The sequence below is a fragment of the Cucurbita pepo genome, chromosome LG01 (genome assembly GCF_002806865.2).
Source record: "Cucurbita pepo subsp. pepo cultivar mu-cu-16 chromosome LG01, ASM280686v2, whole genome shotgun sequence".
Classification (NCBI taxonomy): domain Eukaryota; kingdom Viridiplantae; phylum Streptophyta; class Magnoliopsida; order Cucurbitales; family Cucurbitaceae; genus Cucurbita; species Cucurbita pepo.
Window position 1 is genome coordinate 17,628,650 of NC_036638.1, and position 69,806 is coordinate 17,698,455.

Consider the following 69,806-nt stretch of genomic DNA (forward strand, 5'->3'; position numbering starts at 1 on the left):
ATAAACCTAAATTAAAAAATTCAAGGAGTTTTAGAATATTTTAAATATTTTAAAAATAAAATATTAATAATTTTAGTTATTTACAAAAATATTTTTGAAATAAGGTTGGAAGTTAGAAATATTTTTATTAATTTACCGGAGGTAAAAATAAAAAATGAAAAAACGGTAAAAAGAATATTCCGGCATCTACAAAGGATTTCGCTTTTAACTTTATATATTTTTATTTTTTAAATAGAAAAAAAAGGTACTGTCAGTTTCAACTTTTATCGAATAATTTATTTTTTCCTTTTTAACTTTTTATCACTGAAAAATGAAAATATTACTAAAATAAATATATTTAAAAAAAAACACAAATTATTTATTAATTATTTTGACGTTGCCAGCGAGGATCCAAGCCGGGGACCCATTAAACAACTGACCGATTGACAACCGAAAAGTAGCGTAGCGTCCGCTCACCGCGACCGGAGCAGAATTTCCAGATCCACAAAGCCTTACCATCTGTTCTGTTTCTTTTCTATTTATGTAATTCGCTACCATATCTCTTCAATTCTCTCCTCATTCTGCTTGATTCAAATCGCTTCAATCTCAATTCTCACCCTCCAATCTCTGTTCATCGGGGTGTACCGATGGCATCCTCTGTCGATTCCACTGCTCTGAAGCTTTCTCAGCTTGGTATCAATGCCGATTTCGCTTCCTCTGTTCCGAATCTGAAGAAGAATCTTCACCTTCTGTCGGCTGAACAGGTATAATATGACGTTTTTTTTTTTTTTTGTGTTGATGTTGGATTTTGTTATTGTAATGAGTGGTTTGGATTTTGGTGTAATTTTGTTTGGTGGTGATGGAATATAGGTTGATTTGGTGAAGATATTGTTGGAAATGGGACAGACTCATCTTTTTGAGCACTGGCCCGAGCCTGGCGTTGATGATAACGAAAAGAAGGCTTTCTTCGACCAGGTCTTTTTTTTTTTTTTTTACTTTTGATTTTCTTCTTCTTTATAACTTGTCGTGTTTTGGGGGCAATTGGTTCTTTCTTTCTCTCTGATTAATTGCTTTATTTATGAAAACCTGATGTATGGTTGTGGAATTTTATTTGGATTGATGGACAATGCTTCTTAATCTGAGTGAACTGTTTATTAAGATCTGAAAAGCTTGTTTCTAGTTGGGTTTGGATAAAATGTTATATTGATCCAGCCGTGAATTCTTCAGAAAAAGGAAAACGAGAAACAGTGAATATGAACAGAAATTTCTCGTTGCTTTTGGGTGAAGGAAACAAATCATTGTTGATTTGCTAAAGGAAGTAATTGAAGTGTAAATAATGAGATTCTCGAGCTTTTTAACCTGAAAGATGTATTCAATTTCTTTGAAATTTACTTTTTGCAAATTACGTCTGTGTTTCAAAATTTGCTTTTATTTTCTCATCTTTGTGCTACTGCTTCTTCGGTGGTATGATAAAAGACAGCCCAGTATGCCATTTAATTGGAAATTCCATTGCAGGTTGCTCGGCTTAATTCTAGCTATCCTGGGGGTTTGGCCTCCTATATCCAGACTGCCAGAGGACTCTTAGCGGACTCTAAAGCAGGAAAGAACCCATTTGATGGCTTCATTCCCTCCGTAAGTAAAAAACTCTAGCTCGTACCGATGTTGAAAAATGGTCTCTCCATACTGCTGCAATTTGGTAATGGATGTTATGTAATTAGCACATTGTGGTAGTTGTTGGTTTAGCCGGAAAATTTTCTTATTTTTATTAGGAGGTGATGGGAGATGGATATTAAGATTTAAATTGTACTGCAACAATAGAATCTCTATCTATTGTACGCTTTTTCTGGGTTGAGAAACTAATTTCACTGAAAAAATGAAATGAACAAGACCAGAGCCCACAAAAGTCAGAGAACTATAAAAAAATTCCCCCATGATACTTGCTAGCATTCGAACAGTATCATAAAGAATATAGATCACTTTGAGGTGTGCATTTAAATGATTTATTGAACACTAGGAAACACTTTATATATAATGTTCTTCATCGTGAAGTTAGTTTACGTATAAAAAGATCAATTACTTAATAGTAACTGAAGTGCAGAATCTTAAGTTACTGTATAGTAATTTTTTCTTTCTTATGGCAAGATATCCTCAACTTTCATCATCCTTCAAGTGATGTGTTTCGTATTGTACTGTAGTCGATGAAATTTAATTTTGGTTGATCCCTGGGTGACGGCTCTGTAGGTTCCTACTGGTGAAGTTTTGACTTTCGGTGATGATAGCTTTATCAGCTTTGAGGAAAGAGGTGTAAAGGAAGTCCGGAAGGCTGCATTCGTTCTTGTTGCTGGTGGGCTTGGGGAGCGGCTAGGATATAATGGAATTAAGGTGATTCATCTAACCGCACTTGGAAGTGTTACAGCTAACAATTTGTAACATATATTTTTTCATATTTCCATTGTTATAATATTTTTAACAATTACACTCATCTTTCAGGTGGCTCTTCCAGCAGAAACTACTACAGGAACATGTTTCTTACAGAGTTACATTGAATACGTTTTGGCTCTTCAAGAAGCTAGCAATAAACTTGCAGGTTTGTCCTTAGTAATATATGGGCCATATCGATATTGGTAAAGTTTTATCTTGAAATTTTTTTGTTTATGAACAGATTCTTAAGTCTTCAGTCCCCGGGGAACTTATCACATGCAACGTGTTAACATATTTGAAAGGCATTATGAATAGGATGATAACGTTATCGAGTCCTGTTCTCAGATCCCAACCTCATTTCTGAACAGCGGCCATCCATATTGAGCTTGATGCTGTGGCTCAAGCATAACTGGAAAGTGGCCCCTAAAATAGAGCAATTATATTAATTAATGGAAAAACAAGACACTCTGGATCTTAAGCACAAATCAATATATTTTTTAGGACTGTATTGTCATTTTGACTTGGATGGTGGTTCTTGCTACTTGGAACTGAACGTTTAGAAAGCTTGGGTATGTTTTCTGTTTGAACCCTGGACTAGGGATATTCATATGCCTTGTCAATTTTAGTCTCTTTAGTTAATTGGGTTTAGGAAGCTTGTCAGAATTCAGAATATTGCAGCTTTGATAGATTTACCATAAATTTGTTGTCTCACTGAAGCAGCCAGTTGGCATTTTTTTCGTGCATGGGAAGTGACTTTTTTCTTTTTAACTTTGTAGGTGGAAGTCAAGCAGAGATTCCTTTTGTTATAATGACATCAGATGATACTCATACACGTACATTAGAGCTGTTGGAATCAAATTCTTATTTTGGAATGAAACCCACACAAGTTAAACTTTTAAAACAGGTAAGATTTTGTATGGTTCATTAGAGTAGTTTATTTCAGTTCTAAAATAACAGTTCTAAAACTCTGAACTATTTTTTTTATCTTAGGAAAAAGTTGCCTGTTTGGATGATAATGATGCCAGGCTTGCCGTTGATCCACATAACAAGTATAGGATTCAGGTATGCGTGCTCTTTCTCTTCCTTGCCTCTCTTTTCCGTCTAGGGGGCTTATGCTAAATATATCATTTCATCCTTGAAGTATATACTGTTTTTCCAATTTTATCCCCAATGTTTTAAAATTCTCAACCAACTCCCTTCGCAATATTGTTGTTGAAATTGAAGAATGAAATGGTGACATGATATCTAAACTTTAAAGTATCTTATAATAATACTTTGTCAAGTGAGTTTTTTTCTCTCTCTCTTTCTTTTTTATTAGGGGTGAGATAAGATGTGAGGTGCCTTATGATAATATTTGATGACTTTTTAATTTGGGTCGGAACATTTAGGTTTTAATTATATCGTGGGGTAAATACTCAACATAGAAAAGCTACACTCATACGGACAATGTTTTATTGCCATTTTACTTACGCATCGAGCCTTTTTATTATGAATAATATAATATATGTTCACTCTTAAACCTTTCTCATTTCATAGACCAAGCCTCATGGCCATGGGGATGTTCATGCACTTCTCTACTCTAGTGGCCTTCTCAAAAATTGGTAAGTCACATGGTCTTAACTTATACTTCTCATGACCTTGCACTCAACTGTACTTTGGACCTTTGTTCTTAGTATTATTAATGGTCATTTCATGTGTCATTAAGCTAGAATCATTTAGGCTGATGGGTTCCAATTAAAAAGAAAAACTTTGGACTGATTGGTATGCTTTATATTGTGAAGAATTTTGTTTTTGAATTTGAGCCTATTAGGGCATCAAGTTCTGTAACACGAATTATGTTATGTTTCTTACGTTAACAGTTGATGAAGTATTTTCTTTTAGGATTGATTCATGTTGGATGACATTTTCTTTTATTAACCCTTCTTGTACATTGCATTGTTTTATTGCTGGATTGATTTCCTTAGGCTCGATGCTGGTTTAAGATGGGTTCTCTTTTTCCAAGATACAAATGGGCTTCTATTCAAGGTTTTTCCTTGACCATCCAAGTCTTTTGGATATCTTTCAACTTGTACCTATTATAATTCATTCCCTTTTACTTGCATCATGCAGGCAATTCCAGCTTCTTTGGGTGTTAGTGCTACAAGAGATTACCATGTTAATTCTCTTGCTGTTCCACGCAAAGCAAAAGAAGCCATTGGTGGAATTACTCGTCTTACTCATGCTGATGGTACTACCAACAAGCCTAATTAATTTCAATTCCTCATGCTTAGAAATAGGAAACTACTATTCCTCTGCATATTTTAAAATATTTATTGTTTAATGTCAGGCTACATGTAAAAATAGGAATCCATGCCGATATTTTTCTCTTACTTACTGGTGGACCTTAAATCTGTAAATTTTTGTCTAATGTGGATAATCACAGTTTTAAGCTGCTGTTAGTGTAACTATGAGATAGCGAGGAATCTCAACTTTTACGGCCTTGACTTCAAAAAAATCCTATATGAAGCTGTATTTTTGTTCTTTATCAGGGAGGTCTATGGTAATCAATGTGGAATATAATCAGCTTGACCCACTGCTTAGAGCAACTGGATTTCCTGATGGCGATGTCAACAATGAGACTGGCTTCTCTCCTTTTCCAGGAAATATAAACCAAGTAATTTTCTCTCAAATACCCAGCATTTCTTCTTCCCTTAACATGTAAGTAGTGAGGTGTAAATATGAACAGTTATTGTAAATAACTTAGTTGGTGGGAATCTAGAAAGTACATGGGTAAATGTAAGGGGCGAAGTAGTCATTGGGTGGTGGGCTGGGAGTTGGGAGAGACAGGTAACTTGTTGACTTTTCCTGGATTTGTACTTCTCTCTCAACTGCTTTGACTCTTAGTACTATCAAAAATGCTTTCAACATGTCTGTCACATGATTAGAAATGCGAGGAGATCGTTGTTCTGTGGATTTTATGTTCTTTTGTTATATGGTGGATTGGTTTATTCTCTGGTCTTATGCGTGATTTGCACTTCAAAATATTTTTTGCAGCTAATTTTAGAACTTGGGCCCTATATTGACGAGCTGAGCAAAACAGGAGGTGCTATAAAGGAGTTTGTCAATCCCAAGTATTTTTCTTGCCCTTATTTTTAGGAGTTCTGATATAGTTTGTATTTCTTTTGGTGTGAAACTGAAAACTGAACACCATGGTAGCTTCTAAGAAATTCCTTATCTTCAACAATTTTGCAGATATAAAGATGCTAGCAAGACTTCTTTCAAGTCTTCAACCCGATTGGAATGTATGATGCAAGATTATCCGAAAACATTACCTCCCTCAGCTAGGGTTGGATTTACGGTAACTTTTCTTCTCCTAGGCTGGGAAGTTATGCCGATTTTCGAAAAAGCTAAAAAGCAACTATCTGATTCTTTTATTTTTATTTTTTTGAGTCTGGTAGAACTGTCTTATAATTCTCATTAAATTCTTATTTTTGTATCTAAACTTTCTATGTTACTCTTTTTCAGGTGATGGATACCTGGCTTGCTTATGCACCGGTGAAGAATAACCCCGAAGATGCTGCTAAGGTAAAATTGAAACTCATAGTCTAATTTACATCAAACAAATTGTTCTAAAATTTTAGATATCGTTAAAACATTTATAACAGCTCTAGATGTGTTTCCCCCTCTCATTTTTCTTCTTGATTTTGCAATCTCAAGATATTCTACCCCGAATTTGTGTCATTATTATCTATATCTTCTCTTCAAGTCCAGATTATTTCCCCCCTATGATTTTGAACTTTGAATATCTTGATATATTTTTCGTGTTTGGTTTTCTTACCACTCAGAATTATGGACTTTATTTTGTTTAGGTACCGAAGGGAAACCCATATCACAGTGCCACTTCGGGCGAGATGGCCATATATCGTGCAAATTCTCTTGTTCTCAGAAAGGTATCATACGATAACTCTCTCTATCCAAAATGAGGAACTCTGAAGAGTAGGAATCTTTTTTTTTTTTTTTCAAAAGTAATAAGCTTTTGAGTCCTAATAAAAACGAAGTCCATTTGTCTGCTGTGTTTTACATATCTCTTCTCACTCTCTAATAAAAACTCACATTCGTGCATGAAAATGTTTCAACTGATGTCACATAAGCAATTAGTTATCGTTGGTAGCTATAAAGAAAGATAATGCATGTAACTTGCTCCTTGGTAGATTTTAAGCTTTCTATTCCATCTTACCAGGCCGGAGTTCAAGTAGCCGATCCAGTCAAACAGGCGTTCAATGCACAAGAGGTTGAAGTCTGGCCTCGCATCACATGGAAACCGAAATGGGCATTGACCTTTTCAGATATAAAAAGCAAAGTTAGTGGAAAATGCTCCATTTCTCAGCGTTCCACTATGGTCATCAAGGGGCGTAATGTTTATCTTCAAGACCTCTCCTTGGATGGAACTCTTATTGTGAATGCAGTTGAAGATGCTGAGGTATGCCGACTTCAATCGTTATTAAATTCGACGTTTTAAGTCATCACGAATTCATCCTAAGTATAGAATTTTTCTCTGGCGCCTACAATCTTAAAACATGAGCCATTGGGTACTCGTTTTGGCAGGTAAAAGTGAGTGGTTCAGTGCAAAACAAGGGTTGGGCTCTTGAACCCGTGGATTATAAAGACACTTCAGTGCCAGAGGAAATAAGAATAAGAGGGTTCAGAATCAACAAAATCGAGCAGGAAGAAAGAAATTAGCCCTCAACTTCAGCTGGAAATGCTTTGAAGGTGAAGTTGATGAATTCATGCGGTTTGTTGAACCATTTTTCTCTGCAAAATAAGTTTTTTCCTTCCCCTAGGAAAATAAAATTTGTAACATTTTTGTTCTATAATAAATATGTATTCCAAGTTCACCTTGAATGATTTTGTTGTGCAATAATATTTTGAGATGGAGAATGAAATTCCTATGATGCTTCTCCTTGCCTTAGACCTTTCATTTCTAGAAAGTGGTGCGTCTCCTCAAAAAAACAGGTCCATTTTTTCCAATTTGACCTGCACTCATTCTCCTAGCCACCCTGAGAATTTCCACCATATTATGCGTGAGATCCCACATCGGTTGGAGAGGTAAACAAAACATTTTTTATAAGGGTGTGGAAACCTCTCTCTAAAGATCACGTTCCTCATTACGAGCTTGTACACATGCTTCTAGAGCTATTAGGTTAGCTACGGCACCTGGTGCATTACCACAAGGGTGCTCCAAAGTTCCTCTGCCGAATTGTAGTATAGAATCATTTCCAAAAATCTCGGTTAGAGCAGGTATATGCCAAACGTGAATACCATCGGAAGCCACTGACAGAACACCTCGAGGGGAAATTTGAAAGGAAAAGCTCAAAGAGGACAATATCTACTAGCGATAGGCTTAGACTGTTACAAATGGTATCAGAGCTAGACATCGAGTGGTGTGCTAGCGAAAATATTGAGCCTTGAAGAGGGTGGATGGTGGATTGTGAGATCCCACATTGATTGGAGAGGAGAGGAGAGGAACAAGTACCAGTGAGGATGTTGGGCCCTGAAGGAGGTGCTAGCGAAAATATTGAGCCTTGAAGAGGGTGGATTGTGAGATCCCACATTGATTGGAGAGGAACAAGTACCAGTGAGGATGCTGGGCCCTGAAGGAGGGTGGATTGTGAGATCTCACATCGGTTGGAGAGGGGAACGAGTCCTCCTGAAGGAGGGTGGATTGTGAGATCTCACATCGGTTGGAGAGGGGAACGAGTGCCAGTGAGAACGATGAGCTTCGGGGGGTGGATTATGAGATCACACATCGATTGGAGAGGAGAACGAAACATTTTTTATAAGAATGTGGAAACTCCTCTATAACGGACAAATATACTCCATTGACTTTAGGAAACTTCTGGGAAGACGTTGGTTTCAGAAGTGCTCATGGAGATAAAAAAGCTTTGATAGGGTGAAAAGTAGTTCAATTGTGAGAATGAAAATGGCAACTTCTTGGTAGGCACCAAATGCAGGTTGTTCAAGGCCATAACCAAAATTTCCAATATTCTGTCCATTCACTCCCAATAGAGTTAAGAATTTCCTGGCGCCAACGCCCTTCCATTTCCTCCCTTGGTTTTATTTCAAACTTCTCTATAAAATCTGCTGTTCTAACCCAAACAACCATAAAACATGTCTCCTATTATTACCATTAACGACTTGCTCCGCATCTTCAACAAGCTCGACATGAACCGCGATGGCCTCATTTGTCTACACGACCTCAACTGGCTCCTCGACAAGATCGGCGTCGAGCTAACCATGGAGGACTTGCACTCATTTCTAGAGAAACCAAGCCTCGACTTCAACGAGTTCTTGTTCTTTTATGAATCGATATCGAAGCAAAACAAAGGCGAGTGCAAGGGAGGTGTGAGCCATGTCAACGCAAGAGAGGAAGATATCGACATTGTATATATGGCGTTTAAAGTGTTCGATATGAATGATGATGGGTTCATTTCTTGTGAGGAGCTCCAACTTGTGTTGTCAAGACTAGAGCTTTGGGATGTAAACATTGATTGTAAAAGTATGATCCGAGCTTATGATACCAATTTGGATGGGATGCTCGATTTCGAGGAGTTTAAGAACATGATGTCGTTGACAAGTTCTTGATTCACTTTGAAATTTTTAGTGCAACTTCCACCTACTTGATTCACTCAGCATTTCTCCTCAATGATAACGTCCCGCAGTTATAAGTAATGACTAACGTATTCAATTTCAAAGTATAATTCGATCTGAAATTGCTAATTATTTGATTATGGAATTAATTTAACTTAATCAAACTCAAATTAGAGTTTAATTTGAGAGAAATTTGAGTTTGAATTTGGAGTTGAGAGTTTGGAAATGGTGTTGTTGGGATAAAATGAGGATAAGAAAACCGTAAGCTCCACGCTCGCGCCACACGATTCTTCTTCTTCTTCTTCGGTCAATGCCCAGTCGTCGCCGTCTCCCTTCTCCCTCGTTGTCAGTTTGTGCGCCGTCGCTCCCAGCCGCCCTTCGAGCAACAACTATCGCGTCATCCACCTCGTTTGCTGCCTTCCAGATCTGACCAATCCGCTTCTCTTTTGCATTTCCGGCGAGGTATTGTTCCGACAAAACAATATCCACGACGTTTGGACCTTTGATCTACGGATTGGAGCCTATTCGAGGTCGAACAACACTATTTCGCGAGGATTTCTTGGGTAAAGTTACTCTAAATCCAATCGAACCCTAATCTAATTCGTAGATTTTCTGTTTTTTGCATTTGAAACTGTTTTGTGCTTAGTCTTGAACGGATTCGTTTAGTCCTTCAAGTTGCTATTAATCTTTTGGATGTTAATATCTTGTTTAGGGTTTAAGATCAAGACAAAAACCCACCGAAGTTGAAAAACATTCAAAATGCATCTAAGATGTAGCCGCAACTATGCCTAATCGGTAGAATATGCTGCGGCTACCGCTCTCATTTTCAACTATCAGTAGTCGAGAGCCATTTTCAACACTAAGTCTATTTAAACTGATGCCCCAAAATTTCTAATTCCTTTCGGTCCTTAAGAATTAATCTTCCAGGTTCTAAATTTCTTGATTGTTTGATTTTTAGTCTTAAGCTTGAATGTCTAGACCTGCCTAGAGTAGTAATCAATTAAAGAACGAAAGTAACTTGAACCTCTCCATGAAGGTACCTTTGCTGGACACAAATTTGAGAATTTGAGCCTTTAGACTGTCCAAAGACACAATGTTCACAGAAATTAAGGCTCCTAGAGCCTTAAGACTTAACCAACCCCTGTTTCTCAAGTTCTTGTAGACCTTTTTCACTGATGTGAGAGTCTTCTATGCCAAAAATCTATTTCATTAACTTCATTCTTTTGTGCAACACAATAGTGTGCTGGAAAAGAAATGTTCTTAATGATGGTACACCCATTCTTATTTTTTCCATTGAACGGAGTCCTCCCTCCCTTATCTAGTTTGAAACTTCCTTTACTGCCAGAGAAGGAACAACCTTGACCATCAAGCATTCCCATTAAAATCTAATTTCTTCTTAACCTTGGAACATGTCTAACATCTACATTGGTTGGAGAGAGGACGAAGCATTCATCGCCAGAATTTGGAAACCTCTCCCTAGTAGACACGTTTTAAAATCATGAGACTGACGGCGATACGTAATGAGCCAAAACGGACAATATTTGCTAGCGGTGGGTTTGGGCTGTTACGTAGTATGTCTCTATTGTCTTGGAGTTCTAAATACCACTGAGTCTGTTCCAATCACTTTACACTCATGATTGTCTCCCACGAACACTTATCCACCATCCCATGAAATGTCTTTAGAGGATGTCATATGAAAGGGTACACCGAGTCCAAGACCGAAGTCTTCCCTCTTTCCAGTATCCTGCTCAGTAGCTTTCTCCCCATATGAAAGGTAACTCGATTCCATCCTCCCTAATAGAGACATCTCCTTTCCCATGTTCCTTTGTTGTTCTTAATTCTCTTTTGTAGGGAATTTTTGTTCTCTATGGGCAGTTTCTCTTGAAGTGCCCTTCATTTTGGCAAATGAAGCACCTTACAACATTTGTTTCCTTCTGAAAACATTGCCCCTTTACGAACTTCCCTTTTCTTGGATTATACCCTTTCCTTCTGTAAACGAGGATTCAGCATCTCCATTTCCCTTTTCTTGGATTATACCCTTTTCTTTTGTAAACGAGGATTCAGCATCTCCATTTCCCTTTGTTTCAGATTTCAACTCTTAACTGCTTGCATCTCAAAGCTGTAATAACAGTGTCGTTGTTGAGTGCATCGCTTCCATATTTGAAGACCGATTTCACATTGCTAGAACTATCAGGCAATGATTTGAGAATTGCTGCTTCACTTTCCTCTCCTAGTTACTCCCCACTCAGAACTTTGGATTTAGTTTGGTTCGTAGTTTGTATGAAAGCATGATATAAGCATGTAATAGAAATTTGAGCCTAAACTAAGTTGATCTGATCCATGAAAAAGCATGTCGAAGTTATATGATGCATGTTTTCCGAGAAATAAATTGTTAGAGCGTTGATATATGTTGAACATTATTTAGTATGATAATGTTATAAGAAACTTATTATCACGATTTGGGCATGGGATGAGCTAAGACGATATATGTTGAACATTATTATGTATGTTTTCTAAGAAAAGTATGAACTAAACTATGACCGGTATGAATATGAAATTATGACTAGGTATCCATGTTTAGGTCGCCTATGTATGTTTCTATTGTATATGTATGTGATTGTAGCGGTTATATGGGGATGATTAGAGATTCGCCAACTAATCTTAATCGTAAACCTGACTCGATTGTCAGGGGTCTGAATAAATATAGAACAGACTTATGATATATGATTGTATAATGTGGGGCTATTTATGAAGTTTGCAAGTTAGCTTTTCTTTAGTGAACTTGTCACGAGGCGACAGAGATCCACAGTTGTACCTTAGAGTTGGTCGATAGGATCAAGAATCAAGAATTTGAACTAGTTTTTGTTGGATGAAAGTGTCCCACATCGGTTAATTTAGGGAATGGTCATGAGTTTATAAACAAAGAATACTCTTTCCATTAGGTTGAGGCCTTCTGGGGAAGTCCAACCATGAGAGCTTGTACTCAAAGTGGACAAATATCATACAATTGTGGAGAGTCGTGTTCGTCTACTAAAAGACCCTAAACTATTTAGAAAAAAAAAGAATGGAACCTTCCAATCCAAAACCGACCAGCAGGCCACTTACTTTTCAACTTGCAAAAGGGTATTAAAATCCTTGAGACAAATGCAGATGATGTCATTTTCCATTTTATGTTTTTTTTTTTTTTTTTTTTTTTTTTTTTTTTTTTTTTTTTTTTTTTTTTTTTTTTTTTTTTTTTTTNTTCCTAAATAGCTTGATGAGAATAATATTCAATAACAATAACAATAATAATATTAATTAATATTAATAGTGGCTGAAGATTTTTGTTTCTATTTTTTAAAATTCAATAATTTAATATTGTTTAATCATTGCCCTCCAAACTTGCTTCATTTATTAATTAATCATAATCATAATTTTTTCACTTCCAACCATAAAAATAAAATAATAAAATTACCACGACCATTAAAAACAAAAAAAAAAAGTATTATAATTTAATAAAAGGTTGGGTTTTATTCATACAATTTAATAAAATTTCTAATATAGTTTGTGGTAAAAATTATTGTGGGTTATTAAGTAATTTATCTATGTCTTCATTTTTTTATGGTCATGTATGAAAAATAAAAATATCGTTTCTCTTTCAACTTCTCGTAAATTATCAAAGTTTTATCTTTGTTGGATGAAAGTTTCACATCGGCTAATTTAGTGAATGATGATTATAGGTTTATAATCAAGTAATACGTGTGCTCTATGTCAATGCATTGCAATCCTATTATCATTCACATTTAATGATGTAATTATTAAATTATTAAAAAGGAGAAGAAAAAAATCCAAATAGAATATTAAGATTTAAGTAGAAATGTAATTATACCATAAAATATGAGGAGATTCAAAATTACTTAGAAGCTTCGAGGAAGCCACCAACAATATTTTCCACCGCAAAAGGATTTTGGGTATGTTAGAAATAGAAATGCAATTCAAATTTATGCAAAATGTGCATTACATTTCCATTATTTCTACTTATTATTTGTTTTCTATTCAGAAAAAAAAAAAAATTAAGAGTCTGAAAAACAGTGGAAAGCTGCTGGAAGCTTCGTAGATAGATTTTGTTCGGTCTTTTATGTGTTTTAATTAAAATTCTTAAATGAAAGATTTAGAGTATGGATTCGATATCTAATGGTCCAGTATTCTTAATCGTTATATACACAATATCATTTTCATACTTTATTTCTTATTATATCATATATAGGCCTTTTGTTAGGCGTTCGTCCTTTCACCTCCGTTCTGACTTTTCAAAGAGGCCCTTCACGACTATAAAGAAGAGGGGTTGTTCCCTTTTATCAATTTAGCTATTTAATACTCAATATTAATGAAAGTAATATTCTCAACTTAGCTAATTAAGAAAAATAATTATGAGTTTATAAGTAAATATCAAGTTTTTTTTTTTTTTTTTTTTTTTTTAATGTATTTTTTTATTGGGACAAAAACCCATAATTGAGTGAAAAGAAAATAAAAAAATAAATATGGCGGTGTGAAAACGTATGATGAACAGCGACGAAAAACGCATTATAAAAAGGGAGTGTTTATTTGAATTAAACTCAGCTACAACAACAGTCCCAAAATACCCTCAAGCTATGCGATTCAGAGTCTCGCCGGACGACAATCGGGTGCTACCCGAGCAAAACCCGACCGCCCACTACCTGCCCTCCGTCAATGCCAACCACCTTGCTCCAATCGATCCGGCGAAATCAGAAATTTCAACGTTGACCAAGCCTGCAATCCCGTATCAGGTCGGCGACAGAAAAGCGCAATCTGTGCTTCCGTTCATTCCGGCGAACCCAGAGACGGCGGTGGTGTCGACCAGGCCTGCAATCCCATATCAGGTCGCCGACGGGAAAGCGCAATCTGTGCTTCCGTTCATTCCGGTGAACCCAGAGACGGCGGTGGTGTCGACCAGGCCTGCAATCCCATATCAGGTCGCCGACGGGAAAGCGCAATCTGTGCTTCCGTTCATTCCGGTGAACCCAGAGACGGCGGTGGTGTCGACCAGGCCTGCAATCCCATATCAGGTCGCCGACGGGAAAGCGCAATCTGTGCTTCCGTTCATTCCGGTGAACCCAGAGACGGCGGTGGTGTCGACCAGGCCTGCAATCCCATATCAGGTCGCCGACGGAAAGGCGCAATCTGTGCTTCCGTTGATCCCGGCGACCCCAGAGACGGCGGTGACGTCGACCAATTCTCTCGGGTACAGAGCCGGCGTCGGAAAAGGGAAATCTGTAATTCCGAAGAAGAGGAAGTTAGTGAAGACGATGATGTACCACTGCATTAAGGACTTCCTCAAAACGCTCTTCCGCCGCTCGCCGAAAACCCACCGCCGCCGCCCCAAACCCATTATCCATGACTAGTAAAAATGTCGGATTTTTATCATAATCTTCTTATTGTTCATGTTTTNCCTCTGCTTTCTCTATCATAAAACAGAGGATTTTATAATCTTGGCTTGTTGTTCAAATATTACGAACATATAGTGTAATCCACTCTTGTTTTGTTCTTATTTCTATGTCGTTTCGAAATTCTCTTGGTCGTGTTTTTCAATAAAAGAACTCCCTGATTCCGGTTGGTATTGGCCGTTGTTCAATTGAATCGAAAACAGAGACTCCGCCGATCCGCCGGAGAAGAACCTTCTCGCCGGCGCCTGACACCCCTACTCCTTCTGAATTAAAATTATGTTATTACTATAATTATTGTGAAAATAGATATATGGATTTGTCATTAAATTAAAAGATTCCATTAAATATAATAATGATTAGAAATTTAATTTAACAATCCGCTGTCACGCACCCCTCTTTTTCCATTATTTCATTAATTCACCTCTCAAAATTTTTAAATCTAATTAATCTAATTTTAAATTTTATAAAGTTTGAAGTTCCTTAATTTTGATTTGCTCTCGTTCCTATAATAAATTTAGTACCTCAAATTAATCAGTGAAGACTAGAGATTTTCACTTTATCTGTGGGTCCCAACTCGAACCAGAGGGAGTGGGAAACATTTTTTTCCTAAATAAATGGAACTAGAGACAAGATTATATTCTCCATCTTCATCCCCGCCCCACTTAATATAAATACTATACATAAATGACGTTAATGCTCTCGTTCATCTATAAAATAAAGTTAGTAGCTCAAATTAATTAGTGATAATTAAAGATGTCTATTTTACCCGCGAGGACTCACCCCGAACGAGAAGGAGAGTAGGGAACATTTTTTTCCCGTTAAACACTACATTACAATATTAAAATTTAAATTTTTAAAAACGGATAGTACATGAAATATATTAATTTATTACGATTTTTTTCTAATTTTTAAATAAAGATTATATTAAATAATGTAATCTTCTTTACTATCTCCACAAAGATGAATAGAAAACTTTGCAGAGGCCTTCTTCGTCGTCGCTCGTGCACATCTCTAATAAAATAAACCTGAATACACGTCAGAAAGGAAATAACACAAGGGAAATATAAAGAAAAAAAATGAAATTGTGCATTTTTTTTTTTTTTAATCTTAACGAACAAGACATGACTCGAGATAAAAGATGTATGTAATAGCTTATCCCACCAACTCTATTTTTTTGACCTCAAATAATATACGCCTTTTCATTTACGTGATATACTTTCTAAATATTAATATTTTTTTTATAACCAAAATCCTCGAATTTTACCTATTTTTACTATTCCGATAGCTACACGATCGCTCTATTTATCTTATATATATAAAAAAAATTACATAATAGGTGGTTCATTATTATATAATAATGGTGAAATAAACGAACTAAATTTTTTTTATTATTCAATATGAAACATAAAAAAAAAATGGTGCAAAAGAAGATAGACACAAAAGCTTTTTTTTTTTGTAGGATTAGAAGGTAGTACGACAAACGTTCATATTACACACTTCTAACGAGACCAATGCCCGACAAACATCACAAAACAACACAATAATTACGAAATTCTACTATGTTTTTTTTTTTTTCTATTGTATTCAAATGGCTGATTTATGAAACCTGTTCGTTTCTTTTCAAATTGAAATACGACGTGGGATAGTTGTTACAAATCCTCTGGTTATGATTGATCTGTCCATCGAGTCAATAGGAATGACTTTTAAATTTGTTAGCAATATGTCTAGGCTAGTTCAAATGCAGCTCGATTCAGCAGATCCACCATCAAATGATACGACCCATTTATCTTTTATTTGACTCGATACATAAAAGAATAAGAAAAAGCAACGACAAAGTTGTTTTGGTCGGTTGTGTTCTTTCCATACCATTCTTGTGTGGGCCCCGCTACCCGACCCAACTTCCTCTTATCCATTTTATTAATGTTATTATTAATTATAACTTATGCTCAATTAATTAAGTATTTTTAGTCTTGTAAAAATTATTATTAATTATTATATCAATTAAATTCATTTCTGATTTAAGAAATGCATGTTTTTATTTTATATATTTTTTAAAAATTAAAAAAAAAAAAAAAAAAAAAAAACCCAAAAAGAAAAAAGAAATGAATAAATAAATAAGGTTGGGGAATATCGCCGTAGTCCTGAAGCTGCTCAAATTTTTAATTATTCCGAATGTTGAGGGTGACGTCAGACTACATGACGTCAACAAGCGGCTGGGTTATTTTAATTTTCTATTAAATAAATAAATAGCTTCGGATAATCTCAAATAGATTTAACGGATAAACTGTTATATTTTTATTTTGAAGTTAATTTTGAACTCGAAAAGAGAAAAGTACATTAAATATTATGATTATTATTATTAAAAAAATATATAATTAATTAAACAGGTAACGGTTCGGTTCGGTTCGGTTCTTGATGGCTTATTGGGCTTGGATAACGTCCGGCACTGTTGCTTCCTGAAGCTCATATAGAAGATGGGCCTGGGCCCAAGTTAGAGGGTCCATTGGACCCTCGGCTTATTTTGGGTTGGGCCGAATGGTGATATTTTTAACTGAATTTTAAAATTAAACCAGACTAAATAAATAAAAATTTAATATTTGCAATTAAAATAAATAAATAAATAAAGTGTTCAACCGTCAAAGAATCGTTCATTATGGGGATGGGCGTCCGGGGTGTCTGGGCGTCTGGATAACTATAGAATTGACGTATAATGTTTTGTTTGTATGATTGTACTCTGTGAGGATTATTAGGAAGTTTGTCGGGTAGTTTCCTTTTAATAAAACTGTCATAAGTTGCAAAGGTCCACAACAGTACTCTTGAGAGTTAGTCAAATCTTAGAATGCATGAATCTTACGAGATTGGTATTAGGGTCGTGCCTTGAGTGACTACGATTTAGGTCGAGAACTAGCAACAACGACTAACTAGGAGACTAAAAAAACTCAAAACAAATTTCGAGGGCTAGAAGTTTAGATAGGGACCAAGAACCAAGAACTTGAACTAGCTTCCACTGAAATACCCTAAGTGGAGCTTAGGTAGTATGAGTAAACCTAGAATGTAACCTAGAAAGAGCCTCTAGAACGAATTCCCAAAATAAAATACCAAAACTTAGTAACAAACTATGAACTACCAGCAAGTTGCTTTCTTAGTATATACGTGGTCAGTGGAGCCTGATGTAGTGGTCGAGGCGGAGATATACGTGGGTTTTTTAAATTATTCATTTTGTGTATTTCAAATAGTCTAAATTTTTAATACTGGATTTCGGTAGCCTCGGTTAGGCTTTTCTAAAATTAAACAGGAATGGTAGGACCTTCCATCCTCCAAGCAAAACCGAGCAGCAGGGCCACTTCCCGTTCAACTTGAAAAAGGGTATAAAATCCTCAGAAAGGGACCGACGCCGTCCCTCTTCGAATCATTTTTCTTTCTTTTTCTTTTAATTCTTTAAGTTTTTAGTTTACATGAAGCATAATTTTTTTTATAATTCAACAAATTAATATTTCCTAAATTAATAAAATAAAAAACACTTTTCCACATCAGAAAAGTATGTTGCAGTTGATGTGACTGAAGATTTTTGTTTCCATTTTTAAGATTCAATAATTTAATATTGTTTTAATCATTCCCCTCCAAACTTCCTTTCTTTAGTAATTAATCATAATTATATATATATATTTTAAACTTCAATAGTACAATTAAAATAATAAAATTACCACGGTCATTAAAAAACAAAAAAAATTATAATTTTATAAAATGGGGTAAATGTAAAAATTATTTCGTGGGTTATTAAATAATAAATTAATATTAGATATAGTAATAAATCAATATATGTTAACAGTGAGCTCAGATGGTTATAAAAAATATTATTTTTTTTCTCTACTTTTAAGTATAGTAAAATATCGAGGTGTTATCTTAATTAATGATCAATAAGCATTTAGTCATTAGAGTTGGTCCGGGTTTATTAGGTACCTCATTTTCATTCATGTTCCTTTTGGTGGTACACTCTTATGCACACGATGAAATCCCATTGTCATTCAAATCATCTGGGGTGGGGACGGTCCACGTAATCATTAAATTATTAAAAAGAAATTTAAAAAAAAAAAAAAAAACCCTCAAAATATGAGGAGATTGAGAGAAGGTTCGAGGAAGGCAGCAACAGTATTTTCCACATCAAATTTACCCGAAAATGGGTTTTAAAATGTTTAGAAATAAATTATGCAAAATATGCAATTACAAACGACACTCCCAAAATACCCACAAGCTATGCGATTCAGAGTCTCGCCGGACCACAATCGGGTCATACCCGACCCACATCCGACCCCCCACCACCCGCCCTCCCTCAATGCCCACCACCTTGCTCCAATCGATCCCCCGAAATCGGTGCTTCCGTTGATTCCGTCGAACCCAGAGACGGCGGTGATGTCGACCAGGCCTGTAATCGGAAACAAAGCCGGCGACGGAAAAGCGAAATCTGTGCTTCCGTTCATCCCAGAGACGGCGGTGACGTCGACGGGGACGTTGACCAATTCTCACGGGTACAGAGTCGGCGTCGGAAAAGGGAAATCTGTAATTCCGAAGAAGAGGAAGTTAGTGAAGACGATGATGTACCACTGCATTAAGAACTTCCTCATATCGCTGTTCCGTCGCCCGCCGGAAACCCACAACCGCCCCAAACCCATTACCGACGACCAGTAAAAATCTTGACACTTACACGTTTGTATTCGGATTTTTATCATAATCTTCTTATTGTTCATGCTTTTCTTTTTTTCTGAGTGAGCCTCTGTGTCCTCCTCTGTTTTTCTCTATCATAAAACAGAGGAGTTTGTAATCCACTTGTGTTTTGTGTTTTGTTCTTATTTCTATGTGGTTCCGAAATTCTCTTGGTCGTGTTTTTTTAATAAAAGAACCGTCTGATTCCGGTTGGTATTAGCCGTTGTTCAAATGAATCGAAAACAGAGACTCCGTAGATCCGCCGGAGAAGAAGGTCCTCGCCGGCGTCTGACACCCATTTTTGTTGTGAATTAAAATTATATTATTACCATTATTATTGTGAATCTAATTTGGAAAAATAGAAAAATAGATATACGGATTTAGCGTAAAAGATTCTGTAATATTGAATACGAATTCTGCAATCCGTTCACATTTAGATGGAAATAAGATATCTTTGCATAAATTTAATTGAACAACTGTCACGCAACATTCTCTTTCTCCTCTTGGATTAATCCATTTAATAGCTTAAATTAATCGGTAAAGATCAGAGATAATCATTTTATTCGTGGGACCCACCTCAAACCAGAAGGGGTGGAAAACATTTGTTTCTCGTTAGATAAACAGAGTCGGAGATTATATTATATTCCCAATTCTAAAGAACAAGTCATGACTCTGAGATAAGAGTATGTGATAGATTGTCCCACCCACTCTTACTTTTTCATACGTAACATTTTTTTGACCTCAATTATTATACTTATGTTCTCGTATACTTTCTAAATATTAATATTATTTTATAATCAAAATCCTCGAGTTTGATCTATTTTTATTATTCTGATAGCTACACGATTGTTCTATTTATCTTATATATATAAAAAAAAATTACATAATATATATCGTTCATTATTATATAAAAATAGTGAATTAAGGAGCTAAATTTTTTATTATTCATCAGGAACCATAAAAAATGGTGACAAAACAAATACCCTACAAACATCACAAAACAACACAATAATCATTAAATTCCACTCTTTGTTTTTTTATTTTTATTTTTATTTATGAAACCTATTCGTACCATGTGTGATTGTTGTTACAAATCCTTTAATTATGATTGATCTGTCTATCGAGTTAATAGGGACGACTTGTAAATTTATTGACAATATGTCTAAACTAGTTCAAATGAAGCTCGATTCAATAATTCGTAAATCCACCATCTAATGGTACGTCCCATTTGTACTTTATTTGCAAAATTGGAGAATAATTAAATTAAATGGAGAGAGTGGAAAAGTGGAAAAGAATAAGAAAAAGGCAAACGACAACGTTGTTTTGGTCGGTTGTGTTCTTTCCATTCCATTATTGTGTGGGCCCCGCTACCCAACTAACTTCCTCTTATCCATTTTATTAATGCTTTAGTTATTATTAAATTAAGTATTTTTAGTCTTGTAATCTAAGATTAAATTTAAGTTACCTTTTTAACAAAATCTGATAAATTAAAAAATTCATAAGAGTTACCTTTTTTTTTTTAATTAAATTTATCATTTATAACCTATTATTATATCAATTAAATTCATCTCTGATTTAAGAAATATATGGTTTTATTTTATATATTTTTTAAAAAATAAAAAAAGGGTTTTGAATAAATAAAGAAAAACAAAAAGAATGAATAAATGGACAAGGTGGTGGTGACGTCCTATTAATGACGTCAACAAGCGGCTGCCTTTTTATTTTTTTATTTTCTATTAAAATATTAAATTGCTTCATGCAATCTCAACTAGATTAACTGTAACGGTTGGATTTAATGGAAATTTATTAATTAATCCCTCATTTAATTATTTATGATTTTTGAAGTTAGGGACGATATTAATGTATAGTTATAAAAATATATATAATTAATTAAACAGGCAACGGTTCGGTTCGGTTCTTGATGGCTTATTGGGCTTGGATAACGCCAGGCACTTTTGGGTCCTAGAAAATGGGCCTGGGCCCAAGTTAGAGGTTCCATTGGACCCTTGGCTTATTTTGGGTTGGGCCGAATGGTGATATTTTTAACTTGAATTTTAAAATTCAACCAGACTAAATAAATAAAAATTTAATATTTGCAATTAAAAGAAATAAATAAATAAAGTGTTCAACCGTCAAACAATCGTTGATTATGGGGCTAGCTTGTTTCTTTTTTGAATTCAGGTCAAATTTATTTATTTATTTATAAAAATAAAAACCAAGAAAATTTGGGTTTGGGTTGAATACGGACAATCCCACGTGACGGCTGCCGTTCTGACGAAAGTGATTGGTTAAATCATTTTCGAATGATTTGTGTTTATTTTATTTTCCAATAAAGATATTGTCCGTACAGAATATTCCCATCCCATGAATGGCGGGAATTTTTTCACTGTCGGTAGTCCACTTATGACATTTACTTTTATTTTTCTATTCCATTTCGACTATTTTTTTTTTTATAATATTAATTCCTTATTATTATTATTATTCAAATAACAACTTTTTATGTGTGAAATTGATAGCTCTACTAATCTTACATGGGTAAGTACTAAAATGAGCTATTTCTTTTTGTGATCAATTATGACGGCTCCTGAATAAAAATATTATAAGTATGAACTCAGATACGATAATTGTATATTATCCATTAGAAACGATAAATGTGTGAAAACGGGAGATTGAGAAAAAAAAATAGATGGAGAGAAAGGGAGATTGAGAAATCAACCCATTATTCAATATACTGATTGGCTTTTAAGACTTGCGGCATGGTGATAGTCAAAGCCACTTGGCATTTCTCTCTGTTCGACCGCCTACTTGGCAACGACGAAGGAGGTCTTCCTCCTTCCTCAAGCTCTTTTGCCGAACCGGCGACGGTGGCGAAGGTCGGGCTCTCTTTAGGGTTGTTGATCTCGACACCCTTTGGGGAGACAGTTGCTGTGGAAAATGGCGGATCACCGGGGAAACAGGGTTCATGGGCGACGAAAAGGGGTTAGGTTTAAGGGAATTGACGCGAAGGAGGGGAGAGTTATGCTTATAAGACGACCCCAAGTAGTCATCGGAGAAAATTAGGGAACGTGAAGGTGAAGGTGAGAAAGAGGGGATTGTTGTAGTTGAAGAAGAGATGGAAGAAGGGGAAGGAGGATAAGGAGAGATTTTGTTATTAAGAGAGAGAGGAGGAGGTGCTGCTGATGTTAATGGAGGCGGTTGAGGAATGACAGCGAGCTTGTGTCGGACAAGGTTGTTGAGATCAAAACGAGGTTGTCGTTTGATGGTCTTGGGTTTGCATTTGCTAATGCAACATCCCATTTTGATTTGTGGGTTGTCTTCAAATTGCACAAAAATGGGAAGGATGAATGTTTGAACATATAAAGGGAAAGTTGTTGGAGAAGTGGAAGCTTTATTTTCTTTAATGTTCTTTCTTCTTTCTTCTCTTTTTTCTTTTACTTGTCGGCAAGTGTTTTGAATTTGGTTCCCTCTCAANAGAAATGTTGTCCGTTTTGTTGTTTGCTTCACTGGTAGTAAGTTCACCGTTAATAGATGTTGTCCGTTTTTGTCCATTACGTATCGTTTTCAGCCTCACGATTTTAAAACGCGTCTATTATGAAAAAAGTCTAGCCTTATTCTGACTAGTGTTTGCACTGTGTGATGACTAGCTCTGCTGGTAGATATTGTATGCTTTGACTCGTTACATATTGTTGTTAGCCTTAAGTTTTAAAATGTGTCTACTAGCAAGAGGTTTTTACACTTTTTAAGCAACGTTTCATTCCCTTTTCCAACTCATGTGGGATCTCACAATCCAGCTCCATTGGGGCTCAACATCTTTGTTGGCACACTGCTTGGTCTCTTGTTCTAATACCATTTGTAATAATCCAAACTTACTGCTAACAAATATTGTTCGCTTTAGCCTACTACATATTGCTGTTAGCTTCACAATTTTAAAACGCGTCTACTATAGAAATGATCGAAGACTTAACCAGCCTTAAGACTATAGAAATGATTCTAGAGCCTTAAGACTTAACCAACCGTGTTTCTCAAGTTCTTGTAAAACCTTTTTCCTGATGTGAGAGTCTTCTATGCCATAAACCTATTTCATTAACTTCATCCTTTTGTGCTGCACGCTATTGTGCAGGAGAAAGAAACGTTCTTAATCATGGTACACCGAGTCCAAGACTCAGCCTTCAGTCTTTCCAATTTCCTGTTTTGTGGCGGCGTGCTAACGAGAACGTTGGACCTCCCTAAACCTCTCCATAGAAGACACATTTTAAAAACTATGAGGCTGATGGCGAGACGTAACATACCAAAGTGGACATTATCTACTAGCAGTGGATTTGGGTTGTGTACAAATGGTATTAGAGCCGGACACCAAACGGTGTGCCAACGTGGACATTGGGCCCCCAAAAGGGGTGGATTGTGAAATCTCACATCGGTTAGAGAGGAGAACGAAACATTCCTTATAAAGGTGTAGAAACCTTTCTCTAGTAGACGCATTTTAAAACTGTGAGACTGACTGCGATACGTAACGGGCCGAAGAGGACAAAATCTGCTAGCGGTGGACTTGAGCTGTTACAAATGAAATCAGTAGTTTTCTTGCCATATGAACTTTCCCTTTACGAACTTTCGATTTAGCTATGTTCGTAGTTTATATGAAAGCATGATATAAAAAGCATGTAATAGAAATTTGAGTCTAAACTAAAGTGATTCAATCTATGAAAAAGCATGTCGAAGTTATATGATGCATGCTTCTCGAGAAATGTTGAGTGTGTGATTTGAATGGAACTAAAAACATGTCTTTAGTACGATAGAAAGCATGTTATAGGAAACTTATTATCAAAATTTTGGCATGAGATGAGCTGAGACGATATATGTTGAACATTATCATGTATGTCTTCTAAGAAAAGTACGAACTAAACTATGAACAGTATGGATTTATAGTATGTTTTTATTGTATATGTATGTGATTGTAGTTGTTATTACAGGGAGGATTAGAAATTCACCAACTAGTCTTAATTGTAAATCTGACTCGATTTCGCGAAGTTCAAATATATATAGAACTGATTTATGATATATGATTGTTGTATGTGGGGCTATTTATGAAGTTTTTAGTTAGCTATCCTTTAGTGATAATCGTAAAATCCATAGTGTGTTATTAAGTAATTCATCTATGTCAGGTGAGATGATATTGAGTGAATGGAACGGAGTCGTTCAATTTTGACTTAAAAGTTATTATCATCGTGGAGTTGAAGGGAAATATCCCAATACATGTCTTATTTTTCAATAAGACATATTTGCAGCAATGAAATACTCTTCTTCCTCCCCCGAGTAATCATAAATAACTAATTACAAATCTATGATTTCGATTCTCTATAAAGGACCAGAAATGCCTTGCTTACGTATCATTGGGAAGTGCATTAACATAAATACGGCAGTAAGAAGAGGTAATACAAAAGTGTGTAAACTATAAAAACGAGTCAAGGTAGATTGTCCCACACTAGCACTTCCGCGTAATAACTCTACCAAAGGCGACCCTATTACTGGAATAGCTTCCGGTACACCTGTTACAATTTTGACTGCCCAATAACCAATTTGGTCCCGAGGTAAGGAATAACCAGTTACACCAAAGGATGCGGTCAATACAGCCAGAACCACACCTGTAACCCAAGTCAATTCACGAGGTTTTTTAAATCCACCAGTAAGATACACGCGAAATACGTGCAGGATCATCATTAAGACCATCATACTTGCCGACCATCTATGAACTGATCGGATTAACCAACCAAAGTTAGCTTCCGTCATTATATATTGAACAGAAGCAAAAGCCTCAGTAACGGTCGGACGATAGTAAAAAGTCATAGCAAACCCCGTAGCTACTTGTACTAAAAAACAAGTAAGCGTAATTCCTCCTAGACAATAAAATATGTTGACGTGAGGAGGAACGTATTTGCTAGTTATATCATCTGCAATCGCCTGAATTTCAAGACGTTCTTCGAACCAATCATACACTTTATTGAGATAGGGAAACCAAGGGGACCCCCCTCTGAGAACCGTATATGAGAATTTCGTCTCGTACGGCTCAAACAGAAACACCCAAATACCGCTCGTAACGAATATGTGTACTAAAAAGTTTCAAACTTCTTAATGCTATGATTCAATTTTTTCTATGAAGATNATCCATATGATTTAAGTAGGAACGCAATTAATACCAAGAAAACGACGTCGGAAGCTTCGAGGAACCCACCCCACCTCAGCCAAAAGGATTTTGGGTCTTAAAATGTTGAAATAAAAATGCATTTCAAATTGGGCCTTATATTTCCATTACTTCTACTTATTTTATTTATTTCTTTTTGTTTTCTTTTTGGTTTGACTTGTGTGTGTTTTAATTAAAGTATTAAATGTTTAAACATCGATGTTCTTGATCGTTATATGTGTTAGACGAACACGACTCTCCATAATTGTATGATATTGTCCACTTTGAGCATAAGCTCTCATGCCTTTGCTTTGGGCTTTTCCAAAACACCTCTGGAGTTAGTATTCATCGCTTATAAACTCATGATCATTCATTAAATTAGCCGATGTTGGACTTCCATCATCCAACAATATCCACGAGATCATTTTCGTATTTTCTTTCTTATTATATTATATCATAGGCATTTTGTCGGACGTTTGTTCCTTAGTTAATTTAGCTACATAATACTCAATATTAATCAAAGGAATAATCTCACGTTAGCTAAATAAAGAAAAATATTATAAATTTATAAGTAAGGAGAAAAATCAAAAATAAAATTATTAGTGATTTTAAATAACTTAGCTGATTATAAATAGGGAGCGATTATTTGAATTAAACTCAGCTACAAACACAATTTTAGAACCAAAATTCCCAAACGACAGATAAGCTATGCGATTCAGAGTCTCACCGGACGACAATCGGGAGCTACCCGAGCAAAATCCGACCGCCCACCACCCGCCCTCCGTCAATGGCAACCACCTTCCTCCAATCGATCCGGTGAAATCAGAGATTGCAACGTTGACGAAGCTTGCAATCCCATATCAGATCTGCGACGGAAAAGCGAAATCTGTGCTTCCATTGATTCCGGCGAAACCAGATACGGCGGTGACGTCGACTAATTCTGTCGGGTACAGAGCCGGCATCGGAAAAGTGAAATCTGTAATTCCGAAGAAGAGGAAGTTAGTGAAGACGATGATGTACCACTGCATTAAGGACTTCCTCAAATCGCTCTTCCGCCCCCGCCGTAAACCCACCGCCGCCGCCCCAAACCCATTATCCATGACTAGTAAAAATGTCGGATTTTTATCATAATCTTCTTATTGTTCATTTTTTTTTTTTTTTTTTTCTGGGTGGGTCAGTGTGTCCTCCTCTGCTTTCTCTGTCATAAAACAGAGGATTTTAATCTTGGCTTGTTGTTCAAATATTACGAACATGTAGTCTAATCCACTTGTGTTTTGTTCTTATTTCTTTGTCGTTTCGAAATTCTCTTGGTCGTGTTTTTTAATAAAAGAACTCCGGAATCCAAAACAGAGACTCCGCAGATCCGCCGGAGAAGAATGTTCTCGCCGGCGCCGCCTGACACCCATTTTTCTTCTGAATTAAAATTTTAATTAAATAATAGTTATACGGATTTGGCACTAAATTTTGGTCTTTTTGTTCTAAAAGATTCCATTCAATATAATAATCATTACAAAATTTTCTTTTATGAATTCTGTTCACATTTAGATGGAACTAAGATAAATGTTGCATAAATTAAATTTTAATTCACCTCTCCAAATATAAAATCTAACTAATAGATACGGTAAAGATACGGTAAATCGAGTTATAAAATTTTAAGTCCCGTTCATAAAGTTAGTAGTAAAGGAGTGACAGACATTTTTTCTCCGTTAGATAAATGGGATTAGGGACGAAATTATATTTCCTCGCTCCCCCACTTAATATAAATATATTTTCAATACATAGTAATATATAAATATACTTTTTTGTGTTAATTTTGATTCACTCAGTCTCATCCATATAATAAAAGTCACCCCTTCAAATTAATTAATAATAATTAGAGATATTCATTTTGGGCCGTCCAAACCGAGAAGGGAGTAGGGATTTTTTTTTTTCGTCTCTCGTCAAATATATTTTGAATGGGTCAATTAGGTGTAAAGAATAAAAGAAGAGATTGAAAAAAGTGGGCAGCGTTTTCTTAATCAACAAGACATGACTTGAAGCAACTATTAATTCTCAACGACTAGCTTGTCCCACCAATTTGACCTTTTTAATACGTAGTACCATTTTTTTTTACTTCGAATAATATCAGTCTATCCATTTCCTTTAGACTACTTTATAAATATTAATAAACTTTGAGTTTTACAGATTTTTATTGTTTTGATATTGTCGCGGTTACTTTATTTATATTATATAAAAACAAACAAAAAGAAAAAATTAAAAACCGATCATTATTGGGTAAAAATTGTAGGATAAACGAGTTATTTATTTATTTATTTTTACCATAATGGGTGCAAAACAAAAAAAAAAAAATAATAATAAAAAATAAAAAAAATACAAAACTACTTTTTTTATAGGATTGGAAGGTAGTAGGACAAACATTGATATTGCACACTTAAAGGGGACCAATGCCCTACACAAACATCATAAATCAAACACAATAATCATTAAATTCCACTCGTTCATTGTTTTTTTTTTCTATTTTTGGTTTTATGTTGAATTATTATTCACATAACTTTCTTTTTAAAAGCAATTTTCTTCCAGATTTAAATGAACTTTTTAAATTTCGTACAATAATTAGTTCTTACAAACCTCTAATTATTAATGAAAACGAATCATAAATTTATTGATAATATATTTATGCTGGTTCAAATCCAGATCGGTCCAATAATTATGATATAACCCATTGACAAAAAATATTTGACTTGATGCATAAAATTCGAAAATTAAACATGAAAAAGAATAAGAAAAGTTAATGACAAAAAATGTTTTGGTCGGTGGTGTTTTCTACTATTGAGTGGGCCCCTACACAGACCAAACTCATTTAATTTTTTATTTTTATGGATTTATCCATTTTAATAATGGTTTAGTTATTATTAATTATAACTTATGATCAAATTTAATAATAATAATGAGTGGATCTTTATAAGAAAATCTGATAAATTAAAAGATATTATTATATTAATTAAATTAATTTCTGATTTAAGAAATAGATGTTTTTGTTTTATATATTTTTAAAAAATAAAAAAGGGTTTTGAATAAATAAAGAAAACTCCAAAAAGAAAAAAAAGGAATGAATAAATAAATAAATAAGGTGGGGATTATCGCCTTAAAATCAAAGCTGCTCAAAACTTTTAATTATTCCTAATTGTGACGTCAGACCACATGACGTCACAAGCGGCTGGGTTTATTTAATTTTCTATTAAAAAATTTAATTATTTATGGTATTTATTTTTATTTTGAAAGTTAATTTTGGACTGGAAAAGAAAAATAAAAGAGAATATTAAATATTTATTATTATTATTATTTGATTTTTGAAGTTAGGGACGATATTAATGTCTAGTTATAAAAATTATATAATAATTAATTAATCAGGCAACGGTTTGGTTCGGTTCGGTTCGGGTCTTGATGGCCCATTAAGAGTGGGCTCGGGATAACACTCGTCTATTTTGGTTCCTGAAGAAAATGGGCCTGGGCCCAAGTTAGAGCTTCCATTGGACCCTTGGCTTATTTTGGGTTGGGCCGAATGGTGACATTTTAAACTTGGTGAAATAAATTTAAATTTGAAATTAAAATAAATAAATAAATAAAGTGTTCAACCGTCAAAGACACGTTGATTGTGGGCCCCCGTTTCGTCCTTGAATTCAGGGCACAAATTTATTTATTTATTTATTTATTTATAAAGAAACCAAGAAAAAATGGGTTTGGATCGAATACGGACAATCCCATGTGAATGATGGTTGACGGCTGCCGTTTGACGACAGTGATTGGTTAAATCATTTTCGAATGATTTGTTATTATTTTATTTTCCAACAAAGATACTGTCCGTACAGACTATTCCTATCTCCCATAAATGGCGGGAATTTTGTCACTGTCGGTAGTCAACGTATGACATTTACTTTTAGTTTTCTATTCCATTTCGACTACTTTTTTAAACATTAATTATTTATTTATTTATTTATTATTATTATTTTAACAAAGAACAATTTTTATTTGTGAAATTGGTGGCTCTACTAATCTTACATTAAAAGAGGTTAATTACTTTGCTTCATGCTTTTTAATTTTAGGTTTTGGAGGGAGATAAAGTCTTTTTTTTTTTTTTTTATTTACCTATTTATTTCAAATTATTCAAGAAAAATAAAATCAATTTATCGAGTATAAAATTTAAGGTTAAAAGAGCTATCTCGGTTGTAATCAATCAAGGTTGCTCGTGAATAAAACTTTTATGGGTATGGACTCTCTATAATAAATGTGTAGAAACCCTAATCATAAAAATTCTAATCGTATAATACTTTCGTGAACTTAGAAAGACTTAATAATTAAAACTTACAGATAGATAACGTTTTTTGTTCTTTCTTTTCTAATTTTCAAGTAACAAAGAGCTTTAAGAAAAAAAATACAATAGACCGAGAGAAGGGGAGATTGAGAAATCATCCCATGATTCAATATACTGATTGACTTTTAAGATCGGCTGCGTGAAGATAGTCAGAGCCACTCGGCATTTCTCTCTGTTCGACCGCCTACTTGGCGACGGCGAAGGAGGTCTTCCTCCTTCCTCAAGCTCTTTTGCCGAACCGGCGATGGAGGTGAAGGCCGGGCTCTCTTTAGGGTTTTTGATCTTGACACCCTTTGGGGAGACGGTTGCTGTGGAAAATGGCGGATCACCGGGGAAACGGGCTTCATGGGCGACGAAAAGGGGTTAGGTTTAAGGGAATTGACGCGAAGGAGGGGAGAGTTATGCTTATAAGACGACCCCAAGTAGTCATCGGAGAAAATTAGGGAACGTGAAGGTGAAGGTGAGAAAGAGGGGATTGTTGTAGTTGAAGAAGAGATGGAAGAAGGGGAAGGAGGATAAGGAGAGATTTTGTTATTAAGAGAGAGAGGAGGAGGTGCTGCTGATGTTAATGGAGGCGGTTGAGGAATGACAGCGAGCTTGTGTCGGACAAGGTTGTTGAGATCAAAACGAGGTTGTCGTTTGATGGTCTTGGGTTTGCATTTGCTAATGCAACATCCCATTTTGATTTGTGGGTTGTCTTCAAATTGCACAAAAATGGGAAGGATGAATGTTTGAACATATAAAGGGAAAGTTGTTGGAGAAGTGGAAGCTTTATTTTCTTTAATGTTCTTTCTTCTTTCTTCTCTTTTTTCTTTTACTTGTCGGCAAGTGTTTTGAATTTGGTTCCCTCTCAAATGAAAGCTTTGGTTGATCATTAGGGAGGAGAAATGGAAGTTAAATTTGAATTTGTTGTTTGTAATAGTCCATAGTCCAAGTTCATCGTTACTTGATATTGTTCGTTTTGGTCCATTACGTATCATCACCAGCCTACGGTTTTAAAATGCGTCTACTATGGAAAGGGTCTAACCCTATTTCGACTAGTGTCTTGCACTGTCCGATGAATAACTCTGATACCATTTGAAACAACTCAAACCCACCGCTATTAGACATTGTCTATTTTGGCCCATATTATTGTTAGCCTCACAATTTTAAAATGTAGTACAAGGGTGAAGTTTCTACACTTTTGTAAAGAATATTTGGTTATCCTTTATAACTGATGTTGGATTTCACCCTCTACTTTCTTGGGAGCTCAATGTCCTTGTTGGTACATTGCCCGGTGTCTAACTTTAATACCATTTGTAACAACCCAAGTCCACCGTTAGTAGATATTGTCCACTTTGGCCCATTACATATCGCCGTCAGCCTCACAATTTAAAACACATCTATTATGAAAATGGTCTAACCTTATTCCAACCAATGCCTCGTACCGTTCGATAGTTAGCTCTAATACCATTTGTAACAGCTCAACCCACCGCTAGTAGAAATTGTTCACTTTGACCCGTTACGTATCGTCATCAATTTTACGATTTTAAAATGCATATACTAGAGAAAGATTTTCACACTTTATAAGGAACATTTATCTTAACCATATTTACAAGCTTTATTTTATTCTATTGAAAGTGCTGGACAAAATTAAGACACGAGATCTAAATTAAGAAAGGAAAAAGTGACTACTTCAAGTGCACTAAATAAAAGCATTTATGATAAGATCATCTACCATGTTCGACATGTGGCAATTCCAGCTTCATGCTATCATCCACAGCGCCCTTACTTCCACTCTCAACAAATGGGCTCGACTCTTGTGCGGCGGATAGGCTATCATTGGCCCATGAATGCTCACCCTTCGTTGCTCGCAGCCCCTCCAACTCCATAGCCACCTCCTTCATGCTCGGCCTCTCCTCCCCTTTGATTCTTACACACTCTCTTGCTACCTTAGCCACTTCCTTTATTTGCTCCATGTTTGCCTCACTCACCATTCCCTTCTCCACCACTTCTTCAAAACGCTCTTCTTTTATTGCACAAAGGACATACATGGCTAGGTTTCGATCTTCTTCCGGCCCATCAAACCTCACCGCTTTCTTTCCCGTTATAAGCTCCAGAAGCACAATTCCAAAGCTATACACGTCACTCTTCTCAGTTAACTCGCTCGTCAATAAGTACTCAGGGTCTAAGTACCCAAGAGTCCCCTGCACGAGCGTGGTTAGCTGAGTTTGATCCATAGGAACCAACTTGGAAGCACCAAAATCAGAGACCTTTGCAGTGTAATTATCGTCTAAAAGTATGTTGGTGGTCTTGATATCTCTATGGATGATGGGAATAGAAGCTGAAGAATGCAAATACGAAATGACACCGGCTGTTTCCGAAGCGATTCTCAAGCGAGCTTCCCAAGAAAGTGGGACGTGTTTGGTAGTGTCATGAATGTGATCGAAGAGGGTGCCGTTGGTGACGAACTCGTAGACCAACAATGGGACTTGGGTCTCTAAACAGCACCCTAAGAGCTTGACCACGTTTCGATGGTTGATTTGGGAAANCCCTCTCAAATGAAAGCTTTGGTTGATCATTAGGGAGGAGAAATGGAAGTTAAATTTGAATTTGTTGTTTGTAATAGTCCATAGTCCAAGTTCATCGTTACTTGATATTGTTCGTTTTGGTCCATTACGTATCATCACCAGCCTACGGTTTTAAAATGCGTCTACTATGGAAAGGGTCTAACCCTATTTCGACTAGTGTCTTGCACTGTCCGATGAATAACTCTGATACCATTTGAAACAACTCAAACCCACCGCTATTAGACATTGTCTATTTTGGCCCATATTATTGTTAGCCTCACAATTTTAAAATGTAGTACAAGGGTGAAGTTTCTACACTTTTGTAAAGAATATTTGGTTATCCTTTATAACTGATGTTGGATTTCACCCTCTACTTTCTTGGGAGCTCAATGTCCTTGTTGGTACATTGCCCGGTGTCTAACTTTAATACCATTTGTAACAACCCAAGTCCACCGTTAGTAGATATTGTCCACTTTGGCCCATTACATATCGCCGTCAGCCTCACAATTTAAAACACATCTATTATGAAAATGGTCTAACCTTATTCCAACCAATGCCTCGTACCGTTCGATAGTTAGCTCTAATACCATTTGTAACAGCTCAACCCACCGCTAGTAGAAATTGTTCACTTTGACCCGTTACGTATCGTCATCAATTTTACGATTTTAAAATGCATATACTAGAGAAAGATTTTCACACTTTATAAGGAACATTTATCTTAACCATATTTACAAGCTTTATTTTATTCTATTGAAAGTGCTGGACAAAATTAAGACACGAGATCTAAATTAAGAAAGGAAAAAGTGACTACTTCAAGTGCACTAAATAAAAGCATTTATGATAAGATCATCTACCATGTTCGACATGTGGCAATTCCAGCTTCATGCTATCATCCACAGCGCCCTTACTTCCACTCTCAACAAATGGGCTCGACTCTTGTGCGGCGGATAGGCTATCATTGGCCCATGAATGCTCACCCTTCGTTGCTCGCAGCCCCTCCAACTCCATAGCCACCTCCTTCATGCTCGGCCTCTCCTCCCCTTTGATTCTTACACACTCTCTTGCTACCTTAGCCACTTCCTTTATTTGCTCCATGTTTGCCTCACTCACCATTCCCTTCTCCACCACTTCTTCAAAACGCTCTTCTTTTATTGCACAAAGGACATACATGGCTAGATTTCGATCTTCTTCCGGCCCATCAAACCTCACCGCTTTCTTTCCCGTTATAAGCTCCAGAAGCACAATTCCAAAGCTATACACGTCACTCTTCTCAGTTAACTCGCTCGTCAATAAGTACTCAGGGTCTAAGTACCCAAGAGTCCCCTGCACGAGCGTGGTTAGCTGAGTTTGATCCATAGGAACCAACTTGGAAGCACCAAAATCAGAGACCTTTGCAGTGTAATTATCGTCTAAAAGTATGTTGGTGGTCTTGATATCTCTATGGATGATGGGAATAGAAGCTGAAGAATGCAAATACGAAATGACACCGGCTGTTTCCGAAGCGATTCTCAAGCGAGCTTCCCAAGAAAGTGGGACGTGTTTGGTAGTGTCATGAATGTGATCGAAGAGGGTGCCGTTGGTGACGAACTCGTAGACCAACAATGGGACTTGGGTCTCTAAACAGCACCCTAAGAGCTTGACCACGTTTCGATGGTTGATTTGGGAAAGAACAACGACTTCATTGATGAATTGGGATGTTTGGGATTCGTCCATGAATTTTGATTTCTTGATTGCAACGGTGAGTCCATCGTCCAAGACACCTTTGTAAACGGTACCGTAGCCACCATTGCCAGCAATGGTGTCTTTGGCGTAGTTGTTGGTGGCCTTCTCTAACTCTTCTTGGCTGAAGATTCTTACGATGTCTTTAGGTGAATTGCATTGAGAAAGCTGTCGTTGAAGCACAAAGCCTCCGTTTTTGTGGAAAAAACGCTGTTTTTGTTTGATGAACTTCAACTTTTTATAGCATAAGTATATGGTTGTGATGGCAATTAGTAGAACTACGAGGCCTAACCCAATTCCTGCATTTTAATTGTATTGTTGTTTAGTATATTATAGGGAAAAACATGGGTGAAGAACATATAAAAACTCACCAATTATGATAGGAATGGAAGAGGTGGAATTTTTGGTGCAACCTTCTCCGCCTTCTCTTCCATCTCCATGGAAGTTCTTAGGACAACGACAGGTATAGTTTCCTTCAGTGTTAATACACTTGGCCTTGGGCATACAGTCATTCAGCCATCCATACTTGCATTCATTCACATCTAAAAAGGGTTCCAAATTGAGCGGTTAGGTAACAAATCCAAATAAAACTTATTTTAAAATCATTAACGGCTAAATGTATAACAGTCCAAGCTTATCACTAATAAATATTGTCCGTTTTAGTCCGTTACATATGACCGTCAGCCTCACGGTTTTAAAACACATCTACTAGGAAGAGGTTTCCACACCCTTGTAAGGAATGATTTGTTTTACTCTTCAACTGATATGGGATCTCACAATCCACAGTCTTACAAGAAATGTTTCGTTTCCCTTGTGGGATCTCACAATTCACCCCCTTGGGGGCCAGCGTCCTAGCTGGCACACCATCCAACCATTTGTAACAGCCTAAGCCCACCGCTAGCAAGTATTGTCCAATTTGACCCGTTATGTATTGTCGTCAGTCTCATGGTTTTAAAATGCGTCTACTAGGGAGAGGTTTCCACAACCTTACAAGAAATGATTCATTCTCCTCTCCAACCGATGTGGGATCTCATAATCTACCTCCTTGGGGGCCAACGTCTTTGCTGGCACACTATCTGGTGTCTGGCTCTGATACCATTTGTAACAGCCAAAGCCCACCGATATTGCCCGTTTTGGCCCATTACGTATCGCCGTTAGCCTCACGGTTTTAGAACGTGTTTGCTAGGGAGAGGTTTCCACACCCTTATAAGGAATGCTTCATTCCCCTTTCCAACCGATGTGAGATCTCACAATCCACCCCTTTAGGGGCCAACGTTCTCGCTAGCACACCGTCCGGTGTCTAGCTCTAATACAATTTGTAATAGCCCAAGCCCAAACCCACCATTAACAGATATTATCCTTTTTGGCCCGTTACGTATTACCGTCAGCCTCACAGTTTTAAAACGCGTTTGTTAGGGAGAGGTTTCCACACCCTTAAAAGGAATGCTTCATTTCCCTTTCCAACCGATGTGGGATCTCACAATCCACCCCCTTAGGGGCCAGCGTCCTCGCTAGCACACCGTCCGGTGTCTAGCTCTGATACAATTTGTAACAGCCCAAGCCGAAACCCACTGTTAACAAATATTATCCGTTTTAGCCTGTTACGTATTGACGTCAGCCTCGCAGTTTTAAAACGCGTCAACTAGAGAGAGATTTCCACACCCTTACCAAGAATGCTTCTCTCTTCTCTCCAACCAATTTAAGATCTCACATAACTCGAAAGATAAATAAGGCTTTACCTTGGCATCCGTGACGGAGATATGGATTCCCCTCGTAACCATCCAAGCATTGGCAACCATATTGAGTTCCATTAAAGATACTAATCCTTGCGGTGTTTGATCCACATTCAAACTTTAATTCGTTTCTAATGCCCCAACTAAGCACAACCACAACTTTCTCCTCTTCAAACTTATCAATATAACTTGACAAAAACCGGAACCTCTCAGCTTCAATTATAAAAGCATACCCACAGGGACTCAATTTCGGTATTTCAGTGTAATTCAACAACTCACCCACCGCCAATCTCACATTGGTTAACCCTTTTGGAATCTCCAACTGACAGCACCCACTCCCAGAACACGACCCATCAGCTACACTACTTTTCTTTGTACACATCGAAATACACCCACTTTCAAAGTCACCCCCTAAGTAATCCCCCAAGATTAACCCAACATGATTGCACCCAATGGTAATGAACTTATTTTTGGAACGAGAAAGTGGGTACATGTCCGGCACAGAAAGATACGAATCGTTCATATCTAAATAACTACCCCCGTCCCTATAACAATTTCGCACTATCGGCTGCAACACGTGAAGCTCACCGTTGGTAAATATATTCATAACACTAATATTGGTATGCATTAGAAACGCCTTTGGAGGTCCGTTGCGATCGGTTTTGTCGCAAGCGATCGAGAAATTTTGGTTGAGATAGCACCCTTCTTTGATGCCGAATGGATATGGAATGTGCACGTCGCCACACCGTTCTTCACACCCGGGTAAGGCTTGAGATGCTGCCACGGCAAAGGGTGTTGATATTATGGCTATGTTCATAATCACCAAGAATGCCATGATGGGTTTCATCTTCATCACCATGAGAGGACAAATGGGTGTTGTTGGTGTGTATAAATTGTAAAGATATTAAGAGTTCATTGCAGAAAGTGGGTATGTGGGCATTCCACTACGCATGTGGTGTAGCGTGTAATGCATGGAAAAGGGTGTCGTAAAAAGTAAGTAATAGACAGTACTTAATGGCTACAAATGGTGTGCCAAGTAACCATATTGATATTAACAAAGAGTTGAGTGTTATGAAACTTGAGAAAATGATGTTTTTCATTGTTTGAATCTTTTAATGTGTTTTGTGGGAGGCCTGTATGTGTTCTTTTTCTTTCTTGTCCGTATAATGGAATTGAGACTCTATATCGATCCTATTGATTTAGTTAGGTAAATTCCAATTTTTGATTTTTTCTTTTGTATTTTTGACTTATATTCGAAGTTTTTACTAGAATTGTTGAGAATTAATTTGAGGAGCAGTTCTATATGGATTAATTAAGAGAAAAATCATGAGTTTATATGTAAATAACATCATCTCCCTTAATACGAGATATTTTGAAAAACTAGTGAAAGATGGTCGCCAAATTTTAAGAACAAAAGACAAAGCAATGTTTTTTTTCTTTTTTGTGGGTCCTATTGGATGAGGATATTAAAGTCAATTTATGTGTGCTACTTTAAAAATGTTTTTTTTTTTAAATAATTTGAGGCACGATATGAGTCCCATAGCTATAGTTTCCACAAAAAGAAAAAAAAAGTTTGAGGTATGATAATGAGGAAGAAACTATATTGGATGAAGGGTATAGATTAGAGATACGTTTACCGTTTTTCTATCTTACGATATCTATTTGTGTGAAAAATTATTGATCACATTATGATGAGATGACCTGAAGGAAAGTCTCATGGGGTGCGGAGGAAGTTATGATATCTATTTTCTATCTCTCGAACGCTCTTCCACCTTGATCGGTAGCCTGCCAACACTTGAAAAAGAAAGAGGAAAGGAGAGAGTATAAAATTACTTAATAAGCAACCTACTTGTAGGCTGTCATTGCATCATTAACCTAGTAAGTATCACGTATTTTACTTTAGGCTCTAGGAAGTTCGGGCCTAGGCTCCAATACTATATGAGCAATTGGGCACCTCGACGTTCCAAGCGAGTCTTTGAACTGAAGTGTACCCCTAGGGTTTTGTACCAGTTTTCCAATCTTTCTTTTTTACAACTTAGGTTGCTTGCCTTGCTCATCTAGTGAATGATCAGTGTCCTAAGTTGAGGTGCAACCTCATAAGCTGCGAGACAATATGACTGGATCTGAATCTGAATAAAAACTTGAACATTATCCATGGAGGTTAGTTGATGAACTCTCCCACGAGACCATAAAGTCGCCATAGTTTGGAAGAAACGATCCCCCATGTGTCGGTTAGCTACTAGGTCAACCTATGTGGTCCCCCGCTCCTCCGCTCAAGGACGGGTTTACAGCACAAGGGTCATGTTCAAGAGACCCCTAGTCATTTCCACTGGGTTGGGCACATGTCTTGCTACCCTAACCGGCGACGCCTAGCTCCACGGTATAGAAATCGGAGTAGAGTCTCAAGAGTATGGTACCGGAGCGAAAAATGTAGTGGACAACCTGGTGACACTGTTCACATTGTTATAGCCTGATGAGCTACCTTGGTCGTTTTTTGTCACTGTAGAGACCTACGAGGTTCTTAGGGGCTTTTAGGCAGTTTAAATCTCATCTCTCGTTTCCAGGACATTTGAGGTTAGCTCCTCGGGCCAAACCATTCTCTTAGTGCACATAGGTCTAAACCTCTGATCGCTCACGATCATGGGGTGCAAGGTCTACTGAAAACGTATTGATCTGGGTCAACATGTAAACCACACTAGTTGTAGCGCTCTAATCTTTGCTATGCTCTCTCGTGCATGCTTTGGTAGGGAGATTTTCTTATCGATCACCTAAGCAGGTAAACCATAGGCTGTTCTTATCTAGGTGATATTTGGGAGTGGAAGAGGTCTATTGGGTCTTAGGGTGGTTAGGTGGCGTAACGTGCTTCTGACTCTAGGCTGTTTTTTTTTTAACTCCTCGAGTCTTTCTTGGTCTTGGAGCACTAGAGTCTAAACCCTCTGACTGTCGCTCACGACCCTAAAGTGCTCAGTATAATAAATGTTTCATGACCTAGGTCATCATCTGGCTAACCTAACTCTAACATCCTAGCTTTGTGTAGATAAACACGCTCCATAGGGAGAACACACAATCAAACATCTAAAGCTAACACATACTATATCATGCACACATCAAGCAAACAAGTTCAACGGGGAGATAACATCCATCAATTACTCGAAGAACATATCACAATAGCTCATCCTCCTTTCCAACACAGCTAAAAGCATATAAAACATCATTCTAACACACCTAGGCCCACTGCTAGCAGATATTATCTTCTTTGGATTTTCCCTTTTGCGCTTCCCCTCAAAGCTTTAAAACTTGTCACTAGGGAAGGTTTTCACACCTAGGGTGTTTCGTTCTCCTCCCCAACCAATGTGGGATATCACAGTAATAACCCAAGCCCACTACTAGCGGACATTGTCCAAAATTTTAAAACTCATCTACTATGAAAAGACTCTACCCCTTCTCCAACCATTGCCTCACACCATCCAATGACTAACTCTAATACCATTTATAGCAGCATAACTCACCACTAGTAGATATTGTCGGTTTCGACCATTACATATCGTCATCAGCATTACAATTTTAAAACGCGTCTACTAAAGAGAGGTTTTCACACTCTTATAAAAGGAATACTTTCACTCCTCTTTCCAACCAAACACACATGATATTTACAGCTTTATTTTGTTCTACTGAAAATTGATGAACAAGATTAAGACACGAGATCTAAATTAAGAAAGGAAATCTGCACTAAATAAAAACATTTATGATAAGATCATCTACCATGTTCGACATGTGGCAATTCCAGCTTTATGCTATCATCCACAGCGCCCATACTTCCACTCTCAACAAATGGGCTCGACTCTTGTGCGGCGGATAGGCTATCATTGGCCCATGAATGCTCACCCTTCGTTGCTCGCAGCCCCTCCAACTCCATAGCCACTTCCTTCATGCTCGGCCTCTCCTCCCCTTTGATTCTTACACACTCTCTTGCTACCTTAGCCACTTCCTTTATTTGCTCCATGTTTGCCTCACTCACCATTCCCTTCTCCACCACTTCTTCAAAACGCTCTTCTTTCATTGCACAAAGGACATACATGGCTAGATTTCGATCTTCTTCCGGCCCATCAAACCTCACCGCTTTCTTCCCCGTTATAAGCTCCAGAACCACAATTCCAAAGCTATACACATCACTCTTCTCAGTTAACTCGCTCGTTAATAAGTACTCAGGGTCTAAGTACCCAAGAGTCCCTTGCACGAGCGTGGTTAGCTGAGTGTGATCCTTAGGAACCAACTTGGAAGCACCAAAATCAGAGACCTTTGCAGTGTAATTATCATCTAAAAGTATGTTGGTCGTCTTGATATCTCTGTGGATTATGGGAATAGAAGCTGACGAATGCAAATACGAAATGACTCCGGCTGTTTCTGAAGCGATTCTCAAGCGAGCTTCCCAAGAAAGTGGGACGTGTTTGGTAGTGTCATGGATGTGATCGAAGAGGGTACCGTTGGTGACGAACTCGTAGACCAACAATGGAACTTGGGTCTCCAAACAACACCCTAAGAGCTTGACCACGTTTCGATGGTTGATTTGGGAAAGAACAACGACTTCATTGATGAATTGGGATGTTTGGGATTCGTCCATGAATTTTGATTTCTTGATTGCAACGGTGAGTCCATCGTCCAAGACACCTTTGTAAACGGTACCGTAGCCACCTTTGCCAGCAATGGTGTCTTTGGCGTAGTTGTTGGTGGCCTTCTCTAACTCTTCTTGGCTGAAGATTCTTACGATGTCTTTAGGTGAATTGCATTGAGAAAGCTGTCGTTGAAGCACAAAGCCTCCGTTTTTGTGGAAAAAACGCTGTTTTTGTTTGATGAACTTCAACTTTTTATAGCATAAGTATATGGTTGTGATGGCAATTAGTAGAACTACGAGGCCTAACCCAATTCCTGCATTTTAATTGTATTGTTGTTTAGTATATTATAGGNGTAGCATAAGTATATGGTTGTGGTGGCTATTAGTAAAACTGGGAGGCCTACCCCAATCCCTGCATTTTAATTGTATTGTTGTTTAGTATATTATAGTGAAAAACATGCATTAAGAACATATAAAAACTCACCAATGATGATAGGAATGGAAGAGGTGGGATTTTGGGTGCAACCTTTTCCGCCTTTTCTTCCATCTCCATGGAAGTTCTTAGGACAATGGCAGGTATAGTTTCCTTCAGTGTTAGAACACTTGTCCTTGTGCTCACAGTCATTCAGCCATGGATACGTGCATTCATCCACATCTAAGAAGGGTTCCAATTCAGTGGTTAGGTTACAAATCCTAATAAAACTTATGACCAATATTGTCTGTTTGGACTCATTACGTATTGTTGTCAGCCTTACGATTTTAAAACAAAACGCGTTTGCTAGGGAGAGGTTTCCACAACCTTATAGGGAATGTTTTGTTCCCCTCTACGACCGATATGGGATCTCATAATCCACTTGCTTAGAGGCCAGCGTTTTTACTGGCATACCGTTTGGTGTCTAGCTTTGATACTATATGTAACAGCCCAAGCCTATTGATATTGTTGGTTTTGACCCATTAGACGTATCGCCGTTAGTCTCATAGTTTTAAAACGTGTCTGCTGGGGAGAGGTTTCGACAACTTTATAAGAAATGCTTTGTTCCACTTTCCAACCGACGTGGGATCTCACAATCCACCCCCTTGGAGGCCAGCGTCCTCGCTGATACACTGTCTGATGTCTAGTGCTAATACAATTTGTAACAGCCCAAGTCCACTTATATTGTCCATTTTGGTCCGTTACGTATAGCTGTCAGCCTCACGGTTTTAAAAAGCGTTTGCTAGGGAGAGGTTTCCACACTCTTATAAAGAATGCTTCACAGTCCGCCCCCGTGGGAGCCAGCGTTCTCGTTGGCACACCGTTCAGTGTCTAGCTCTGATACTATTTGCAACAGTCAGCCTAAGCCCACCGCTAACAGATATTGTCCGTTTTGGCCCGTTACGTATCGCCATCAGCCTCACGGTTTTAAAACACGTATGCTAGGAAGAGGTTTCCACACCCTTACAAGAAATGTTTCGTTCCCCTCTTCAACCGATATGAGATCTCATAATCTATCGCCTTGGGGGCCAGCGTTCTCGCTAGCACACCGTTTGGTGTATAGCTCTGATACCATTTGTAACAGCCCAAGCCCACCGATATTATCCGTTTTGGCCCGTTACGTATCGTCGTTAGCCTCTCAATTTTAAAACGCGTCAACTAGAGAGAGATTTTCACACCCTTATAAGGAATGCTTCTTTCTCCTCTCCAACCAATGTAAAATCTCACCTAACTCGAAAGATAAATAAGGCTTTACCTTGGCATCCTTGAGGGAGATATGGATTCCCCTGGTAACCATCCAAGCATTGGCAACGATAATGAGTTTCACTAAAGATACTATTATTCCTTCTGGCGTTTAGTCCACAATCAAGTTCTAATTCTTTTCTAATGCCCCAACTAAGCACAACCTCAACTTCCTTCTCTTCAAACTTATCAATATAACTTGACAAAAACTGGAACCTCTTAGCTTCAATTATAAAAGCATACCCACAGGGACTGAATTTCCGTATTTCAGTGTAATTCAACAACTCACCCACCGCCAAACTCAAATTGGTTAACCCTTTTGGAATATCCAACTGACAGCACCCACTTCCAGAACACAACCCATCAACGACACTACTTCTCCTCGTACACACCGAAATACACCCACTTTCAACGTTAGTCCCTTGGTCGTCCCCCAAGATTAACCCAACATGATTGCACCCAATGGTAATGAACTTATTTTTGGAACGAGAAAGTGGGTACATGGTCGGCACAGAAAGATCCGTTTCGTTCATATCTAAATAATTATCTCCGTAGCTGTAACAATTTCGCACTATCGGCCGCAACACGTGAAGCTCACCGTTAGTAGATATATTCATAACCCTAATATTGGTATGCATTAGAAACGCCTCTGCCTTTGGAGGTCCGGTTTTGTGGCAAGTAATCGAGAAATTTTGATTGAGATAGCACCCTTTTTTTATGCCGAATGGATATGGAATGTGCACCTTGCCACACCATTCGTCGCACCCGGGTAAGGCTTCAGATGCTTCCACGACCAAGGGTGTTGATAATATGGCTATGTTCATCATCACCAAGAATGTCATGATGGGTTTGATCTTCATCACCATGAGAGGACAAATGGGTGTTGTTGGTGTGTAGAAATTGTAAAGATATTAAAGAGTTCATTGCAGAAAGTGGGTGTGTGGGCATTCCACTAAGCATGTGGTGTAGCGTGTAATGCATGGAAAAAGGGTGTCGTAAAAAGTAAGTAATAGTGTGTACTAAAGCTTAATAATTCAAAAGTAAAAAAGATAGAAAGACAAACAACGGCTACAAATGGTGCCAAGTAACCCTATTTGAGGTTTCAATCTGGTTTTTGTAATCATGGCTGTGGATCCCTTTGTTTTCTTTTTTCATTTTTTTTTTCTTTCTTGATGTCTCTTTTTTTTGTCGGATAAATTGTGTGTCATGAAACTTGAGAAAATGATGTTTTTCATTGTTTGAATCTTTCGGGGTCTGTATGTGTTCTTTTTCTTGTTTTCACATAATGGAATTGAGACTATATTAATCCTATTGATTTGGTTGGGTCAATTCGAAATTTTTGTTTTATATTTTGACTTATATTGGAAGTTTTTTTCGAGCATCATTGAGAATTATTAGTATTAAAAAAAAGATCATGAATTTATACGTAAATAACATCATCTCTCTTAATATGAGATCTTTTTGAAAAGGTGGTAAGCTTCAACTACCTGATCCATTTAAAGATGAAAAATTTTAAGAACAAAAGACAAAGGAACTTCAATTACGTGTCTATATATATATAAAAGAAACCTTTTTTTTTTTTTTTCTTTTGTCGGTCCTATTTGATGAAGACATTAAAGTCAATTTAAGTGAGCTACACTATCTTACTTTAAAAATGTTTTCTTTTTAGTAATTTGTGGCCCGATATGAATCACATAGCTTTAGTATCTAAAAAAGAAAAAAAGTTTGAGGCATGATAATGAGGAAGAAACTATAGGAGGAAGGGTATAGATTAGAGATATGTATCTTACGATATATATTCGTGCGAAAAATTGTTGATCACGTTATGACGAGATGATCTGAAGGAAAGTCTCGTGGGGTGCAGAGGAAGGGACATGGATGAGAAGAGAAATGAAGAGGAAAAAAAGGGGAAGAGGGGAGTTTGGGTGTTGGTAATGTGAGGACAAAGGCTATTATTGAGGTATCAGTTGCATAGCTATGTTTAGAAAGTGATATTATACTGTTCTACGAGATATGATGAGTTCCTGCCTCAATTCAAGATATCAGTTAGCTCATTAGTGTGGCAGTTTAATTTTACTAAGTATGAGAACAAAAAAAAAAAAAAAAAGTTAGTTTACCCTAAAGATGAGATACGTTGTTCAATAGATCTGCGACGCTAGAATTTGGTGAACAACTTTCCAATCCCAATTGAGTTTGTGACGAGTAAGAGAACCGCTCAAAAAATTTTGAGGCCTCCCTAGAAGCTCCAATAGTTATAGAATTAGGTTTGAACTTTCCATGTTAACTTATTAAAAATTGGATTTGATGAGAGCCTATAGGTTCACTGATTGCCAATCGAGGCAGGGAGCGCTAAAAGCGTTGCGCGGTCACAAAGGGATCGTTTCAGGGTGTCAGTCCGTCTATGTATTTTAGGTCTTGTTATTTTGTGTGAATTTTGTGTGAAATAAACTTGAAGAGCACCATCTTATACTAGATTTCGTTTCGTTATATTTTTAATTGTGGTGTTTGTTCTAATTCCCCATTTTTTTAGAAGAAATTTCAAAAATCGAATTGAGACTAAAAAAAGAAGATACAAAAGACTCCAAAATCTAAAATGGACTAACGCTCTGGAACGACACCCTCTGTGACGCACAGCTCTCAAATGCTCCTCCACCTTGATCGGTAGCCTGGGAACACCTAAAAAAGAAAGAGGAGAGGAGAGAGCATAAAAGTACTCAGTACGCAATCTACTTTTAGGCTCTCATCGCATCTTTAGCCTAGTAAGTATCCATATGCTTTAATTTGGGCTCTAGGAAGTTCGGGCCTAGGTTCCAATGCTATCTAAGCAATTGAGTACCCCCCACGTTCCGAGTGGGTCTTTGAACGGAAAGGTACCCCTAATTGTCTGTACCAGTTTTCCAATCTTTCTTTTCTATGACTTAGGTGGCTTGCCTTGTTTCTATGTAGTGAATGACTAGTGTTCTAAGTTGAGGTGCGACCTCGAGACAGTATGGCTGGATCTGAATTTGAACATCATCCATGGGGTTAGCTGACGAACTCTCCCATGGGACCATAAAATCACCAAAGTTTGGGGGAAGCGATCTCCCATGGGTCGGTCAACTACTAGGTCAACCTACGTGGTCCCCCGGGACGGGTTTACAGCACAGAGGTCATGTTCAAGAGACTCCTGGTCATTTCCACTAGGTTGGGCACATGTCGCGCTACCTTAAATGGTGACGCTTAGCTCCACGGTATAGAAATCATAGTAGAGTCTCAATAGTACGGTGCTGGAGCGAAAAATGTAGTGGACAGTCTGGTGACACTATTCACATTGTTATAGCCTGATGAGCTACCGTAGTCGTTCTTGGTTGTTGTGGAGACCTATGAGGTTCTTAGGGGCTTCTAGGCAGCTTAAATCCCATCTTTTGTTTCCAGGACATTCGAGGTTAGCTCCTCGGGTCAAACCATTCTCTGAATGCACATAGGTCTAAATCTCTAATCGCTCACGATCTTGGGATGCAAGGTCTACTAGAAACATACTGATCTGGGTAAACATGAAAACCACACTAGCTGTAGTGCCCTAATCTCAACTATGTTCTCTCGTGCATGCTTTGCTAGGGAGATTTTCTTACCGATCACCTAAGCATGTAAACCATAATTAAAATTTCGCCTTGGTCATATTTGGGAGATGAAGAGATCTACTGGGTCTTACGGTGGCTAGATGACGTAACGTGCTTCTGACTCTATGCTATTCTATTTTAACACCTCGAGTCTTTCTTGGTCTGAGAGCACTAGAGTCTAAAACCCTTTGGCCGTCGCTCATGACTCTAAGGTGCTTAGTCTTCTAAATGCGTTCTGACCTAGTACATAAACACGCACTATAGAGAGAACAAACAGTCAAACACCTGAAGCTAACACATACTATATCATGCACACATACAAGCAAACAAGCTCAATAGGAAGATAACATCCATCAATCACCGGGAGCACGGATCACAATAGTTCATCCTCCTCTCTAACACAGCAAAAAAGCATATAAAATATCATTCATCACAAATCTCATCATAGGAGCATTTTTGTAATTTCTTATATCATGCATACCACACTCATCCATATTGTCGAACTTGTATTCTAGTCATGCATATTTTCTTTTTAGCCTCTCGAAAAATCTCAATTTAAGAACATAACGGTAATTTTACCCTAACATACTACATGCTCACCCAAAAATCTTCCACGTAAGGTTTTAATGAGCAAATCTTCTAATATACAATGGGGATTCCAAAAGAGAGTTTAGATAAATATAAAATCGTTTCATTTTTACATTCAATGGGGATTCCTAAAATTATCAAAATCATAGGAAGGAGACCAATGGACAAACAACAACTTAAAAGGAAACTAATTAACATAATCTAATTTCACATGGACCAGATTAAGAGATGAGTCTTAAATATGAAAGGAACTTGCAATGTAAACATTTATGGTAATATAATTCATAGACTGAAGATCATCTACCATGCTCTATGAGTGTTATTTCCAGCTTTATGCTATTCCCCACAGTGCCCATACTTCCACTCCCAACCAATTGGCTCGACTCGGATGCTCCATCCAGCAAATACACCGTCTCTTCTGCGCTGGATAAATTGACATTGGCCCATGAATGCTCACCCTTCGTTGCCCGCAGCCCCTCCAACTCCATAGCCACCTCCTTCATGCTCGGCCTCTCCTCCCCTTTGATTCTTACACACTCTCTTGCTACCTTAGCCACTTCCTTTATTTGCTCCATGTTTGCCTCACTCACCATTCCCTTCTCCACCACTTCTTCCAAACGCTCTTCTTTTATTGCACAAAGGACATACATCGCTAGGTTTCGATCTTCTTCCGGCCCATCAAACCTCACCGCTTTCTTTCCCGTTATAAGCTCCAGAAGCACAATTTCAAAGCTATACACGTCACTCTTCTCAGTTAACTCGCTCGTCAATAAGTACTCAGGGTCTAAGTACCCAAGAGTCCCCTGCACGAGCGTGGTTAGCTGAGTTTGATCCATAGGAACCAACTTGGAAGCACCAAAATCAGAGACCTTTGCAGTGTAATTATCGTCTAAAAGTATGTTGGTGGTCTTGATATCTCTATGGATGATGGGAATAGAAGCTGAAGAATGCAAATACGAAATGACACCGGCTGTTTCCGAAGCGATTCTCAAGCGAGCTTCCCAAGAAAGTGGGACGTGTTTGGTAGTGTCATGAATGTGATCGAAGAGGGTGCCGTTGGTGACGAACTCGTAGACCAACAATGGGACTTGGGTCTCCAAACAACACCCTAAGAGCTTGACCACGTTTCGATGGTTGATTTGGGAAAGAACAACGACTTCATTGATGAATTGGGATGTTTGGGATTCGTCCATGAATTTTGATTTCTTGATTGCAACCGTGAGTCCATCGTCCAAGACACCTTTGTAAACGGTACCGTAGCCACCATTGCCAGCAATGGTGTCTTTGGCGTAGTTGTTGGTGGCCTTCTCTAACTCTTCTTGGCTGAAGATTCTTACGATGTCTTTAGGTGAATTGCATTGAGAAAGCTGTCGTTGAAGCACAAAGCCTCCGTTTTTGTGGAAAAAACGCTGTTTTTGTTTGATGAACTTCAACTTTTTATAGCATAAGTATATGGTTGTGATGGCAATTAGTAGAACTACGAGGCCTAACCCAATTCCTGCATTTTAATTGTATTGTTGTTTAGTATATTATAGGGAAAAACATGGGTGAAGAACATATAAAAACTCACCAATTATGATAGGAATGGAAGAGGTGGAATTTTTGGTGCAACCTTCTCCGCCTTCTCTTCCATCTCCATGGAAGTTCTTAGGACAACGACAGGTATAGTTTCCTTCAGTGTTAATACACTTGGCCTTGTGCATACAGTCATTCAGCCATCCAGACTTGCATTCATTCACATCTAAAAAGGGTTCCAAATTGAGCGGTTAGGTTACAAATCCTAATAAAACTTATTTTAAAATCTCGTAAGTCCACCATTAGCAGATATTGTCTGTTTTGACTCGTTGTTACGTAGTGATGTCAGCTTCACGGCTTGTCTGCTATGGAGAGGTTTCCACACCCTTGTAAGAAATGTTTTGTTCTCCTCTCAAACCGATGTGGGATCTCACAATTCACTTCCTTGGGGGCTTGCGTCCCCGCTGGCACACCGTCCAGTGTCTAGCTCTGAAACCATTTGTAATATCTCAAGCTCACCGCTAGCAAATATCGTCCGTTTTGGCCTGTTATGTATCGCCATCAGCCTCACGGTTTTAAATTGTCTGAGAGGTTTCCCCACTCTTAGGAGGAATGTTTCGTTTCTCTCTCCAACCAATGTGGGATCTCACAAAACATTCCCTTAGGGGCCAGCGTTCTCGCTAGAACACCGTTCGATGTTTAGTTTTGATATCATTTGTAATAGNAGGTTTCCACACCCTTGTAAGAAATGTTTTGTTCTCCTCTCAAACCGATGTGGGATCTCACAATTCACTTCCTTGGGGGCTTGCGTCCCCGCTGGCACACCGTCCAGTGTCTAGCTCTGAAACCATTTGTAATATCTCAAGCTCACCGCTAGCAAATATCGTCCGTTTTGGCCTGTTATGTATCGCCATCAGCCTCACGGTTTTAAATTGTCTGAGAGGTTTCCCCACTCTTAGGAGGAATGTTTCGTTTCTCTCTCCAACCAATGTGGGATCTCACAAAACATTCCCTTAGGGGCCAGCGTTCTCGCTAGAACACCGTTCGATGTTTAGTTTTGATATCATTTGTAATAGTCCAAACCCACTGCTAACAAATATTACCAGTTTTGGCCCTCGTCATTAGCCTCACGGTTCTAAAACATGTTTGCTAGAGAGAGGTATCCACAGTCTTACAAGAAATGCTTCGTTTTCCTCTACAACCGATGTGGGATCTCACAATCCACTCCTTTGGGGGCCAGTGTCTTTGTTGGCACACCGTCCGGTATCTAGCTTTGATATCGTCCATTTTGNAATGTTTCGTTTCTCTCTCCAACCAATGTGGGATCTCACAAAACATTCCCTTAGGGGCCAGCGTTCTCGCTAGAACACCGTTCGATGTTTAGTTTTGATATCATTTGTAATAGTCCAAACCCACTGCTAACAAATATTACCAGTTTTGGCCCTCGTCATTAGCCTCACGGTTCTAAAACATGTTTGCTAGAGAGAGGTATCCACAGTCTTACAAGAAATGCTTCGTTTTCCTCTACAACCGATGTGGGATCTCACAATCCACTCCTTTGGGGGCCAGTGTCTTTGTTGGCACACCGTCCGGTATCTAGCTTTGATATCGTCCATTTTGGCCCATTACATATCACCATTAGCCTCACAATTTTAAAATGCTTCAATTAGAGAGAGGTTTCCACACCCTTATAAGAAATGCTTTGTTCCCCTCTCCAATCGATGTAAGATCTCAAATAAGCCGAGAGATAAATAAGTCTTTACCTTGGCATCCTTGAGGGAGATATGGATTCCCATCGTAACCATCCAAGCATTGGCAACGATATTCAGTTCCATCAAGGATACTACTCCTTGTGGTGTTTGATCCACATTCAAATCTTGTTTCATTTCTAATGCCCCAATCAAGCACAACCTCAACTTCCTCTTCAAAATTCTCAATATAACGTGACAAAAACCGGAACCTATCAGCTTCAATTACAAAAGCATACCCACAGGGATTGAATGTCCTTACGTCAGTGAAATTCAAAAACCCACTCACCGCCAAACTCAAATTGGTTAACCCATTTGGAAACTCCAACTGACAGCACCCATTGCCAGAACACGGCCCATTAACTACACTACTCTTATTTAAACACACCGAAAGACACCCACTTCCATACAAACTCCCTTGGTGATTTCCAGCGATTACACTAAGAGTGTTGCACCCAATGGTAACGAACCTGTTTTTGGTACCAGAAATTGAGAACATGGCCGGCAAAGAAAGATTGGATTCCTTGGGAACAAAACTACCATTTACTTGGTCATAGCAAGTTCGCACTACTGGCTGCAACACGTGAAGGTCCATTGCGATCGGTTTTGTTGCAAGTGATCGAGAAATTTTGATTGAGATAGCACCCTTCTTTGATGCCGAATGGATATGGAATCTGCACGTCGCCACACTGTTCGTCACACCCGGGTAAGGCTCGAGATGCTACCATGGCCAAGGCTGTTGATAATATGGCAATCTCCATTATCATCACCATGAATGCCATGATGTGTTTCATTGTTTGTAATGAAGAAAGAAGATAATTGGATTTATAGTTAGGAAATTGGGATGCAAATTGTAAGACATACTTTTCTTTGCCGTGTTTAAATTGTAAAAATGGACACTTAATTGACTCCTCGACTCCATTAGAGAAATATCTATGAAACGGAGCCCCGTGACAAAGAAACTCTCTTTAATTATCTCCTTTCTCACTGTCTTCTTTAATTCTCGTCCCAAATAATTTTTTTTTTTTTAATATACTTGCTCAAATAAAAGAAAACAAAAAGTGGGTATATATAATCTTTGCTCTATTCCCATTTACTAAAAAAAAAAAAAAAAAAAAAAATCTTTCCACTCTGTTCTTAGTTCTCGGTTTAAATGAGAATTCTTCACTTTATTTTTTAGGGCTCGATTGAACATTTATATTGTCGATGTCTTGAAAGTTCAATTAGTGAATATTATTACAATGGATAAGCTCAAAAATAGAGAAAGAGCTCTCAAGGCATCCCACTAGTCAAGTCATGAGAAATAACACAGCAAATTCAGACAAGTTGGTAGAAAATACCCTCAACGACCAAATCGGAGCATAAATTTCTTCAATGTCGATAATGACTCGATAATGATAGTGAGGAGAAACACGTTGGTTGGAGAGAGAATAAAACATTTCTTATTAGAATGTTGAAACCTCTTCTTAGTAGATGGTTTTTGAAATCGTGAGTCTAACGACCATATGTAACGAGACAAAATGGACAGTATTTGTTAGCAGTGGGCTTAGACTGTTACAAATGGTATTAAAGCTAGACATCGAGCGGTGTGCGAGCTGGAGTGCTGGCCTCCAAGAGGGAAGATTGTGAGATCCCACATCGATTGGAGAGGGGTGTTGAGGATTGTTGGGACGGAGTCTCACATGGGCTAATTTAGGAAATGATCATGAGTTTATAAGTAGGAATATGATCTCCTCCCCAAAGGAAAGCAAAGTCACGAGAGTTTATACTCAAATTAGATAATATCATACTACTGTGGAAATCTGTGATTCCTAACATGCTCTTAGAGTCATACCCTTGACTTAGCTATGTCAATAGAATTCTCAAATGTCGAACTAAGAAGTTCCGAATCTCGAAGATGTAGTCAAAAGTGAAGGTTATTCGAGGGCTCTAAAGCCATTAGAGCTTATGCTCAAAGTGAACAATATCATACTAGGGAAGGAGTCGAGTCTCAATTAAGGGGAGATTGTTCGAGGGCTCCACAGGCCTCAGGAGAGACTCGTTTATAAGTAGGAATATCATCCTCATTGGTACGAGGCCTTTTGGGAATACGTAACCGGGACAAGGCCTGTGGACAATATCTCCACAAGCCTCAGGAGAGACTCGTTTATAAGTAAGAATATCATCCCCATTGGTATGTGGCGTTTTAGGAATATCATCCTCTAAATTAGCCAATGTGAGACTCTCTCCCAACCATCTTCAATAGTCTTGGTGGAGGATGCTCAAGTCTATTGGATCACAGTGAAGGCCAATGCCGAGGGCCATGCCGCCTTGTTCACAAACTGGGTAGCGGTTTAATCGTAAAATTAAATCCAAACAAAATTAATTATACTATTCAAAACTCAATTCACCAATTACAACAAAAATTCAACCCTAAATATAATTTTAATTTAAAAAATTCACCAATTGTATTTTCCTACGTGGCATATCTGAGTCAATCTGAAGAAAAAAAATTGTTTAAAACGTTTTTTAAAAAAGGTACGATTTTATTATTATTAAATAGAAATTAGTTGATAATTATTATTATTATTATTATTATTTTTTTCTAGATACAATAAAACAAAACAAAATAAAATGCAGCCATTGACCTACTCACCCTCTACTAATAATTTTGCAGCCTTTTATAAGTCTTGTGGAAATATTTAAAAGGCAAATTGTCTTATTTGATTTGGTCGTTAATAATACGCCAAAGACAAAGTCCTCTTGCTTTAGGCGTCAACATTTACCATTCTTAAGCATGTCATGTTGGACTATCTTTAAACCCGATTTATGCCTGTGTACGATCAAGTTAAATGTATTCTTTACTCATAAACTCATGATCAATCATGTAATTAACCGATGTCGAATTTTTTCTTAGAAGCCCCTGAACAAAGTCCATCGTTTATTCGACACTTGAGAACTTTATTGATATGCCTAAGTTAAGAGCATGGGGCTGATATCATGTTAGGAAACACGACTCTTCATAATTGTATGATATTGAAGATTTTATTGACATGGGTATGACTCTGATTCTATGTTAGGAATCACAACTATTCACACTAGTATGATATTGTTCACTTTGAGCATAAGCTCTCACGACTTTACTTTTGGTTTCTCTAAGAGGGGTCGTACCAATGGAGATGTATTCATTACTTATAAACACATGATCAACAATCTTTAATTAGTTGACGTGTGACTCCTCTCTCAATAATCCTCAGCATCATCGGTATTGGTTTTTGTATCAACTTGCAACTTTTTAGACAAGTTTCCTTCCAATTTCTTTAATAGAATTTTAATTCTCTCTCCAACAAAGAATCAAAGTCCTTAAATTCTCACCATCAAGCTCAATTTCCTTCCATCTCAAAACCCTTTTGACAACTTTCACCATCTCCATCATTTTCATTCAAACTTGCAACGATTCTTCGTCATGGAGCGTCAAATCGAGACGCTTATTCGACTCATGATCGTAAACATACTCATCCTATCGTCACCGGTTTACGCATCTCAAGCCTTACTCGGCTGCCCCGATCGGTGTGGCGACTTGCAGATACCATATCCATTCGGAACAAGGGAAGGGTGTTACCTAAACAAAAATTTCTTGATTACCTGTAACACAACTCATTTCGATCCCCCGAGGCCATTTCTCCGGACCGGCAACATTCAAGTTACGAATATATCCATCTCCGGTGAGCTTCAAATCTTGCACTTTGGAGCCAAAGATTGCTACCCCAAAAACAATAGCGTCGACGCACGTCGGACCTCCGCCACTCTCAACTTATCCACGTTCACAGTTTCCAGTACCAAAAACAAGTTCACTGTTATCGGCTGTGATACATACGCTTTTCTTTCTGGCCAAATCGAGGGGCAAAGCTATAGAACAGCATGCGTGGCGTTGTGTGATAACATCACCACCGTAAGAGATGGCGCCTGCTCAGGTAATGGGTGCTGTCAGCTTGACATCCCTAGCGGCTTAAAGGGTTTGAGATATAGGGTGCGCAGCTTCGACAATCACACCGACGTCTTGAGCTTTAATCCATGTGGGTATGCCTTTGTGACCGAGGAAGACAAGTTTCATTTCTCGGCGGCTTATATTCGTGATTTCCCACAAAGGCAAGTTCCTGTTGTGCTTGATTGGGGTATTAGTAATACCACTTGCTCCACGGCTAACAAAAAAAGTAATTGTGTTTGTGGGCCCAATAGCATGATGGTTAACCCTCTGCCTGATGGATCTGAGTATCGTTGTGGGTGCTTGGATGGGTTTGAGGGTAATCCTTATCTTCCTCGAGGATGTCAAGGTAAAGTGTTTGGGATTGTTAGAATTGTTGGAAATGATAATTGGGGTGTTGATTTGAAGTATTGGTTTGAATTTTGTTGTTGTTTCAGATATTGATGAATGTAGGGATGAAAGGCTGAATGATTGCAAGTTTGAGTGTGTTAACACTGAAGGGAACTATACTTGTAATTGTCCGGAGGGTTTTAAAGGTGATGGACGACGTGGGGGTGAAGGTTGCACTCGAAGCTCCAAGTCTTTTGTTCAAGTTATCATTGGTGAGTTCATTTGATATTTGTGTTGTAATTATGTCTTGTGTTTAAGATTTGGATTAGGGTTAGAAATTTTGTGGGATTTCATATTGGTTCGAGAGGGGAATGAAAGATGTGGAGACCTCTTCGTAACAGATGGGTTTTGAAAACGTTGAGGGTTAGTCCGATAGGGAAAGTCTAAAGAGGATAATTTCTGGTAGCGGTGGGCTTGGGCTGTTACAAATGGTATCAGAGCCAGACACCGCGTGGTATGCCAATGAGGACGTTGGGCCTCCAACGGGGTGAATTGAGAGATCCCACATCTGTTGGAGAGGAGAATAAAGGGTGTGGAGCAGACGCGTTTTAAAAATCTTTGATGGTTAGCTCGATAGGGAAAACCTAAAGAGGACAATATCTAATAGTGGTGAGCTTGGATTGTTACAAATAGTATCAGAACTAGACACCCGGCGGTGTGCCAACAAGAACGCTAGGTTCCCAAAGGGATGGATTGTGAGATCTCACGGGGAATGAAGGGTGTGGAAATCTCTCTGTAGCAGACAAATTTTAGAAACCTTGAGGGGAAACTCGAAAGGGAAAACCCAAAGAAGACAATATCTTCTACCAGTGCGCTTGGGCTGTTACAAATGGTATCAAAGCCAAACACCGAAAAGTATGCTAGCAAGGACGTTGGGCCCCCCAAAGGGGTGGATTATGAAATCCCACATCGGTTGGAGAAGAGAATAAATGGTGTGGAAACCTCTCTCTATCAGACACGTTTTTAGAAACCTTGAAGGGAAATTCAAAAGGGAAAACCCAAAAAAGACAATATATGTTAGTGGTAGGCTTGAGTTGTTACATGTTCGATACGGGATGACTATACATAGTTCTCTCAACCTGCTTTATCCTCACCCTAAACTAGTATCAAGTAAAACACAGTTAACTTTAAAAGGAATGTGCACCTTCTTTTAATCCTTTTAAGTTTTCCTTATCATTCTAAACCTTAGATCACTCATTCGAATATGGTCTCGATTCATTCATGCACCTATTCTAAGAAAGATGTCATATCTATATCTATTCGTTCTATGTGTTTCATCTTCTCCTACCTAGGCTCTATTTTGTCATACAAATCTTTATAATTTATGAAACAAAATGCAGGAGTATCCGTGGGGTTCACAGTCTTAGTAATTGGGAGTACATGGCTATACTTAGGCTACAGAAAATGGAAGCTCATCAAACTAAAAGAGAAGTTCTTCGAGGAAAATGGAGGCTTAATGCTTCAACGACATCTCTCTCAATGGAAATCATCCACAGACATGGTCACAATCTTCACCCAAGAGGAGCTAGACAAGGCCACAAACAAGTACGATGAAAGCGCCGTGATTGGAAAAGGCGGCTACGGCACAGTCTACAAAGGCATCTTACCCGACGGCTCAGTAGTAGCAATCAAAAAATCAAAATTAGTGGACCAATCCCAAACATCCCAATTCATCAATGAAGTCATTGTTCTTTCCCAAATCAACCATCGAAACGTGGTCAAGCTCTTAGGGTGTTGTTTAGAGACCCAAGTCCCATTATTGGTCTACGAGTTCGTCACCAACGGCACCCTCTTCGATCACATCCATGACACTACCAAACACGTCCCACTTTCTTGGGAAGCTCGCTTGAGAATCGCTTCGGAAACAGCCGGGGTCATTTCGTATTTGCATTCATCAGCTTCCACTCCAATCATCCATAGAGATATCAAGACGACCAACATACTTTTAGACGATAATTACAATGCAAAGGTCTCTGATTTCGGTGCTTCCAAATTGGTTACATTGGATCAAACTCAATTATCCACTATGGTTCAAGGGACTCTTGGATATTTGGACCCGGAGTATTTGTTAACGAGTGAGTTGACGGAGAAGAGCGATGTGTATAGCTTTGGAATTGTACTTCTAGAGCTGATAACCGGGAAGAAGGCGGTGAGTTTCGAGGGGCCGGAAGCGGAGAGGAATTTAGCTATGTATGTTCTATGTGCAATGAAGGAAGATCGGTTGGGGGAGGTTGTGGAGAAGGGAATGGCGAGGGAAGGGGAGTTTGGGCAGATAAAAGAAGTGGGGAAGGTGGCGAGGAAGTGCTTGAGAATTAGTGGGGAGGAGCGGCCGAGCATGAAGGAGGTGGCTATGGAGTTGGAGGGTTTGAGAGTGATGGTTGAACATGAGTGGGTTAATGAAGAAAATTTGGTGGCGGATGGAGCTTCGAATATGTTTGTGGTGAGTGGGAGTACAAATGTTGTGGATGATAGCATGAAAGTTCAGATTTTGCCACTGATTCATGATGGAAGATGATGAATTGTTTGATGAGCTCAAGATTGTTGGTTACTCAAATCGCATATAGTTTGAATTTCAATTCCCAACTTCATTATGTACTAAATGTTTTGGAGTTTTCTATTTATATTATTGGTTGAATCTCCTTAAAAACAAGTAAAACTTGCTCGAGGTGCCCTTTAAAATACATTGTAAGAACGTTTAAACAAATAAAACAAACGAAATCTTACAAAAGTATCAACATAAATGTGCCAATAGTTCAATCACTCACTATAACGACCTAAGTCCAATAAATGTGCCAATAGTTCAATCACTCACTATAACGACCTAAGTCCATTGCTAACAGGTAGATACGAGGACGATGTGCCAACAAGGAGGCTATTCCCCGAAGGGGTTAGACATGAGGCGGTGTGCTAGTAAGAATGCTAGCCCAAAAGGGGTGGATTTGGTGGGGTTCCACATCAATAGGAGAAACGAACAAGTGCCCGCGAGGATGCTAGGCCTCGAAAGGGGTGGATTGTGAGAATTCCACATTGGTTGGGGAGGAGAACGAAACACCCTTTATAAAGGTGTGGAAATCTTTCTCGAGCAGACATAATGGGGATGACCACAAAGGAAAACCCAAAAATCTTGAGGGGAAACCCGGAAGCAAACCCAAAGAGGACAGTATCTAGATGAGTATCGGTTCCGCTGTGTAACTCTAAAAGACACGTTTGTAAGGAAGCCTTCCATCACATTCTCACCTCCTATATTATTTTCCGTCCCTATTAATTTTTTTTATTTATTTTCATGGAGATTTAACGTAGGGAAATTTTTTCCAAATCTTTTTTTTAAAATATATTCCTTTCAAATAAATTTTTAATATAATTATATTTAAAAAACTGTAAAATATTATAATAAGATGAATAATATTTCATAAGAAACGATATAAAATAATATATATTATGCAAATTGAAAAATGCAACCGGAGACGATGACGGTGACGTGTCAACGCTCATCTTTAGCCACATCAGCACCTTATCTACAACTTATCAAAAATGCAACCGTCGACGATGACGTGTCACAAATTTCAAAATCCTTGACAAATCAGAAAACATTTAGCCTCACCTTTTTTAAAAATTAAAAAATAAAATAAAAACGTTGGAAAGAAAGATCGATGTGTGTGGAGGGAGATTTGTGGCCTCAGATTTTGGGTTTGAATCACTGAGACCACATGACTGAAAAGAAAGAAAGGAAGTATGAACCCCATCTCTCTACATCCAAGAGGCGCCACAATGGTTGGTTCTCATTCTGAAAGATGAAGGCGAAGAAGAAGACCCCTATGCGTCTTCCATGGCCTTTCATTGCGCTCGTTACTCTTTTTCCCCTTCCCCAAGCAAACCCAAGTTCAAATTAGTGCTCGGAAACAAGCCTGCGGTTCTGTTTTCTTCCCTTCGATCCACTCGGGCTTCTTACAATACTCTCGTCTCTGAGGTAATCTTTCTTCTTCTTCTTCTTCATTTATTTGATTTTTGTTGATGTGGGTTCTCGCATTGCTGCATTTTTGTTCATCGGAGATCGATTCGGGTTTGGTGGGAGTTGTTCTTATCATTACACTTGAGGGCTCAGGCTTGTTTGGATTCTGTTGATGAATGTTGGGTTTGATCCAGATTGTTTGTCTAACTTTGCTGAAGAAACTAATTGCCAAAATTTGTGGGTTTCGTGTTGATTCTAAGTTCTGGCTTACATTCTTGCCTCATTGCCTTGAATTCCATGCGTTGCTGAATTTTCTGTATGCAACGTACTTTATAATGCTTCTGTAAACAAGCTTAAGAAGTGAACTAGAATTGTTGGGGAGGAGCGCCGGCTAATTAAGGGGTTGATCATGAGTTTATAAGTAAGAAACACCATCACCATTGCTATGAGGTCTTTTGGGAAAACCAAAACGAGTTTATGCTCAAAGGGGACAATATCATACCATTGCGAAGGTTCATGATTTTTAACATGGTATCAAAGTCATGCATTTAACTTAACCATGTTAATAAAATCCTCAAATATAGAACAAAAAAGTTGTGAGCCTTGAAGGTGTAGTCAAAAGTGGCTCAAGTGTTGAAAAAATGGTGCACTTTGTTCGATGGCTCCAAAGAAGGATTCAAGCCTCGATTTAGGGGAGTTTGTTAACTAAGAGTGTACTTTGTTCGAGTGCTCTAAAGAAGGAGTCGAGCCTCGATTAAGAGGAGGCTATTCAAGGGCTCCATAGACCTCCAGGGAGGCTGTATGGTGTACTTTGTTCGAGGGGAAAATTGTTGAGAATTGTTGGGAGAGGAGTCCCATGTCAGCTAATTAAGAGGTTGATCATGGATTTATAAGCAAAGAACACTATCTCAACAAAAGCAAAGTCATGAGAGCTTATCCTCAAAGTGAACAATATTATACCATTGTGAAGGTCCACGATTTCAAACTTCTAACATTCTGAACAGTAGACGCAGAGTAATTTTGGCAGAATCCTTGCCTGTTTTTTCTGTCAAATTTGTGTTACTCTGTCTTATGATGCTTTGATCTTTGGTAGGCTGTCAGGATATTGGTTCCTCCAGCAAGATTTGAAGCTTCAAAGTTAAAAGTTGAATTCACTAGGGAGGTGAACAAGTGTGCAGGAATCACCCCAAGAACGTATATACTATCGCATTGCGACTTCACCGCTAATCTCACCTTAACCATCTCTGATGTTATCAACCTTGATCAGGTACGAACTTATTGCTACTTAATGTGTGTGACTGTGTGTGGAACAACACATTGTGTTTCTGTTCTTATATTTGGGTGTGTGAATGCATACAGTTGAGAGGTTGGTACAACAAGGATGATGTGGTTGCTGAGTGGAAGAAAGTGAAAGATGAAATGTGTCTTCATGTACATTGCTATGTGAGCGGTCCTAATTCTTTGCTTGATCTTACTGCTGAGTTTAGATACCACATTTTCTCCAAAGAATTGCCTCTAGTAAGTTTTTCTTTTCCCACATTCCATTATAACTGATGTCCAAATTTGTTGGAAAAACTATTCGATGTAGCCAGCTGCAACCCAAAACTATTGGTGTAAAACTTCTTGTAACAGTTCAAGCCCATCGTTAGTAGATATTGTCTTTTTTGGACTTTCCCTTCCGGATTTTCCCTCAAGATTTTAAAACGCGTCTACTATAGAGAGGGTCTTAACCCTACTCTGATCAGTGGCTCGCACTGTTTGGCAATTGGCTCTGATACCATTGGTAACAACTCAAGGTCATTGCTATTAGATATTGTCCTCAAGGTTTTAAAGCGCATCTACTATGTAGAGGGTCTAGCCCTACTCTGACCACAGCCTTTATTGTGAGATCCCACGTTGGTTGGAGAGGAGAACGAAGCATTTCTTATGAGGGTGTGAAAACCTCTCTCTAGTAGACGCGTTTTAAAACCTTGAGGGGAAGCTCAAAGAGAAGGATGGTTACAAACACAGATTTCAAAAACCAAAAACCTGAAACCAAACAAACTGTCCCTTGGCTGTTTGGAGAACTCTCAGGCCTAACCTATCATGATGGAAGTGCATATCATAACAATGGTTAAGATTGGTATAAAGCTAAAATCATATGTTTTTGTAAAACCAGGTACTTGAATCTGTCTTATATGGAGATTCAATTCTATTTAGGGAGAATCCCGAGCTGCTAGATGCCTTAGTCAGGGTATATTTCCATTCCAGTTCACAAAAGTATAATCGACTCGAATGCTGGGGGCCACTCAAGGATGCTGTACAGGTAAACTTAAGATATTATGAAAATTTCATTGAATGCTTGATCTAGAAACCTTGATGCCTTCTGTTTCAATCCTTTCTTTTGCCTGCATTTTTCAGGGGAGGCATCATCATATGCAAGGGCTCCTAAGGGCAAGCCAGGATGTGTCCTCTCCTAAAAAGTTGAGAACTCCCAAATCAATTTTTCAAGCTCTCTTTGCCTTCCTTCTCTGAACTTCATTGCATCAACTGGTAAACTGCTAATCTCCAAGAAGTAGCTATCTTTTAAGTTTTAACATCCATTTAATGTAATTCCTTTGTGGAAGGAGCAAAAGAGTACTCTTGGGTTGTTGAATGTGTGGGAGAGGTAATTCTGTGGGTCAGTTTATTCTTTGGCCCAAAAAAAAAAAAAAAAGGCAGATTTGTTCCTGCAATTCTTGTGTAAATGACAATATACTTTTAAACCATTTAGTCCATGAACTTTAGTATTCTTTTTTTTAAGTTCAATAGACGGATTTGAACCTCTGACCCCTCGACAAGGCGAGGCGGGAAGGAGATCAGGGTGTATAATTGCCATGAAACAAAAGAGAGATACCAAATGAATATATCATATAATATATGCAGAGATCAGTGGCTTACTCTAACATCCATCAAAGCAAAAGGGATGGCTTTGTCCATGAATATACAACAACCTCGTCACCTGCCTACGTTAAAACAACAATAAGAAAAACACCAAAACGTCAGTCTTTGCTAATCCAGTCTCACAATGGTCGGTTGGATTGCGACGATGAAGATAACTTGAACTGAGCAAACTTCACCAGATCTTTGAAAAGGGCTTCTTCATGCTCTGCAGATCTGGTTGGGGTGGAAGGACTGAGTGACGTGTTGTCATACGAAGAACCACGGGTATTGCTCAAATGGGGCAGAGTGCCTCCTCCTGTAACTGACTTTTGTTGCTCAAAATATTGTTGTCTTTGGTTATATCTCGAGGGTGGGGGAGGGAGGAGGCTTGGAGATTGAGTATCCCGATGTGCTGCAGGAAGCGGATTCGTGGATATGCTTCTCAGAGGTGGTTCCTCAAACATAGGCTGTCTAGTGTTGAAAGGTAAGGGAGATGAAGTTTGAGGCGAGGGTGGGAAAATTGGAAGGGAATAAGATGGTGGCTCTACAATCCTTGGAGGCAGTTGAGGTTTGTGTGCGTCACTGAGATGATCGATCATTTCTACACTAGTCGTCGACTTTGATAAGGGTGAAGAATCTGGACTAACTCGAGATGATTGACCGTTTGCCAATTTGCTGTCCTCTTCAAAAGTGTGATCTTTGGTTGACCTGCAATTCATGTATAACAGTTGCAGTGAGATCTCGAAAGAATAGGTGGAGGTAACAGGGCTCAATTAGTCACCTGCGAGCTAACGGTGTAAAATCATCTTCCGAACCATCATCCTCAGGGTTCATAAATGGAACCGATGGAATGGGAGGTTCTGTTCTTCTAGCTTCCATCATGAATGTTCCTTTTGCAATGTCGTCGTGGTCGCTGAGTACACGCTGCAGATTGTCATTCAACACCAATCCTTGACATAACAGTTCCTCATCTCTAAAACAATAGCAAATAGAGGGCGTCAGAAATTAAGCATACAGAAAATACATAAGTATGACACGATATCTTACGTGTTCTCGTTCACAAGTACCATGACACGGCGTTGGTATGAACGGCATTGATCAACAAGATCTACAATCACTTCTTCCTTCAGAGCCTGCTAATATGACCATGTCAAAATCTCTAACAAAATCAACATACTATGTGCATTATATCTCATTTCACCAACTGAAACCAAGTCCAAATAAGCGAAGTTCAAATTCTTTCTTTTTCAACACAGACTTTTCAAGAGGAATACCTCCGGAGTCTTAGGATCCAATGCGACAAGCATTTCCCATAGAACGTCTGCTAGTCCCTGTGCATTTTGAATTTCTGGCAAGCTGTTTAAGTTCAAATTATAATCAGAACCAAATCGGGAGAGGAAAAGTGCACATAAAAGATAAAATACTAGACTTGAGCCAGAAGAATGAAGTACAGACATGTTGGATTGAAACTCATGACGAAGGCAAGCAAGTTACTAAGAACACTAAATAGCCCCTTGCTATTTCAAAAAGAAAAGGCTTAAAAGTAAAATTGTGAGATCGAGGGAGGAGAACATTTTAAAAACCTTGAGGGGAAAGCCCAAAGAGGACAATATCTGTTAGCGGTGGGCTTGGGCTGTTACAAATGATATAGAGCCAGACACCAGGCGATGTGCCAGCGAGAAGGCTGAGCCTCGAAGAGGAGTGGACACGAGGCGGTGTGTCAACAAGGACGCTGGGCCCAGAAGGGGGGGGATTGGTGGGGTCCCACATCGATTGGAGAAGGGAACGAGTGCCAGCAAGGACGCTGGGTCTCAAAGGGGGGGTGAATTGTGAGATCCCACATCGATTGGGAAGGAGAACGACGCATTTTTTATAAGGGTGTGGAAACCTCTCCCTAGCAAACACGTTTTAAAAACCTTGAGGGGAAGCTCGAAAGAGAAAGCCCAAAGAGAACAATATCCGATAGCGGTGGGCTCGGTCTGTTACAAAAATAGTCCAGACAGAATTAACACTATACCTTAAACCAGAAGCATCGGACTGGAGAGAAGCCTGAGCAGCAAGATCATCATTAGCTGAAACAAGGTGCTCAATAACAGGCTGTATCTGAGGTGAACTAAAGAACTGCTCGACATTCTCCTCTCTCGGTGGAAATCGAAACCCGGCATTCTGTATTATAGAAAACAAATGAGAAATGGCTTAAAAAATTGTTTATCGAAGTAAGAAATGGCTTACCTTCAATTCATTGTAGGCTGCATAGTACTGTGGACACTTCCCCTTGGAGTTGCCAGCAAATGCTGCTTGCCATGCATCTACCAGAGCTAATATTTTGTCCCGTACATTTAAATCAGGCTGCTTAGATTAAATGAAAGAACACGTTAAACTATTTGTCCAGTTCTGTCTAGATTTGTGGTATACCAAACCAAACAACACAATAGATTCGTGTCAAGGATAGCAGTACCTTCTTCTTCACAATTTTAAGCATTTCGTGCAGGATATTACGTTCCACGACCAGCTTACAAACGGTATCACTGCAATTTTTGCTTAGAGCCTCCAATGCCTGAATCAATAGAGTTTCAAAAAACGTATAACACGGTTAGAGTGTTGACGTTCGCGTTAACTTTTCTTCGGGAAATATCATACTAACAATTACCTTATGGCATTTTGTTGTTACAAAAAAGAACAGAGCTCAACCCAGAAATCTAAGGACATTGTTGTATAAGGTAAACATTGACACTGACAAGAAAGACTAAGAGACTCACATGGAGAGCTAGAAGTTGTACTTTAGGATTCTTGCTAGTCAGTCGCTTCTTGAGTATCTTCAATGCATCCTTTGCTTGCCTATTAATTTTCCATTTAAAACCGAAGTCAACATTTAAAAGCACAACAAATAATAGATATTTGGCTCAAAAGGGAACACAATAACTTGCTTTCATGTGGTTTCGAGTTCACTAAGGGAGGTGTAAACAAATCATATATGTTCATTTCAAACAAACGTTAGAATTGATGGAAAATATCAAAAACTTTCACAAGATTTAATGGGAAGGAAGCAGCCAATACAAGGGAGTAGAGACAGAGAAGTTTTGGAATCACCTAGGATCCATGTTGATGATATCACAGAGCTCAATGTTTATAGCCCAATCGGGAGCTCTAAGCCCATCATTTGTTGCTCTCTCAGCGCAAGCAGCAGCATTGGTAGACATGTCCCTCCGAATCTATTACACCCCAATGAGGCCTCCTGTTCTTGAATCTCCTGAGAAACACAATCCAGAAGGATATATGAAATTCATCTAGAAAAGTAACCTTAAGAAGTGAAATAAAGTAAGTGCTGCCGTGGAACAGAAGTCTATCAGAAATCATTGCCATCAATAACTCTCCCTTTATACCTTTAAAAAAGTAACAGCTCTGAAAAGGGACAAAGAAATGATCAACTGATCATGCAAATGAATCTAAACTAGGAGGATTAACACGAGGAGAATCATCAACAAAATTCCTCACAAATAAACAAGAACCCCATAAACAATATTTCCCAATGAAGAACGAAAAAAAGAAGATCATAATATAGAGCATAATTAGTCTCATTAGGCGCTGAAAATGAAACCCCGTACGCTAATTTTACAGAAATCAAGAAACAGACCAAAAAGCAGAGAGAGTAAAGCAAAAGCAAAGTTACCCAGAATCTAAAAAGTTCGCATCGATATGAAGAAAAGAAAAAGAGAGATGGGTCGGGGCTCAACCGAAGCATACCTGACTAGAATTTTCCTCTTGCTCGTTGGATTAGTAGCTTCAGAGGCTTCTCTTTTTCAGAGCTAACTTAGGATTTTCACAGATTCCCAGAAATGAAGAAAAGAATGAACACAAATCAAAGTCGTCGTGACAGACGAGTTCCAATCTGCCAAATGGCGAGAAGGGAGAGCTAAAGAGAAGGGTTTAGTGACCTAAAATTGAAACCATGGGAGCATTATAGATATTATCGCCACGCATAGTGATTCACAAAGTCTTTTACCACTTCTCTTCTGGTTACTTCCTTTGGTATCTGAGTTTGACTTTGTCGAAGTTTCCGTGGGGAAGATTTCGGCAAAGGGCTGACGCGATTTCCACAGTAAAACCGCGTGTTTTCTTGCTGGAGAAGAAGACTCTTCTGAGCAAAGCACCGGCCATGGGTCCCGCTCGGTTTGCGACTCTGCGACACGTGCGTAGTAGATCTTTTGACAGCTTCAACCCGAATGGAAAAGCGGATCGATGGGTCGGATCTGAAACGGTGTCGTTTTGAGACTTATAGGCCCATTTAGAATCGTTTTGAGTAGTAATACTCGGCCCAAGCCCTGAAGCTGCTTTTCCAATAATACTTGGCCCAACCCATGAATTTGAATTTCAATAATTAAATATCATTAAAAAAATAAATTAAAAGTCCCTCAATTTAATTATTTAAACTAATACAGGAGAATTATATTATAAAATATGAGATGCTCTAGCACTTCTCCCTAATAGAAGCTTATTTACCAATATTACTATAATGACTTTCTCAAAATTGTAATAAACTATTATTATTTATTTGTCGAAATTTTATAAATTTTATCTTATATTTATTTTGGTTTATAATTAAAAAAAAAAATGTAATTTTACACTTATAAATTTACATGTATTTTTTGATATAATTAAAAATAATCATTAATGTTTGAGTAGATATTTCGGGTTTTTTTTTATAAATAAAAAAAATATCTGAGTTGATTTTAATCAACAACTTGGAAACCTACCAAATTATTTAAATCCCCCATTTATGTTTATATTGACAAAAATATCGTAATAATGATTTTAAAGTGACATCGTAACAAAAAGAAATTCAAATTTAAAATTTTCAAATATATCATTTCCTCTAAAGTCCACAAATGAAGCCAAGAGCTTCAATTTCCGGACGTTGTGATGATTGAACAGTTTTTGGCGGGCCATCTTCAATAATTCAACCTTTTTTTTTTTTTAAAACAAAATTACATTATAAATATCCAAAAATGAATTAGTATTTACAGAAAATATAAATTGAAAATGAGAAAATTATTATAAATATTATTATCTGGAATCTATATTTGTTCTTGAAACTAAGAAGTATAACCAAGAGATATAAAACATGGAAATTAAAGTAGAAAACGAAGGGGTAAATTTTATAGAAATAAAACAAAAAGTTATTAATTGATTTGATTTGATTTGATTTGATTTGATTTGATTTAAATTCTCCGGTGAAGCTGTTTGTTTTACTCTGGATTTTTGCTTCTGATTGGACTGATACAAAACCAGCAACTCCCTTTTGATTCAGAGTTCCTGTAAATCAAATCAAAGTCAAGATTTCATGAATTATTACCATGAATTTCAGCAAGTTCATGGATCATATGAAGCCAAATTCAAGTAAATTAACGAATCCCAGTTTTTCAGAGTGTTTCCAAGATTCCAACCACCGAATAATTGATGAAATTATGGTTATTCTGGGTTTACCTGCTATTGCTTCTTTCGCTGCTTGTGCTATTACTATTGTTACTACTACTGCCGGAGACACTGCCGCCATTCTCGCCGGAGGTTGCTGACGATCTCTTCCTCCACCAGTCTCTGTCCACTTGCGGTGGCTTAGGGGATACTCTCGAACTTCCATTCAACGCCGAGTCGCTTCTAAGATTACTCTTCTTTTTCGTTGAAATTTGCCCTAACGGCATCGGGAAGAACATTTTGAGATAAAATCCACCGCTATTGACGCTTCTACTTCTGGTAACGAGTGCTCTGGTTTCACTCCTCTTCTTGATAGGATCTCTTATGAAGGAAGTTTCAGAGGCGGAATCATATTTCTCGACGGAGGCGCTCTCTTGTTGGCGCAAGTGATGTTCGACGAGATCTTTGAGAGAAAGCTCGTAGGAGGATTCCGGCATGTTCCTGACCATTTCCATGAGCTCCTGCTGTCCTCTGGCGATGGCTTGAGTCCGGGAAGTCGGGGAGAGAGTGCGATTACGCGAGCGATGAAATTGGGGGCTCATCCGTGAATCTGAACCCCAGAGCGTGGGTGAACAGACTCCAGATTCCGATTGCGAGTCGTCATCGTCGACGGCACTGCTCAAGCCTCTGAAAATGATGCAATCTTCGGCGGTATGGATCGGATTCCTTGGGAATTTCATCGTAAGATCTCCCATGGCGGTTGCTCCGGGGAATCTTGGATGGAAGGAATTGGAGAGGAAGCAGTTGAAATGAAATGATTTGTTTATGGTGCGTCTGAAGCGAGAGAGACGAGAGGTGGGTATAGGCTATAGGGGAGAGGTGAGGGGGAGATAATTGTAATTTTGCCGTCTCCCCCAGCGCGTCCATTTCACGGTAACTCGGTTTAGTTACCGTCGGTTAAGTTGGTAAATATCCCATCCTTTGGCTTCTTCCTAATTACCTTTTGGAATTTATTAATTACCCTTCTAATATAAATTATAAACTTTGACAAAATATTAGAAAAAGACATTAAAAATAATATTAATTGTGGAAATAAAAAAGGTAGTGGTCAACGTCGAAGTCGTTGTAAGTTGTGTAATTAATTCCGATTCTAAATTCCAAAGCTCGATTCTTAGCCATTTGTAAAATTTATATATTCTTAACCAATTCAAATATTTAATGCGTCCAAAATTTTGGCTGCCCTCTCTAGCTTTAATGCCGGACAAATTTAGTTTTATTATTCCATTTTGTTATTATTATTAATAATTTTATAATATAGTTTTGATGATTACATTTGTTAGGTCCATGAATCATATAAAGTTGATTCACTTATGTTTATATATATATATATAGATTAATTAATATGAATATAATGTATTAAAATAAAGCAAGGGGAAATATATAAAAAAATTCGATAGGAAAAAATTAAATATATTTAAAATATATATTAGATAGAAAAAAGAAAAAAGGGGCAAACTAAGATTTTATATATAAGAAAGAAAGATTTTGGAAAATAAAATTTTAAATTATATATATAATTTATGTTGAGTGGACAATAACAAATTATTTTTAAAATTTTAAAAACTTAGTTTATTTGTGCTTCAATAAAAGTCTTTTTTTTATTATTATTATTTACTATTTATCCACTTATTTAAGGTTTTGATTGAACGAGACAAAAACGTCGTTTTGTACTTCCATCCAAAACGTTATCTCTTATAAACATTACAATCAAATTTAGTGGTAAAGAAAGTTCTCTTGGAACGATCTTATGAGAACTTGTCACAATCGTGGTGAAAAAAAAAATATATATATATTTATCTTTGCCAACTAAATATGATAAAAAAACGAGTATTAAATTTAGTTATGGTCCCATCTCTTATTTACTTTACCCTTTTATTTGTTTTTTATCCTAGTGTAATATGAAATTTTAAATTTTTAGGAATATAATATGATATTATATTTTTTACTATAAAATATTATTAAATTTATTAAAATATTTACCATTATATTAGAAAATAAAAAGTATCTATTATTTTATAAAAATTGACATATCTAGTAATAAAATGCATTTTATGTCACATACATAAGTTTTTAAATATCTTAATAAAATTCCTATTAATAAATTTATTTATTTTTTCTTGCCAAAAGAATTGATTGAGAGTTTTTAATATATTAAGGATAACTTGAGAATGTGGCAAGAATTGGACTTAAAAAGATTAATAAGAATTTTATATATATATATATATATATATATACATGTGATAGGTACAGTCATTTATCAGGCTTATAAAAAAAATATATTATATTTTTCATTTAATAAATTCATGCTGTCACGTTATTTCTTATAGTAATATTTCGATAGTAGACTTTATATGGAAAAGAAAAAAAATAAATGTACTTCTAGAAGTATTCGTGTAACATAGAAGGGGGAAAATTATATTATATTGTTTCTAGAATCCAAAATTGGTGATTATACGCTTTAAATTTAAATTATTAATTCCATTTAATGGGAAAAAGAAGTTAAATTACTAACCGACCACTGGCAACAAAAAAAAAAAAATGACGTCATATTAAATTGTTTTTTTGTTTAATCTTATTTTAGTTATAGTATATATATTTTGTAATATGGATTGAAATTACCTAAAATAAATGAAAAATAGACTAAGGTGGAATAAAACTAAATTTAATAATAATTAAAAAGGCATATAATTTAGAATAGAGATCTGGAGTTTCCATACTCTTATAATAAATACTTATTCTCCTCTCCAACCGATATGAGATCTCACAATCTACATCTTTGGAGGCCCAACGTCCTCGCTGACACAACGTTTAGTGACTAGCTTTGATACTGTTAAAGGATATTCAGTAATAAATTATAGTTTACCATATGTATTATATTTGATATTTTATTATAAGGCAAATATTAGATATTTGCCTTACCGTAGGTATCTTTCCCTTTGTTGTTATTTCCATGGCTTTATAATTTATTTGATTATAAATAAGATAACTTTCACACTAGGTGTGGTGGATTAATCTTGTAACAGTCCAAGCTCACCACTACCAAATATTGTTCACTTTGGACTTTCCATTTCAAGCTTCCCTTCAAGGTTTTTAAAACACTTATGCTAGTGAGAAGTTTCACACCCTTGTAAAGAATGCTTTGTTCTCCTCTCCAACCGATATGGGATCTCACAATCCACTACCCCTTCGAGACCCAGCGTCTTGGCTGACACTCGTTCCTCTCTCCAATCAATGTAATTTGAATGAGAACAATCCGATGAGTAAGAAAAACTACAAGAAAATGAAAGTTATTATCTATACAAAAAATGTATATCTTTTTTTCGGTGGCTCAATCCTATGAAATTTATGGTTAAACGTGTTTTATTTTGGAGCAATTCTAAGTTAGGTAGAGTTACCTCCTACAATTTTTTTAGTTGTGAGCGAGAACAAAATATACTGAATGACTTGTACAGGATAATTATTTTTGTAGATTGATTTATGCGATGGTATTGTAGTTCCACAAAACTCGGGTCTAGGCTTTTCTCGTTAAACGAAGGGTTGCAAGGAAATTGGTTTCTTACATTCAAATTGATATAAATCTCAGCTACAAATCATGATGGAAGAAGATGAAGCAGCAGCAGCTGAACCAGCACCA

At 37.7% G+C, this 69,806-nt stretch overlaps 10 protein-coding genes and 1 long non-coding RNA gene across 11 annotated transcripts in view; 6 read left to right on the forward strand and 5 right to left on the reverse strand.

The window, feature by feature from the left end:
* The first annotated feature begins 382 nt into the window (after positions 1–382).
* Positions 383–7,335, forward strand: LOC111802306 (UDP-sugar pyrophosphorylase). The gene is made up of 17 exons (XM_023686620.1): positions 383–743; positions 850–954; positions 1,495–1,611; positions 2,221–2,361; positions 2,470–2,566; positions 3,177–3,304; positions 3,391–3,462; positions 3,937–4,001; positions 4,365–4,425; positions 4,510–4,627; positions 4,929–5,053; positions 5,434–5,510; positions 5,632–5,737; positions 5,905–5,964; positions 6,249–6,329; positions 6,620–6,859; positions 6,985–7,335. Exons 1-17 carry the CDS (start codon positions 627–629, stop codon positions 7,117–7,119), a joined length of 1,845 nt encoding a protein of 614 aa, XP_023542388.1. The 5' UTR covers positions 383–626; the 3' UTR covers positions 7,120–7,335.
* Positions 7,336–8,547: 1,212 nt separating this feature from the next.
* Positions 8,548–9,021, forward strand: LOC111790887 (probable calcium-binding protein CML44). The gene has a single exon (XM_023672038.1). It carries the CDS (start codon positions 8,548–8,550, stop codon positions 9,019–9,021), a length of 474 nt encoding a protein of 157 aa, XP_023527806.1.
* A 235-nt stretch (positions 9,022–9,256) lies between these two features.
* On the forward strand, positions 9,257–11,803 carry LOC111808669. The gene is made up of 2 exons (XR_002817107.1): positions 9,257–9,590; positions 11,116–11,803. It is a non-coding gene; the product is annotated as an uncharacterized LOC111808669 (long non-coding RNA).
* Positions 11,804–31,428: 19,625 nt separating this feature from the next.
* LOC111802372 (putative wall-associated receptor kinase-like 16) lies at positions 31,429–32,280 on the reverse strand. The gene has a single exon (XM_023686749.1). It carries the CDS (start codon positions 32,278–32,280, stop codon positions 31,429–31,431), a length of 852 nt encoding a protein of 283 aa, XP_023542517.1.
* A 700-nt stretch (positions 32,281–32,980) lies between these two features.
* LOC111777171 (wall-associated receptor kinase 1-like) lies at positions 32,981–36,579 on the reverse strand. Its single transcript, XM_023656637.1, has 3 exons — positions 35,727–36,579; positions 34,359–34,529; positions 32,981–34,286 (listed from the first exon to the last, which is right to left on the reverse strand). Exons 1-3 carry the CDS (start codon positions 36,577–36,579, stop codon positions 33,115–33,117), a joined length of 2,196 nt encoding a protein of 731 aa, XP_023512405.1. The 3' UTR covers positions 32,981–33,114.
* Positions 36,580–39,320: 2,741 nt separating this feature from the next.
* LOC111802455 lies at positions 39,321–50,290 on the reverse strand. Its single transcript, XM_023686870.1, is given in 7 exon segments — positions 39,321–40,646; positions 40,817–40,987; positions 42,060–42,957; positions 46,533–47,731; positions 47,804–47,974; positions 49,512–50,098; positions 50,100–50,290. Coding segments are annotated over 7 exon segments (4,389 nt in total). The 3' UTR covers positions 39,321–39,474.
* Positions 50,291–52,941: 2,651 nt separating this feature from the next.
* Positions 52,942–56,462, forward strand: LOC111777182 (wall-associated receptor kinase 2-like). Its single transcript, XM_023656648.1, has 3 exons — positions 52,942–53,809; positions 53,898–54,062; positions 55,191–56,462. Exons 1-3 carry the CDS (start codon positions 52,942–52,944, stop codon positions 56,363–56,365), a joined length of 2,208 nt encoding a protein of 735 aa, XP_023512416.1. The 3' UTR covers positions 56,366–56,462.
* A 1,035-nt stretch (positions 56,463–57,497) lies between these two features.
* Positions 57,498–60,570, forward strand: LOC111805902 (protein STAY-GREEN LIKE, chloroplastic-like). Its single transcript, XM_023691191.1, has 5 exons — positions 57,498–57,817; positions 58,893–59,066; positions 59,159–59,317; positions 59,958–60,104; positions 60,200–60,570. The coding sequence occupies exons 1-5, from the start codon at positions 57,677–57,679 to the stop codon at positions 60,311–60,313; spliced, it is 735 nt and encodes a 244-aa protein (XP_023546959.1). The 5' UTR covers positions 57,498–57,676; the 3' UTR covers positions 60,314–60,570.
* Positions 60,571–60,662: 92 nt separating this feature from the next.
* On the reverse strand, positions 60,663–64,861 carry LOC111805892 (TOM1-like protein 4). The gene is made up of 10 exons (XM_023691180.1): positions 64,445–64,861; positions 63,791–63,950; positions 63,460–63,538; positions 63,159–63,257; positions 62,933–63,049; positions 62,718–62,866; positions 61,975–62,056; positions 61,748–61,833; positions 61,482–61,673; positions 60,663–61,408 (listed from the first exon to the last, which is right to left on the reverse strand). The coding sequence occupies exons 2-10, from the start codon at positions 63,898–63,900 to the stop codon at positions 60,841–60,843; spliced, it is 1,482 nt and encodes a 493-aa protein (XP_023546948.1). The 5' UTR covers positions 63,901–63,950; positions 64,445–64,861; the 3' UTR covers positions 60,663–60,840.
* Positions 64,862–65,829: 968 nt separating this feature from the next.
* LOC111790927 lies at positions 65,830–67,019 on the reverse strand. Its single transcript, XM_023672064.1, has 2 exons — positions 66,185–67,019; positions 65,830–66,013 (listed from the first exon to the last, which is right to left on the reverse strand). Exons 1-2 carry the CDS (start codon positions 66,865–66,867, stop codon positions 65,947–65,949), a joined length of 750 nt encoding a protein of 249 aa, XP_023527832.1. The 5' UTR covers positions 66,868–67,019; the 3' UTR covers positions 65,830–65,946.
* Positions 67,020–69,671: 2,652 nt separating this feature from the next.
* LOC111791172 (pentatricopeptide repeat-containing protein At1g43980, mitochondrial) overlaps positions 69,672–69,806 on the forward strand; it is a 2,193-nt gene continuing 2,058 nt past the window's right edge. The window contains exon 1 of the mRNA XM_023672417.1: positions 69,672–69,806. This exon is cut by the window's right edge and continues 2,058 nt beyond it. The gene's annotated coding sequence lies outside the window, so the exon portion shown is untranslated.

Excerpts from the sequence above, each read along its gene's own strand:
- LOC111777182 (XM_023656648.1), top strand. The coding sequence starts at position 52,942 with ATGGAGCGTCAAATCGAGACGCTTATTCGACTCATGATCGTAAACATA. Across the intron at positions 53,810-53,897 it reads TCTTCCTCGAGGATGTCAAG|ATATTGATGAATGTAGGGAT; the intron begins GTAAAGTGTTTG and ends TTGTTGTTTCAG. Across the intron at positions 54,063-55,190 it reads TTTTGTTCAAGTTATCATTG|GAGTATCCGTGGGGTTCACA; the intron begins GTGAGTTCATTT and ends AACAAAATGCAG.
- LOC111802306 (XM_023686620.1), top strand. The coding sequence starts at position 627 with ATGGCATCCTCTGTCGATTCCACTGCTCTGAAGCTTTCTCAGCTTGGT. Across the intron at positions 3,463-3,936 it reads ATAACAAGTATAGGATTCAG|ACCAAGCCTCATGGCCATGG; the intron begins GTATGCGTGCTC and ends CTCATTTCATAG. Across the intron at positions 4,002-4,364 it reads AGTGGCCTTCTCAAAAATTG|GCTCGATGCTGGTTTAAGAT; the intron begins GTAAGTCACATG and ends TGATTTCCTTAG.
- LOC111790927 (XM_023672064.1), bottom strand. The coding sequence starts at position 66,867 with ATGGGAGATCTTACGATGAAATTCCCAAGGAATCCGATCCATACCGCC. Across the intron at positions 66,014-66,184 it reads AGCGAAAGAAGCAATAGCAG|GAACTCTGAATCAAAAGGGA; the intron begins GTAAACCCAGAA and ends TTTGATTTACAG.
- LOC111790887 (XM_023672038.1), top strand. The coding sequence starts at position 8,548 with ATGTCTCCTATTATTACCATTAACGACTTGCTCCGCATCTTCAACAAG.
- LOC111777171 (XM_023656637.1), bottom strand. The coding sequence starts at position 36,579 with ATGGTGATGAAGATGAAACCCATCATGGCATTCTTGGTGATTATGAAC. Across the intron at positions 34,530-35,726 it reads TCTCCGTCACGGATGCCAAG|ATGTGAATGAATGCAAGTAT; the intron begins GTAAAGCCTTAT and ends AACCCTTTTTAG. Across the intron at positions 34,287-34,358 it reads TTCCATTCCTATCATAATTG|GAATTGGGTTAGGCCTCGTA; the intron begins GTGAGTTTTTAT and ends ATTAAAATGCAG.
- LOC111805902 (XM_023691191.1), top strand. The coding sequence starts at position 57,677 with ATGGCCTTTCATTGCGCTCGTTACTCTTTTTCCCCTTCCCCAAGCAAA. Across the intron at positions 59,067-59,158 it reads ATGTTATCAACCTTGATCAG|TTGAGAGGTTGGTACAACAA; the intron begins GTACGAACTTAT and ends GAATGCATACAG. Across the intron at positions 59,318-59,957 it reads TCTCCAAAGAATTGCCTCTA|GTACTTGAATCTGTCTTATA; the intron begins GTAAGTTTTTCT and ends TTGTAAAACCAG.
- LOC111805892 (XM_023691180.1), bottom strand. The coding sequence starts at position 63,900 with ATGTCTACCAATGCTGCTGCTTGCGCTGAGAGAGCAACAAATGATGGG. Across the intron at positions 62,867-62,932 it reads CAGCCTACAATGAATTGAAG|AATGCCGGGTTTCGATTTCC; the intron begins GTAAGCCATTTC and ends TCTATAATACAG. Across the intron at positions 61,409-61,481 it reads TTTACACCGTTAGCTCGCAG|GTCAACCAAAGATCACACTT; the intron begins GTGACTAATTGA and ends CATGAATTGCAG.